General features: G+C 45.9%; 1 protein-coding gene across 1 annotated transcript; it reads right to left on the bottom strand.

Annotated features, from left to right (window-relative positions):
• Positions 1-38,647: 38,647 nt before the first annotated feature.
• Positions 38,648-69,733, bottom strand: LOC118699160 (uncharacterized). Its single transcript, XM_054517980.1, is given in 15 exon segments — positions 38,648-38,737; positions 40,094-40,231; positions 43,158-43,354; positions 43,756-43,855; positions 44,533-44,650; positions 45,197-45,309; positions 49,189-49,521; positions 49,799-49,933; positions 51,263-51,394; positions 52,753-52,790; positions 53,677-53,908; positions 57,776-57,881; positions 65,865-65,925; positions 69,568-69,585; positions 69,667-69,733. Coding segments are annotated over 15 exon segments (1,878 nt in total).
• Between the last annotated feature and the right edge of the window lie 2,076 nt (positions 69,734-71,809).

Genomic DNA, 71,809 nt, shown 5'->3' with positions numbered 1-71,809 from the left:
ACATTCTTCCACTGCATACATGGAAACAGCTACATTTTTCCAGTTCTAGTGCAATCAGATTATTTGTTTTCAGAAGTCTGTAGGTTTGTGATGTTTCTTTTCTTACTGCCAAGTTAATTGTTTTGCTGTGGAGTGGAAGGATTAGTAAATTGATTGATCTTGCAAGTGTGAACATTAGCCTGAAACTGTGTGGTAATTGTCAACAGAAATTGAACCTGCACTATGTCTTGTATTGAAATAAAATGAAAAAGTTGTATCAAGAGCTCAATGCTGTATTGCATGCTTGAAAACATCTCATCGAAGCAGCTCCTAACTAGGGTGTGGAGCAATTCCCTTTTCCTCAATGATATTAATATTCAACATTTTAGAAAAAAATAGAAAATCCAGTGTTAGATGTTTTTGATGTTTAAGTCCTGAGACTGACATTCTCCCTGGCTTACAAACTCTATTTTATTTCTCTGCTAAAAAAAAAAAATCTGTCTTTTGTAAAAAATTTGGATATGTGCTATTTGCCATTTCAGTGTAGTTTGCCTGGCACTAATGATTCCTTCTACTTTGATTTAAGAATCTGGTTAGAAATTTTGAGGATGTCTACTCACTGGCGGCTTCCAAAATTGACGTATTAAGAGCAGGAAGAGACTCTTTGGGCTCTAACTATGGATCCTTATCAGCTGTTGAGAGTCTTACTCTTTCTGCTGAGGCTAAGTCTGCTTTGCAAGCAATTGTAGTCCCTGGGATGTGGGTTCCTAGCCAGCATTTCCCTTCATGCTGCACAGCTTCTGTAGGCCAATACAGCAACACTTAATTGTAAACATAATGGAGAGCAATAAAATTACTGCAAAGAGAAATATCCTGAGATATTTTCCAGAAGAGAAAGGATGGTGAAAGCTAACACAATCATTGAAATTACTACTGTATGTTTTTTTCTATTGCTCACTATTTGATTGGGGGTTTTTTGGTTTTAGTTCAGATTCCTTGCTTGATTGGTTGGACTGTTTTTTTGGTTTTGGGGAGTGGTGGTGGTGGGTGGGTGGGTATTAGTTCTTTTTATTTTTATACATTACCTTTATTTCTGTTCTTTTTTCTCTCTTTCTCTCTTTCCTTCTCTGTCTTTCTTTTTCTTTCTCTTTCTTTCTCTTTCTTTCCTTTTTTTTACCAAAGGATTTTCCTTTCTTTCTGTTATAAACCATTAACATTTCTGCAATAGCCTTTTTTGCAACCATAACCCCTTCAGTTCTGTCCATGTCCTTGGTTTTTAACATTTACTTTCTCTGAACAGAATCCCCACAAGTTCACTTTGCACCTGCACCAGCTACTTCATCTCCTATTCCTCTTACTCCTCCTGCTCCTGCAGGTAAGTCTGCTTTTCAAGAAATTATAGTTTCTTAGATGTGAGTTTCCAGACAGCATCTCCCTCCATGCTGCTCAGCTTCTGTAGGTAAATAGAACAATACTTGATTTTAAACATAGTAGAGCAATAAAACTAGTGATAAGAGAAATGATCTGTGACTTTACAGAAGAGAAAGGGGATGGTGAAAGATAAAACAGGCATTAAAATTACTACTATTATTTTTTTTTTCTATTGGTCCTGATTTGCTTAGATATTTTTGGTTTTAGTTTGGGTTTGGTTGGTTGAATCTTTTGTTATTGGGTAGTAGTGGTGGTTGTTGGGCGGGTGTTTTCTTTTTGTTTTTGATGGGTTTTGATTTTTGGTGGGTTTTTGATTTTTGCTGGTTTTGTTTTTCATTTCTTTCTTTTCTGTTGCTTTATTTATTTTTTTAAATGAAATCTTTTTGCCTTTCTTTCTGTTAGCAACCATTAACATTTCTGTATTGGCCTTTCTTTGCAACCATAACCTCTTCAGTTCTGTCATTTCCTTGCCTTATAAAATTTCTTCCTCCGAGCAAAATTTTTACAAGTTCACTTTGAATCCAAAGCAGCTGGATTGTCTCCTCTTTCTCCTGGTGGTGCTATTCCTCTTCCTTCTCCTATTAGTGTTGGTAAGTCTGCTTGTCAAGCAATTGTAGTCATTTGAATGTGGGTTCCTAGCCAGCATCTCCCTTCATGCTGCACAGCTTCTGTAGGCAAATACAACAATAATTTTTAGTGTAAACATAATGGAGCAGCAAAAGTAGTGCTAATGGAAATGATCTATGACTTTTCAGAAGAGAAAGGGAATGGTGGAAGATAGCAGAACGATTAAAATTACTACAGTAATTTATTTTTTCTATTCGACCCCCTTTGCTTGGGTTTTCTTATTTTCCTTTGGTTTTGGTTGCTTGGGGAGTTGGATTTTTTTGGTTTTGGGAAGTGTTGGCTGTGGGGTGGGTGGGTTTATTGGGTTTTTTTGGTATTACTATTTTTTGTTTTCTCTTTCTTTCTTTCTTTCTTTCTTTCTTTCTTTCTTTCTTTCTTTCTTTCTTTCTTTCTTTCTTTCTTTCTTTCTTTCTTTCTTTCTTTCTTTCTTTCTTTCTTTCTTTCTTCCTTCCTTCCTTCCTTCCTTCCTTCCTTCCTTCCTTCCTTCCTTCCTTCCTTCCTTCCTTCCTTCCTTCCTTCCTTCCTTCCTTCCTTCCTTCCTTCCTTCCTTCCTTCCTTCCTTCCTTCCTTCCTTCCTTCCTTCCTTCCTTCCTTCCTTCCTTCCTTCCTTCCTTCCTTCCTTCCTTCCTTCCTTCCTTCCTTCCTTCCTTCCTTCCTTCCTTCCTTCCTTCCTTCCTTCCTTCCTTCCCTTTCCTTCCCTTCCCTTCCCTTCCCTTCCCTTCCCTTCCCTTCCCTTCCCTTCCCTTCCCTTCCCTTCCCTTCCCTTCCCTTCCCTTCCCTTCCCTTCCCTTCCCTTCCCTTCCCTTCCCTTCCCTTCCCTTCCCTTCCCTTCCCTTCCCTTCCCTTCCCTTCCCTTCCCTTCCCTTCCCTTCCCTTCCCTTCCCTTCCCTTCCCTTCCCTTCCCTTCCCTTCCCTTCCCTTCCCTTCCCTTCCCTTCCCTTCCCTTCCCTTCCCTTCCCTTCCCTTCCCTTCCCTCCCTTCCCTTCCCTTCCTTCCCTTTTTTTAACAAAGTCTTTTTCCATTCTTTCTATTAGAAACCATTAACATTTTGTAATAGCCTTTCCTTGCAGTCACAACCATTCCAGTATTGTGCATTTCTTTGCTTATTAAAATTGACTTTCTCTAAACAGAATCTCCACAAGTTCACTTTAACCTAGTGGTACACCTCCTGCTCCTATTCCTCTTCCTCCTCCTATTCCTGCTTCTGTTCCTGCTGCTTTTCCTGTTTCTGCTCCTGCTCCAGTTCCTTCTGCTGCTGCTGTTCCTGCTCCTGCTGGTAAGTCTGTGTTCCAAGCAATTGTAGTCACTGGGATGTGGGTTCCTAGCCAGCACCTCCCTTCATGCTGCGCAGCTTCTGGAGGCAAACAACACTTAACTATAAACATAAGGGAACATTAAATCTAGTGCTAAGAGAAACATTATCTGAGACTTTTTGGAAAATAGAAAGGGGGTGGAGAAACCTAACAAAGGGATTAAAATTACTCCTGTAATGTTTTTTTCTATTGGTCCCTATTTCTGCTTTTATTTTGGGTTTGGCTGCTAAACTGGTTGGATTTTTTAGTTTTGGGGAGTGGTGGTGGTGGGTGGGTGGGTGTTTGATTTTTTCTTTTTTTCTTTTATTTCTTCTTTATTTCTTTGTATTTGTTTTAACTGAAGACTTCTTCCTTTCATTATGTTAGAAACCAGTAACGTTTTTTTAATCGTCTTTCCTTCCAACCATAACCATTTCAGCATTTCCTTGCTTTTTAAAATTTCTTCTCTGAAGAAAATTTAAGTTCAGAGAAGTCAATTTACTTTCTCTGAACAGATGCCTTTCAGTGTCCCATTTCACCCAAGCAGCTGGAAAACCTCGTACTCCTGTTTCTGCTCCTGCTGGTAAGTCTGCCTGTCAAGAAATTGTTGTCCCTTGGATGTGGGTTCCCAGCCAGCATCTCCCTTCATGCTGCCCAGCTTCTGTAGGCAAATACAACAATACTTCATTGCAAACATCAGGAAGCAGTAAAACTGGCGCTAACAGCAAAGCTGTAAGACTTTTCTCAGAAGAGAAAGAGGATGGTGAAACCTAACACAGGGATTGAAATTATATTTTGTATACTAAAAATATACTAAAAATTACTAGTATGAATTTTTATTCTCTGAGGGTGTGGCACAGCAGTTTGCGTAGCAGTTGGCGCAGGCAGGGCAAGCAGGCAGGGTTGCAACTTTTCTTGCCCGCAAGGTTTGCTGTGTGTTGTTTGCAGTGTTTCTGTTGGTTGGTGGTTTTTGGGGTTTGCGTTAGTAATGGTTTTTACACAATTGAAAACTGTAGTTAGTACACGTGTACATAATCAAACGGAACCCTCCAAAAAGGTTACATCGGTCCAGACCCATTCCTGTGCGGACTGTTTGAGCTTAGTAGCAGTTTCAGGGGGCGTTGTGGAGCAAACCTGCCTGCAGTGTGAACAGGTGAACAATCTCCTTTCTCTGGTGGTTGAGCTTAGAGAGGAAGTTGAAAGACTAAGGAGTATCAGGGAAAGTGAAAGGGAAATAGATTGGTGGATTTGCCCTTCCATCCTTGAGGGAAGCCCACCAAGAGTCAGAGGACTCCCATGCCTCTCACTGTCAGACAATAGAAGGACACCTGAGAGGTGAAGGGGAGTGGAAATGGGTACCTACTTGAGGAGGTAATAATAAAAATTCCTCCCGACCCCCATCCCCAAGTCAGGTGCCACTTCAGAATAGATTTGAACCCCTCCATCTAGAGAGTCAACCAGATGATTTAGAAGAAAATTATCTGCCCAGTGAGCCTCCCAATTATGACTCATCTGTGAGAAGGATTACCACCTCTAACATCAGGAAAAAAAGAAGGGTACTCGTAGTGGATGGCTCCCTTCTGAGGGGAACAGAGGGCCCCACATGTCAACAGGACCCACCCCACAGAGAGGTCTGCTGCCTCCCTGGGGCCTGGGATATCACTGAGGGGCTTCCTGGGCTGATTCAGGCCTCTGATTATTACCCACTGCAGATATTCCAGGCTGGCAGTGATGAGATTGCAAAGAGGAGTGTCAGGACAATTAAAAGGGACTTGAGGGCACTGGGACAAGTGGTTGATAGGACAGGGGTACAGGTAGTCTTTTCCTCAGTTCCTTTGGTGGCTGAGAAAAACAGTGAAAGAATAGGAGAGCTCACATTATCAACAAGTGTCTCAAAGGTTGGTGTCATCGGCAGAATTTGGGGTTCTTTGATCATGGGGCAACTTTTACAGCACCTGCTCTACTGGAACCAGATGGGCTCCGTCTCTCTGTTAAGGACAGAAGGTTTTTAGCTCAGGAACTGGCAGAACTTGTTGAAAGGACATGGAACTAGGTCTGAAGAGGAAAGGGGATGCATCTGGGCTGTCTGGAAGCAGGCCCAAGGGTGGTAAGCCTGAGACAGGAGTGAAATCAGCAGCCCAGCTGAGGTGCAGGTATACCAATACACGCAGCACAGGTTACAAACAAGAGCTGGAGGCCACGGTACAGCAGCAAAGCTATGATGTCATTGCCATGACAGAAATGTGGTGGCACGACTCACGTGGCTGGAGTGCTGCACTGGATGGCTCCAAGTCCTTCAGGAGAGACAGGAAAGGGAGAAGAGGTGGAGGGGTGGCCCTTTATCTTAGGGAATATATAGGCCAACAAGGCTGACATCCTACTGGGAGTCTGTTCTTGTCCACGCAACCAGGAAGAAATGGTGGACAATTCATTCTATAAACAGCTAGAGAATGTTTCTGGATCATCAGCCATTTTTCTTGCTGGCAATTTCAACCTGCCGGACATTTTTTGGGAACTCAACACAGCTGAAAAAAGGCAGTCCAGGAAATTTTTAGAGTTTGCAGAGGACAACTTTGTGTCACAGCTGGTGGGTGAGCCCACCAGGGGAGGGACAATGTTAGATCTGTTATTTGCAAATAGAGACGGACTGGTGGGAGATGTGGTGCTTGGAAGTCACTTAGGCTGCAGTGATAATAAAATTGTAACATTTTCTATATTTGGTTAAATCAAGAGGAACATTAATAAGACTTTCACATGTGACTTCTGGAGGGCAGACTTTGTCCTGTTCAGGACACTTATTCAGAGAGTTCCTTGGGAAGCAGCCTTTAAAAACAAAGGAGTTCAGGAAGGGTGGGTGACCTTCAGAACAGAGATCTTGAGGGCACAGAAACAGACTGTCCCTGTGTGCCGAAAGATGAGTCGATGAGGCAAACGTCCAGCCTGGATGGGCAAGGAGATTTTGGAGGAACTTAGGAATAAAATAAAGGATGTATTCTCTTTGGAAGGAGAGTCAGGTCTCTCAGGAAGTATTTAAGGGGGCTGCTAGAGCATGTAGGAAAAAATTAGAGAGGCCAAAGCTCAGTTTGAACTTCAAGTGTTGACTTTTGTAAAGAATAATAAAAAATGCTTTTGTAAATAGATTAATGGTAAAAGATCATTTGGTAAATGGTAAAAGAAGAGTAAGATCAACCTTTGTTGTTTATTGGATGCAGAAGGGAACTTAGTAGCTGCAGATGAGGAGAAGGCAGAGGTGCTTAACACCTTCTTTGCCTCAGATTTTAGTGGGAAGGCTTGCCTTCAGGACAACTGTCCTCTTGGGTTGCTCGATGATATTGGGGAGCAGAATGGTCCCCCCATTATGCAAGAGGAGGCAGTCAGAGAACTGCTGAGCTGCTTGGACCTTCACAAATCCATGGGTTCAGATGGGATCCATCCCAGGGTGATGAGAGAGCAGGCAGATGAGATTGCGAAGCTGCTCTCCATCATTTCCCAACAGTCCCGGCTCACTGGTGAGGTTCCAGAAGACTGGAAGCTGGCCGATGTGACACCCATTGATAAAAAGGGTGGAAAGGAGGATCCTGTTAATGATAGCCAGTCAGCCTGACCTCAGTCCCCAGTAAGGGGGACTGAAGAGTTTATATGCAGTGTCATCACACAGCGCTTACAGGATGGCCAGGGTATCAGAGCGAGCCAGCAGGAGTTTAGGAGGGGTAGGTCATGTTTGACCAACCTGGTCTCCCTTTATGAGCAAGTGACCCACCTGGTCGATGCAGAAAAGGCTGTTGATGGTGTGTGCCTGGACTCCAGCAAGGCCTCTGGCACTGTCTCCAACAGCATACTCCTGGAAAAGCTGCAGCCCACATCTTGGGCAGGAGCACTCTGTGCTGGGTTCAGAGCTGGCTGGATGGCCGGGCCAGAGAGTGGTGGTGAACAGTGCTGCATCCAGCTGGCAGCCGGGCACCAGGGGTGTCCCTCAGGGCTCTGTGCTGGGCCAGCTCTGTTCAGTATCTTCACTGATGCCATGGATGAGGGGACTGAGTCTTTCATGAGTAAGTTTGCAGACGACACTAAGCTGGGAGTGTGTGTTGATCTGTTGGAGGGTAGGAGGGCTCTGCAGAGAGATCTGGAATGGCTGGATGGATGGGCAGAGTCTAACAAGGTGAAGTTTAATAAATCCAAGTGCTGAGTCCTGCATTTTGGCCACAATAAGCCCCTGCAATGTTATGGGCTGGGGATGGTGCGGCTGGACAGTGCCCAGGCAGAAAAGGACTTGGGGTTACTGTTTGACACTGGCTGAACATGAGCCAGCAGTGTGCCCTGGTGGCCAAGAAAGCCAATAGCATCCTGGCCTGGAGCAGGAATGGTGTGGCCAACAGGAGCAGGGAGGTCATCCTTGCCCTATACTCAGCACTGGTGAGGCCACACCTTGAGTGTTGTGTCCAGTTCTGGGCCTCTCAGTTTAGGAAGGATCTTGAGATGCTTAAGGGCATCCAGAGGAGGCAACGAGGCTGGTGAGGGGCTGGGAGCACAAACCCTGTGAGGAATGACTGAGGGAGCTGGGGGTGCTCAGCCTGGAGAAAAGGAGACTCAGAGGTGACCTTATCACTCTCTCCAACTCGCTGAAAGGTGGTTGTAGTCAGGTGAGGGTTGGTCTCCTTCTCCAGGCAGCAACTGACAGAACCCAAGGGCACAGGCTCAAGCTGCATCAGGGGAAATATAGGTTTGATAATAGGAAAAAGTTTTTTACAGAAAGGGTGATAAAGTACTGGAATGGTCTGCCCAGGGAGGTGGTGGAGTCACCATCCCTGGATATGTTTAAAAAAAGACTGGATGTGGCACTCGGTGCCATGGTTTAGTGGTTTAGTGGAGGTGTTAAGGCATGGGTTGGACTCAAGGATGTTTAAGGTCTTTTCCAACCTAGTCATTCTGTGAATTCTGTAAATACTGTGGTTTTTTTCTATTGGTCCCCATTTGATTGGCTATTTTAGGGTTGGGTTTTGTTGGGTTTTTTTTTTGCTTGGTTGCTTTGTTGCATGGATTTTTTTTGTTTTGCAAAGTAGCAATAGTGAGTGGGTGGGTGTTTGTTTTTTAACTTTTTAATTTTTTTTCTTATTTTCTCCCTTTCCCCTCCTCTCCCAAAGGCTTCTTCCTTTCATTTTATTATAAAGCATTAATGGTTTTTAATCATCTTCTGCAAAAAATAACCATTTCAGTTCTATGCATTTCCTTGCTTTTAAAAATTTACCTTCTCTGAACAGATATATTTCGGATTAGCTTTGGACCCAGACCACCCCATACACCTACTATTCCTGTTCTAGCTCCTGCAAGTAAGTCTGCTTGTCAAACAATTGTAGTCCCCTGGATGTGGGTTCCTAGCCAGCATCTCCCTTCATGCTGCACAGCTTCTGTAGGCCAATAAAGCAACTTAAGGGAACACATAAAGGAGCATTAAAACTAGTGCTAACAAAATTGTTGTGATACGTTTTAGAGAAGAAAAAGGGGATGGTGAAAGCTAACACAGGGTTTAAAATCATTACTGGAATGTATTTTCTGTTAGTTCCTATGTCCTTGTGGGGTTGTTTTGGTTTTAGTTTGGGTTTTGATGTTTGGTTGCTTGGACATTTTTTAGTGTTGGGGAGTGGTTGAGGTGGGTAGGTGGGTGGGTGTTTGATTTCTGAATTTTTTCTTTTCCAACTTTCTTTCTTTCTTACTTTCTTTCGTTCTTTCTTTCATTCTTTCTTTTGTCCTTCCTTTCCTTTTTTTTAATAACCAAAGGGTTTTTCATTTCTATCTGATATAAAACATTCACATTTTATATTAAGCTTTCCTTTCAAACATAACCATTTCCAAAAAGTTCATTTCCTTAGTTTTTAAATCTTACTTTTACTCAACAGATATTTTCCAGCCTCGTGTTTCACCCCAAGCAGCTCGTGCAATTCCAGCTCCTGCTCCTGCTCCTGCTCCTGCTCCTGCTCCTGTTCCTGTTCCCATTCCTGCTCCTGCTCCAGTTCCTGCTGTCATTCCTGCTCCTGGCCCTGGTCCTGGTCCTGCTGGTAAGTCTCTTCTTCAGGAGAGCAGACACTGTAGTCACTGGGATGTGGGCTCCTAGCCAGCATCTCCCTTCATGCTGCACAGCTTCTGTAGGCAAATACAGCAACACTTTAGTGTAACGATAATGGAGCAATTCACCTAGTGCAAAGAGAAATGTTCTGAGACATTCTTCAGACATGAAAGCGGTGGTGTAACTAACACAGGGACTAAAATTTTTGTCCGACTGTAGAAGTTTGTTTCCTTGATTAAAAAACACGCCCTAGAAATTATAAGGACGAGGGGTAAAATATGTCTGTGAGAATATGTAGGACTTCAAACAACGTCTGATTACAATACTTCCTAGGGCAAGACACTTGTGCTAATGTCCTTTGTCTATTAAGGATTAATATAGAATATTTATATGCCATGTGTTTCAAATAAGCAATTAAGACAAGGAGCAAACAGTTGTAAGTACTTCAAATACATACTCTTGTCAGAGCTATTTAACAGCAAATGTAGATTCTCTCCTGATTTGTTTATATTTTTTTTTAATTTTTTATTCCAGCATTCTGGGGACGTCCAAGGTTCAGAACCTATACTCTGAAACCGACTCAGGCTACAGTAGCATGACACCCGGCAGAACCTATTCTGTGTCTGGAAGCGGCTCAGCCTTCAGTACATCACCCAGCAGATACTGTACTGCGTCTGAAGGCCACTCACCCAGCAGATACTGTACTGCATCTGAAGGCCACTCACCCAGCAGATACTGTACTGCATCTGAAGGCCACTCACCCAGCAGATACTGTACTGCATCTGAAGGCCACTCACCCAGCAGATACTATACTGCATCTGGAAGCAACGTATTTGCCGGTGTGTCATCCTACAGAACCTGTACTGTCTCTGGACCCATCATTGCCTTTCCTTCCAACTAAAACCATTTCCATTCCTTACATCTCCTTGCTTTTTAAAATTTACCATATCTGAAGCAAATTCACTTTCTCTGGACAGACTCCTCACAGCGTCCCCAAGGACCTATTTCACCTAATGATCTTACTCCTGCTATTGATTATAAGTCTGCTGGTGAAGAAATTATTGTCATTTGGATGTGGGTTCAGAGCCCACATCCATGGGGAGTGGTTGATGTGGATGTGTGGGTGTTTGCATTTTGATTTTTTTTCTTTTATTACTTCTTTTAATTGCATGCTTGCTTTCGTTCTGGTTTGCTTTTTCTATTTAATTGCAAAATTGGTTTTCCTTTATTTCTGTTACAAACTATTCATATTCTGCAATAGGCTTTTTTTTCAACCATAACCATTTCCCATCGGTGCATTTCCTTGGTTTGTAAATCCTATTTTTCCACAAGAGATAATATTCAGCCTTGTGTTTCACCCCAAGCAGCTCGTACACCTCTTGTTTATCCTTCTCCTGCTCCTTCTCCAAAGTCTCTTTTTCAAGCAATTTTAGTCACTGGGATGTGAGTTCCTAGCCAGCATCTCCCTTCATGCTGCACAGCTTCTGGAGGCCAATCCTGCAACACTTAATTATAAACACAATGGAGCGTTAAACCTAATGCAAACAGAAATGGTGTAATACTTTTTAAAGATGAGAACAGGGATGTTGGAGGCTAACACAGGGATTAAAATTAACGCTGGAGGATTTCTTTTTCCTATGGGTCTTTTATTTGCTTAGATATTGTTTATATTAGTCTGGGTTTAGCTGCTTGGTTGGTTGGATTCTTTTTGGTTTTTCAAAGTGGTCCTTGTGGGTGGGCGGTGTTTTATTTTTGATTTTTTTTCTTTTATGACTTCTTTTAATTGCATTTTTTTAACCAAATCCTTTTTCCTTTCTTTCTGTTTTAAACCATTAACATTTTTGTAATAGCCTTTCCTTTCAACCATAAGCATTCCAGTTCTGAGTATTTCCTTGTTTTTTAAAACTTACTTTTACTCAACAGGTAATTTTCAGCCTCCAATTTCATCCCAAGCAGCCAGTACACCTGCTGCTCCTACTTCTGATGCTAAGTCTGCTTTTCAAGAAATGATAGTTTCTTGGATGTGGGTTTCTAGGCAGCATCTCCCTTCATGCTGAACAGATCCTGTAGGTAAATACAACAATCCTTGATTTTAAACATAATGGAGCAATAAAACGAGTGCTAACAGAAATGTGAGAGTTTTTAAAGGAGAGAATGGGGATGGTGAAACCTAACACAGGGATTAAAATCACTTGTGGGATTTTTCTTTTGGTTCTCGACTGCATGCAAAATTTTTGTTTTCAGTTTGGATTTGGTTGGTTGGTTGGGTTCTTTGGTTTTGGGGAGTGGTTCCACTGAGTGGTTTGGTGTTAGGTTGTAATTTTTTTCGTTTTTAAAATTATCTCCGCTTTCAACTTTTTTTTTTACTGAAGGCATTTATTTTCTTGATGTGATAAATCATTGTAATAGCCTTCCCTTGCAAACAGAACCATTTCAGTTCCATGCATTTCCATATTTTTAAAATTCACCTTCCCTGAAGTACAAATGTACTGTCGGGTTCGGCTGTCTGTCTCTGCCCCGACACGGGTAGTGTGGTTCTTGGGTGGCACGCGTTTTAAAGGACGAGTCTGGACTCTTCAGCTTTTCGGTCTTCGGGTTGTTTATTATTTCTTATCTACAAAATTTTCTGTCTGCCCAACAGAGGTCTGATCTGCAAGCAGTCACAGGCACTCTCTGACCACCCACGGGGCGGTCATGTCTTTTTATACTAATATCTACGTACATAATATTTACCTTTATTTCCCAATGCTTTTCACCCATGTTGGCAAGTGCACCTTCACCATAAACCAATCCCCAAATGCCAACATCACCACAGGAGATGGAGGACAAGAAGAAGGAAGAAGAAGGACGAGACACGCCCTGATCCCTCCATCTTGTCTCCATAACCCCCCTGTACCCAAAAACCTTAAAATCTATATTTCACTTTCTAAATGTGCCCCTTTTACACCTTTTACTCTAAAGTGATTCTCTTGTCCTCAAACTCTTGTTATTTCTGTGGATGGATCAAAATCAAGCCACCAGACACTCTTGGCAACATTCCAGGATTTTCGAGACCCCCAAGGGTTCTCCTGGCATCTCTGAACATCAGGAATGATGTGCTGAGATCCCACAATGTACTTGCTCTACACAGAATCATTTCAGCTTGTCTTCGTACCCCAAGGACCCATTTCACCTCGTACTCCTGATCCTGATGGGAAGTCTGCTTGTCAAGAAATGATAGTCATTTGGAGGTAGGATCTTTGCCAGCATCTTCCTTCATGCTGCACAACTTCTGCAGACAAATACAACAATACTTGATTGTAAACATCATGGACCAATAACACTATTGCAGACATTTTGAAAGAGCCATTTCTTGCAACAATAAACATTTCAATTCTGTACATTTCCTTGCTTTTAAAAATCTACCTCCTCTGAAGTAATTATTTATTTATTTTCTCTGAACAGCCTCTTTTCAGTTTCCTGTTTCAGCCCAAGCTGCTCGTACACCTCCTGCACCAGCACAAGCTCATGATGCTAAGTCTGCTTGTCAAACACTTGGAGTCCCTGGGCTGTGGCTTCCTAGCCAGCATCTCCCTTCATGCTGCACAGCTTCTGCAGGCAAATACAACAATCCTTAATTGGAAACATAATGGAGCACTAAAACTATTGCTAACAGAAATATTCTGAGACATTTCTCAGAAGAGAAAGGGGTGGTGAAAGCTAACACAGGGATTAAAATTACTACCGTGGTTCTTCCTATTGGTGCCCAATTGCTTGGCTATTTTTGGTTTGGGGTTTTTCTTCAGTTGTTTGCTTGTTACGGTTTTTTTGCTTTTATAGAGTAGTAGTCATGGGTGGGTGGTTTTTTGACTTTTTAAATTTTTTTTCTTATTTTCTCTTCTCTTTATTTTGCCAAATGCTTCTTCCTTTCATTATGTTTTATACCATTAACATTTTTTAATCATCTTCTCTTGCAAACACGACCATTTCAGTTCTGTGCATTTCCTTGCTTTTAAAATTTACCTTCTCTGAAGTAAATTTATTATCTCTGAACAGATATATTTCAGGTGAGCTTTGGACCCAGAGCACCCCGTACACCTGCTACTTCTGCTCCTGCTGGTAAGTCTTATTTTTGAGTTTTTTCTTTTCTAACCTATTTTAATTTCTTTCTTTCTTGCTTGCTTTCTTGCTTTCTTTTTAAGAGCCAAAGGCTTTTTCCTTTCTTTCTGTTATAAACCATTAACATTCAGAATAAGTTTCTTTCCTTGAATAAAAAACACAGCTTTGGAGTTAATATGATGAGAGGTAAAAGATGTCTTGAAGTGAGTACTTGTAGCACTTGATTTAAAGTGCTATACCACCAATTTATGGGGCAGGATACTTGTGCTAATGTCCTTTGTCTATTAAATATTTATATCTAATAATCAGGTGCCATGTGTTTCAAAGAAGCATTTAAGGAGCAAACATTTCTAAGTACTTCATGTACGTGCCCTTGTGAGCAGCATTTGACAGCAAACATAGATTCTCTCTTGCTTTGTTTTTTGTCCTTTTGTTAACCCCAGCACAGCGGAGAGTGCCTAGACACAGAGTCCATACTGTGTCTGACACCAACGTTCCTCCCGTTGTGCTACCGGCCAGACCCTACAGCGCATCTGACACCAACGCAGCCTCCGTGCCATGCCACGCACAACAGGTTTTGGGTCATCACTGGAACCAGCCATCAACCTGATACCAACCAGAACCAATAGTGGGCCATCCATGGATGCATCCTCCCACACCAGACGAAACAGAGCTTTTACCCTGCCTTCAAGCAACATGGCCTCCTGTCTGACAGGAAACAGAGCTGGTACTGGCTCTTCATCCTTCAGTTTCAGACCACGCAGAACCAGTTCTTTGCCTTCAGTAGCTCCTTTCAGCCGGGATGTGTTACCCAGCACTAGAAGAAAGAAGGACATTTAATTATCAGATGTGAGAGAGTTCTTCATTGAAATACTAGCTTCTCTTCAGAAGGAAAATACTCCAGCAATACAAGAAGATCTAAATAAAGTACACTCTTCCCTACCTTTGTATTGTAGTTCACTGTATATATTGTTTTGTAATTTCATAGTTTTATGAAAATGTCATTCACATCTTCACATTTCTGTGTTTCTAATTAAAAAGCACTTATTTATAGAACTCTTTTTATTGCAGTTTTTAATTTTTATGTAGTATATTTTAAAATGTTAAAAAACAACACCTTTTGGGTAGTTTTCCCCATTCCTAAAAAAAATAAATCAATCACAAGCAATTTTAGTCTCTGTCTCTCATAGCTGTTTCATATCTGTCTATTCTAAACCAGGATTTCAATACTTTAATAGGATTGGGAGAGGTCCATGATATGTACACCAGTGATTCCTCTTGTGGAATGTCATGGCCTTGTGTTTTGGTTTGAAAAGACAGGTGTCTGCTAAGGAAGGAAGGAGCCTCCCTTGAAATGGAAAATGCAAACTCCCTCTCTCTGAATTATCAGTTTGAAATTAAGGGGCTCTCAGGCAAAGACATGGGAGTAGGAATAGTAGTTCTTTATTAGGAAAATTAAAATACAAATGCACTAGTACAAAAACAAACTACTGACAGAGTCAGAATATGCCCTGACACTGTGTTGGTTGGGGTGTTGGGAGCAGTCCAAAGATACATGGTGGCTGTAGCTTTCTTGGAGTGGCAGATGTGCTTCTTTTCAAGCAGTGATCCTGGAGAAGGGTGCAGTCTTCCTCTGAAGGTGCAGTGGTGGTGTAGATGCGCTTGGTCTTCTTCTGGAAATCTGCTGAAAGAAAGCTGCTCTTCTGGGAATCTAGTGAGAAAAGGCTGCCGTGGTGTTGCAGGTTATATCCAGGTAGGAATGCTTGGGTCCTTCCCCTGGGTAGAGCATCTGCCAGTGGGATGATGCAATTTTTTCAGTCATGCAGTGAGATTCAGTGGCCCACTAACAGAAGATATTTTCTGGAGGGAGGATTGGTTATGGAAGAGATGAAGAAAACTGCCCCACCTGGTTTTAACAGGTGGCCCAATCAGCAGAAGATAATTGCCCAATCTCTTAACACACAGCTATAGAATACATACTCCCAGACACATTTTCCAACCTAAGACATTATCCACCCCTTATTCTATTAGTATTTGCATTATACTCAAATCAATAAACTTGACATCATGAAATCTTACACACAGTTCTTACTTAAGACTGGGTTTTGCTGTGGTACACTGTCGCTGTTGAGTTAGGAAGGGATGAAGCAAGGTGACATTGACTCCTAGGATCAGAGAGCATAAAGCAAGATTTATTAGGAACTTCACATATTTAGGGGCAAGATCGTTCACCCAGAACTTGAACGCCCCTCACACCACTGGTTAATGAGGAACAACATCTTCTGGAAAAATATCTTTCCATAAACATGTACAAACATTCCACGTGTTCGCAAATACCAGGTGCAGAGATTAAGATAAGAATTGTTTTCATTCTTTCTCTGAGCATTCTGACAACTTCCCTAGGACAATGCCTGGGAAAGTTGTCTGTTTCTCCCTCTGTCAGCATCCAGAGATGACAACAAGAGGCCAGTCTTGTGGAATCATCAAAAGAGAGGGAAGTCCAGGTTTCAGGGGCCCCATGACCTCTATGATCTTGTTGATCTTCCTCAGCTTGTGGAGCAATCTCCGGGAATCATTAAGTCTTCTTATGAATGACAAAAACTGGGCAATTCCAGGGACTCTTTGTAGGTTTGATGTGGTCTTTTTGTAGTTGTTCACTTACTAATTTTTTGAGAATATTCAATTTTTTTCTGCTCAAGAGACCATTGATCAATCCAAATTGGCTGATTGGTTTTCCATGGTAATTTCAGAGTGGCAGGCGTTGCTGTGGTTTTTGTCAAAAACCCACTTCTGTCTTTGCTCCCCACTGGGACAACACGTCTCTCCCCCGTACTGCGATGGGCTTCTGCACCACGAAGGGACGGATGGTTGCCGTCCTTGCCTTGGGACCTAGAACAGTAATCATGAATTCACTTTGCAGACACAAGATAGCTCCTCCAGTTCCTGTGAGAGCACCCATGGCTGTCACCAAATTCCAATTGCACAGTCGGGATGCACAAGAAATCACAGTGATGTCTGCCCCTGTGTCCAGCATACCTGCAATATGAACGGCTTGACCAAGGTGTGTAAGACTCCATGTCAGCTCTGGCCCTTCATTGCTGACATGTTTTATCCAAAGGACATTGGGCATCGGGCCAGAACTCTTAAAACTCTCAAAAGAACTTTCAGCATACAACTTACTTATTTCTAGTCCCTGGTAATGTACTAGTGATAGCTATTGCTGGTTTTGGTTCAATTACCATTAGAGCATTGTAAGTAAGAGCTGAAATCATCAGCTCTTCATTATAATTTGCTGAGACAACAGTTGGAAAAATCGAAAGTCCAAGAATTTTATTACTGTCCTTGCCTATAATGAAAAAATCTTGTTTTTGTTGTGAATACATTTCCTGTGCGAGTGTATTCATGGTAAAAGTTTTTTTAAAAATAAATTAATTTGGAATTTGTTCGTTTGCATCGTGCCCCTGGGGGTAATAAGTTGGGATCACTTGGGAGATGGTTTTATCTTGTACGACTTTACATCTCACCTTACCCCAATCGGTCAGTCTTTTTCAATTATTTTCTGAATCAAAAGAAGGTAAAGTAGGGGGATTAGTATGTAATATGTTAACTTCTTCAGAATCACTAGAATTCTCACTGTTCTTTTCCTCCCTCACAACCTTGTAAATTACAGACTGTCTCGGAGGAATTTCACAGCAACTGGAGCTTGTTTGTTTTGTAATGTTAACAGAGAAATCCTGCCTTTTGCTAGCAGAGACACTGGTCTCGAGAATTTTTTCCCTCTTTCTCTCCCCTCACTTTTTCTCACAAGCCCCCTCTGTCTCACCGTCCTTCAGCAGCTCCTCAGGGGACAGTGCCTGGGGCCAGCGGCAGCTCCCACCGCTCCAGGGACAGCCGGGGCTGGAAGTGCTGCTCCGCCCGGCCCGGCCGCCAGCTGGGACCCAGCACAGGGACAGGGGACACAGGGGGCACCGGGGGAAAAGCAGGAAGGGAGGGAGGAAGCAGAGCAGAGAAACAGGTTAAAAAGAGGCCTCTACCTATACAGATATCAATCTATGTAACTAAACCCCATACACAAATATGTACATAAACACACTTGCTCTCTCATCTCCCAACTCATTCTGCAAGTTGCAATAAACAGCTGAATGCTCTCAGTCGCTCCAAGTTGTTCCTCTTACCATCCTGAAGGGACGGGCAAAAGTAGTAATAGGCAGTAGGAACAACTCTTCAATTCTATTAAAACCTAACTCTTCAAAGATCAGTTTTTACTTTGTGTCTTCCAGGGAAGCAGATGTAGCAAACACAGAGGAGAACATGATTTTACTCGGTGCTGTTTGGTCTGGCAGTTCGTATGGTCAAGAACTGCTTTCCTCAGGAACTGGTGGATAATCCCTCTCTATGCCTCAAGAACTGCATCATGAGTAAAGCCTGAAGCGACCAATTTGCATTTCATGTGTTAGATGGTAATGCTTCCATACTCTGAGCAGTGTTTAATAAAGCAGTTAAGGGATATTGGAAAAACATCCTCTCCTGGCTTGATCTGTGATTTATGGGTAAGAAAAAATGTTGGTTTTCCAAAGAGAAAAATAGTGTTTACAATAGGGAATTCCCTAGACCTGCCTGAGAAAGCTGCACTTCAGAGAAGGCAGTGAAGCAATATAGGGATCAAAAAGAAACGTAGCTTAGAGCTGAGAATAAAAAGCACAGAAACACATAATACAGATTTTAACCTATCTTATACACTGAATGGCTATGACTCCAAAACTTTTATTTCAAGTTGTATAAGTTTTCATGTATTTTTCCGCCATTTATTTTTAAGTAGGACTGTACAAAGAAAGTAAGAAAAGCATGAAGTACACCTAGTACCGTCTGAAGAGTGATGTTAAACACAGGCAGAATCAAATCATGTCAAGCCATGTCAAGCAATTTCTGAGGCTATCTGAAGTCTGCTGGTTAGTCGCTGACTGAAAGGAACAGTAGAAACACCAGAATAAATGCAAAAAAAGACAAGATTGGCTAGGACATCTTTAATAAATATCCATGCATAAGTGCTTTCTACTATGACAAAAAGTTAGGTCAGTTCAGATCAGTGAAAGCATTCTTGCTCACTGCAGTGGGTTGGAAAATGCAAATTGGAAATAATTAACTTTGTGAAAAGATCCCAGAGAAAACATTAAACTGATCTTCGTATCCTTTGTAATCAGTCTGTTTCCTCCAATAAAAACAAGATACATGCTTATAAATCACAATCATTCCTCTGCTATTAGTCTTAGTTTGGTATTTCACAGCACTCTTAAAATGGAATTTGCTGTTCTCCTTTCTATTCTTCTAGCAGTCACATGAGTAGGGACAAAAGTGCTGACAGCTCACAGTGAAGAGTCAAAAAGTGCACCCCAACTGTGTGGTTTTTTTGGTTTTTTATTGCTACGTCACATACGTGTGTGACCCTCTCCTTAAGTGAGTTTCACTATAACCATTCATACCTGCTAAATATCACAGCCATTCAGCAAAGGGATTAATTTGTTTCAAAAGTCAGACTCCTAAAGTCAGTGCCCTTCATGAAGCTGCTTTCCCACCAATGGAGACCTCTTCAACAAAGCCTCTTGGGTTTGTCTTGAGAATTAAGAGCAGAAGTGCCAGCTGAGCACATCTGCAGCTGCCAACATCTCCTGCAGACCCTCATGCCTCCGAACTGAGCTAGATTTTCATATATCCATATATCTAGACATCTACATATCTATATAGATAGATATCTATATCTATAGCTGTATCTAATCTCTAGATGTAGATGTGTATAAATCTATATATCTATATCTGTATCTATCCATCTATCTATCTAAACAAGCTCCCATGGAGGCACAGGTACATGGGAGACTAAAGTACAGCCTGAAATGATTAAATCTCTAACTACAATACACTTGTGGAAATAAGGGATGGGGGAAATAAGGAATGCAAAGAAGATGCAGTCCTACTATAGAGACTTTCTGTAGCTGCCTAAGAGTGTTTGTTATCAATTTTAATGGTAAATGACATTTTTTCTTTGCATGTCCCAAAGGGCATTTTCTGCAGGTCTTGGTCATATTGTGGACATTTTGCATTTAAAACAATATTAGACAGCTGTGCTGAGACTACAGATAAATTCTAGGTATCTGGTTTTAAATTATAGAATATTTAGATATTCTAAACTATAGATATCTAAATTCTAGATACCTGGTTATCACAGACTTGATGAGCCTTCAGATACAATCCTGGAGCAGCCCAGAAGAGCAAAGACAAAAACTTAGGCAAAAGCGATTCTTGGTTTAGATGGCTTAAAATAACAAAATGTGGAGAATATGAAAGCTTTTTAATATTACTTTTCCTAGATGGAAACTATAGAGTCTGTGATCTAAAATGTCTCCTACAATCCATAGCTGCTTACCAAGAGCACAAATATTAGCCAAAGGAATAAATCATGCTGCACATGGATAATCAAGAGATTTCATAATGTGGCCTAAACAATAACAAATCTTTGATATTGAACTGCATTGCTGCTGCCTCAGCAACCTCCTGATGAATGAGTAGAATAATTCACTGATGCTGTTGAGTCAGAGATGGAATGAAAGACTCCAGTCTTCAGACGCTGAATCAGAAGGCAATTGAATCAAGGGAGTGTGTCTTTTATAATGTGACTCACTAAGGCGAGACTTGGTTGGTCTCAAAGTAAAAACCTCTCACACTATTGGTGTACTATGAATAGCACACTCTGGAGAACTATACCTATAAACAATGGTTAGAGAAGGAGAGATAATAATTGTTTTAATTCTTTTCCCAGGCTTGGCCTGGGAGAAATTACCTCTGTTCTTTCTTCGACTGAACTGAGGATATTCACAATTCCCCCTTTTTGTTTAGAGGAGGAGGCGGTGTTTGTTTGATCCTGTGGGATCCCTTGCAGGAAAGAGAATAAACACAGCTCCAGAGCTTTATCAGCTATTGTTCAAAACCTCAATCAGACATTGGCTCAGAATGGTCAGAGATCTCATACTTATTCTATTACATTCCACAAACTTTAACTCTTAATTGTAAAAGTCAGTTACCAACTTTTAGTATAGCAACATTGTTAATCTGCTGATAACACTGGGAGTCTAACTCGTCAACAATCTGTTTCTGGAAACAAAGAAAAGAGAAAATGTTCATTCCCCACTTGTAGAGGGCTCAGCTTGTTGACGGTCGGTGTCTTGATCATCATTCACAGACTGATGATCGATGGTCAGCACTTTGGCCACTGCTTGAAGGTTGCCTGCTGGCCACATTCTGTTTCTGATGTTGCAAGTCAGGGTGAACACTCCTTGCAGGTATCCATGGTACCCCGGTACCTGTGGAGACATATGCATACCCGCGGCCTCAGGCCATAAGGTGGCACGGGCCCTCCCACTTCTTGGTGGCAAGGTCCCATATCCAGACCTTGGCTCCAGGCAGGTGCGTCTCACCTGCTGAATTCAACGAGAGAAAATGATTCATAATTACAGGAATCTCTGAATTCTTTGGCACTGTAAGGTGATTAATTGGATATAAAGCTTTTTCTCGTCGACTATGTGAAGTCTCTCCCGGCATTCCCCTTTTATATTTTTCCAGAACATGCTTCAAGTGCATGAGTGTGTTCAACAATAGCTTGACCCATTGGTGAATGCAGAATACCAAGTTTGTGTGAGACTCCCCATAAGCATAAAAACTGACGTGTTTTCTTGTGAGACAAGGCAGGGCCATTGTCAGTTTCCACAGAAGAAGGTATCCCCAAAACTGCCAAAGCCATCCTCCAATGGGCAATCACGTCGCAACCCCTTTGAGCAGATGCCCACATGGCAGAGTGTCGCAGACATCTTTTCACTAAAAATCCTTTCTTTAGGATTTTTCCTTCTGAGAAGCTGAGAGGCCTCAGGGACAGAATGTAAACAATGCTGATCTGCTGCTGTGGAATGCAACAGGTCCACCTGTGATTGGCCCATCTTGGATTATAATTAATGGCCAATCAAGGACCGAGCTATCTCGGACAGAATTCGAGGGAGCTGCCTTTGTTATCATTCTTTTCTTTTCTATTCTTAGCTTAGCTAGTTTCTGAGAAAACCTGTCCCTCTTTTTCTTTTTAGTATAGTTATAATGTAATATATATATATATATATCATCAAATAATAAATCAAGCCTTCTGATCATGGAGTCAACATTCTCGTCTCTTCCTTCACCTGAAAACCCCTGTGACCACGGTCACAGCAGAGGAGAAGGTGTCAATAGACACAAGCACATAGGAAACTCGGCAATGTGAGTAACATCTATTTGCCAAAGCTACAAGCCCCTTAAGCCTCTGGGGTTCACCCCTGCTGCTAAAGGTGCAGCAAGTCCATGACAGATCAGCACAGGAACTGACAATGTCATGAGCTTCGGTCAACATTAACTGAAATTGCTTTTGCAGAGTACGTGCACTTTGATGAAAAAATCGTGCGATGCTTTCTTGCACAATCGTGTCAGGCTGAAGCGCTACCCATGCAGGGTTAGCCAACCTGTCAGCCCTGGCATTACCTTCTGCTATGAAACCTGGTAAAGTGGTGAGACTCCGAATGTGCAGGATGGAATACAAATGAACCTGGCTTTCAATTGCACACCACAAGGCTTTCAATACTGAAAGAAAGCTGCCTGATTGACCTCTTTCAGAAGTGAGCAATCCAAATGCTTGGTTATGTCTGCCACATAGGCAGAGTCAGTGACCAAATTCAGAGGCACCTGAGAAAATTTCTGGAATGCCACAGCAACAGCCTTTAGTTCAACCAATTGGGCCGAGCCGGACACGTGGCCTTCCAGCACTTGCCATCCGGACTCATCCTTCCAGGTAACGATAGCCTTCCCTGTTTTTCCTGAGCCATCAGTGAAGACGGTGGGTCCCTGCACTGGCACGCAACTATTATTTGGCCGTAAGGACAGACTGATTGTTTTTGCCAGCTGCAGTAACTTGGGACTGGGCAGATGATAAGCAATGTAGCAGACACAGGGCCTGCAAGGGCTCCCTGACATGGAGAAGCCTAAGATGGGAAATGCCAAGCCATGGTGAATGGACTAGAAGCCCCTCTCTTCTGCCTTCGGACCCCTGCTTATCTCTCTGTAAGGCTATAGGTCACTTTCCTTTAACCCTTTCTATTGGACTATTTCTCATACCCCTGTACCCTAGATAAAGAGCTGCTTTTGCCCAGCTCGGGCAGAACAGCTGTCACTGGGAACTTCGCAGAAGAATCAATAAAGACGCTCCTGTGGAACCCCACACAGACTTCTCCTCTCTCTCCCTGTGTCTGCCTGCCTAGGCACCTAGCAAGCTGAAGGGCTGCAATCACAATGAGCTGATAGTCACTAAAGAGCTGCTATCACTTAAACTTGCTAAGGTGGCCTGCGGCTAAGAATTGCTTGGGAGCTCGGACAGTCTGTCCTGAACCAGACTGCGCTACCTGGGCCGCTGCAGCCTGCTGGAGACACCCCGAAACCCAGCAAAAGGTCGCAAGAAATGGCGCACCAAACAGAAGGAACTCTGGAGCAGCATTTCTTTTGAAATCGTTATTGCCTTCAGACTGCTGGGACCCCCGAAGAAAAGCCTTCATTATAGCAGGACTCTTCTGCAGGGGGGGGGGGGGGTCAGTCGACCCTCACAGCTGAGATCTGAACGAGTGTTCGAGGAGACTGACAACAGCAGACCGCCTCCAGCAGACCCCTGACCCACACCCAGCTGAAGAAGTGTAAGTTTTAAAACAGCTTTAATCACGGGCATCTTGGGTCCCCTTTTTGTTTTTTTTCTTCTTTTTTTTTTGTCCTTTTGTCTGCTGGTAGGGAACGGGAAAACATGGGATCAAAACTTAGTACATTGAAAGGATCCCAGAAGAAGAGAGATTTATACTTACTAATCCTAGAAATCTTATCTTCTAACAACTTTTCTTTCTCTAAACGTAATCTTCAAAAACTAACCTGAAAAAATTTATAAAACGGATTCTTTCTCAGTTTCCAGATACTAACACAGACATCATTACTAAAGACTTCTTTTGGGACAAAGTTGGGAACATGATATATAACTTCAACTAACCAAGATTTTTCTGTAACTCAGTTTATTCCTATGTTCCACATTATAACTAAAGCCATAGAGAAAGCCAACAGAGATAGCTCACCGGCAACCTCCCGCAGCAGGGACAGACAACCTCCCTTCAAATCCTAATCACACTGATAACAATCTTTCCCTGGAATTCCGCCCTCCGGCTTCGGGTCCCATTGGCCCCAGTGCCACCTGTGCCGCTGTTCCATCCTCTGTCCCTTTCCCTGCAAACCTCTCGCTGCTTCCCTCCGCACCTGCAGGGTTCCAGTGGTCCCCCCTTCCTCAGCCTGGACGCGGCAAACACGAATACTGCAGCATCCTGTGGCTTATCTGCAAGTGCAAATGTGCCTCTTTCCACTGAGTCGGCTCCCCCCACCCTTCTTGCTGCTTCTCCTACCCCTACCACGGCTTCCCCTGCCCCCACTGTAGCCACCTCTGCTGCGGCTCCCCCTACCCCTCCTCCCGTTCTCCCCACCCCTCCCGCCGCAGTCCTTCCCACCCCTGCCACCAGTCCCTCAATCCCAGCCCCCACCGCTGCTGCTGCCGCCTGCACCCTGGTGTGTATCCCTGTCCCATCCCTGCCTGCCCTAGCGGGAGGTCTCCCTGCATGCCAGCGCACCCCAGCCCCAGCACACCTCGCTGTACCCGCGGCAGCCCAGACCAATCCCACCGCCCCCTCTGCCCCGCTTCTCCCTTACCGCCACCCCCAGGCTTTCCAGCTGCCCACCCACCCTCAATGTCACCCGAACGCAGCCTCAGAGACCCCCCCACGGTACCAGCCCACTTCCCCCACCCTGTGCATGCCATGGTGCTGCCATTCCAGCTCCACTGCTGGCTCCCTTGGCCAACCTCTGCCACGTGCCTCTTCGCAGCCACAAAACCCCTGCAAAATCTCACTCCAACACGCCGTAAAAAGCATAGGGCATGGCCTGCTCGCTCTCATTCCTCCTCTAAGGACAGCAGTGACAGTGATTTTGATTCTGATACAGAAGACATTGACCCATGGGCTCTAATTAAGATACAAGTGACCAAGGCAGGAGACTGGCAGATGGCACAAAAAATTAACACCTTCTCCGTAGATTATAAAAAGGGAAAAAGAGGAGGGACCACTAACAGAAAGACATGGGAACCTAACTCAAATAAGGAACTCATACAATTAAGAAATATAGCTAAAGAACATGGCAGAAGTCCACATCTTTTTAGAAATTTCCTAGAAGCTATGTTCTCAGCACATGTTTTAGTACCCCATGACATTAAAAATATTGCCCACTGCCTCCTTTCCCCAGCAGAATATATGTTATGGAAAAGGCATTGAAAAAGACAATTCAAAACATTATCAGACTCATCTTCTACAAATGCTGATAAGTCAGATTTTACAGTTGAACAGCTGGCTGGGGAAGGGGATTTACAGAAACTCTCTGACTAAGCTGAGACCTAAGGAAGCATTACAAGATGTGGCATTTGCAGCAAAAACCTCCTTACTTCTTACGCCAGATGACTCTATCCCTACCCAACACCTTTCTAATATTCAACAAGGAGTAGATGAAAGCTTTATCAAATTTGTGGACAGAATTAAAGATGCTCTGAAAAAACAGATAGAGAGCACAGAGGCAAGAAAGGGCTGTTATGCAAGCTTGCCATGAGTAACTCAAATGAACAATGCAAAACAATTCCGAGGTCTCTACCCTTGGATACAGAACCTACCTATTACATGCCCTGTTCTAAAAGACTTTTCTACTGTTTTCCCTCTCCGTTTTCACACTTGTTCAACAAGGTTTTCTTTCTAAGAATATTAATCACAATATCCCAAAGGATTAAGAAATGCTTGGGTATTTGTTCCCTAAGCATTTACAAAGGAACAATTAAAAAAAAGATCTGTATACATGCTGGATGTAAAATGCAAATAAAAATAAACTTGAGAGTTCTCCCAAAAAACCTTGAGAAAAAACTCCATGTATTCTGTAACAACCAGAGTATTCATCTACAGAATACAATAACGGGCACATTCTAGAAGACAAAATTTGGACAATGATTCTGCACAGAACTATATGCTTTCAAGCTTTTTGCACTTCAGGGGCAGTGCCATTCTCTCAACTGTAATGCTCTGAGCATCTTCTGCTCACCATGGCAGCTTTCTGCTCTCCCCTGGTACAGATCACCCTCCCAGCAAAGGGGGAGTGCAGCCACCACAACTCGCAGCCCCTTCCCATGCAGCAAGAACCTGAAGGAGAGAGATGGCTTTCACCAGCTGCTGCGGGTTCTACTAGTGCCACCTCTCGGCTGCTGAAAGCCTGAATGTCTGTGTTGCAGTGTGTTAGTTTCTGAGTCAAATCTTCTGTTATCTTGTGGTACGTTCGAGTGCTCCCCGAGTTACTACAGTTAGTTTCTCCCCTGTGTTATGCCCTCCTACCCAGGCGTCCCTCAAGGAATCCCCTCCCTCCTCACCAGATTTTTCCCTGTCTGTCAAGACAACCCGGCCCCTTTGGCCCATCCATCAGCCCAAACCCTACCCTTTGTTCCAGAAAGTTCCCTGTCTCTCACCCTAAGATCCAATCCCTATCCCAACCCTCTCTCCTCCCCTTGTTCTGATTTGCTGTAGCCCTCAAAGCCACACCCTGAGAGTCGCTTCTTGGTTACTATATGGTGTCCACCCTCCACTTTGAAAGATTTTAAAAAGCTGTGCACAGGCGTGTTGGGAGCTCTTTTCACATCTGCTTGCCTTTGGCAGTTTTCTTCTATGCACCTTTCTCCCGCGTCTCCTTATAAATTTGCTGTATTTTATGCTGCAGAAGAGCCTCCTCTGCCTCCTTCAGTCGGTTCTTGTCGGTCCTCCAGGGGTCTCTACTGCTAGGCAGTTGGCCTAGAGGTTCTGGCTCAGGCAAAACCCTAACCTAGCCAGTTCCTCACTCTTGCCATTGCCTCTGGAACATCACAGACCTAGCCAGGGCTCCGGAGGCCAGTGACAGTGACCCATGCCCTGGCATGCCACAGCCCCCAGAGCCGCACCTGCCAGGCCACAAGCCCCAGCCCTGGTCCCCACTGCCGGCCTTGGGGGCTCCTGGGCATCCTCACCCTGAGTGCAAAGGCAGCCACAGGAGCCCCCCCAGGGCGCTCTGGATCCAGGCTGCAGACACACTAAAGCCAGAACTGAAAGGGTCATGGATGAGGACTGCAGTTGGATCTTGCAGTGCTCACCACCCCTACCTGCCCTCTGAGTGAACCCAAACCTCACCTGCTGCACCTTGAGCACATTTACCCTTTTTGCCCATCCTGGCATGTGTGGTGTTCCCACATCACAGAGCAGCCCTTTGCAGGGAGTGACCAGCTCCCAGCTGCTTTGCTACCCTGGCTTAACTTTCTGTTTCCCAGCAATGAACTTAACAGAAACACTCATGAGAATTCTAGCACAATCATTGGCTTCTCAGGAACTCTTAGGCAAAAAAACTCCACTGATGACTAGTTTTTGCACAGAAGAGGAGGTACTGACAAGCATAAGGCGCAGGCAGGCTCTGGCATAAGAATTCCTGAGCCACAGGATTGCATGCACTACTGTTGCCAGCTGCTTTGCTCATATTTTTAGAGCCAGTTCTGGACAAAGGCTGCTGTTGACAGAGTAGGAAAATGTAGAGAAATAAAGGTGCAGGACACAAGCAAAAAATCTCAGGAGGGAAAACACTAAGAAATAGAGAGCTCAACAGAAGTCCTGGGAGATGGTTCAATGGAAAATGGCACCAGCAGTGAGCAGAGCCCGAGGCTGCTCACTGCCACTGCAGGGGTTCCTCAGTCGCCTGCTGCTTTGTGTCTGATCCCTGCTGGGCTCTCTCTGCCCCTGCAGCAGACGCAGCCCTGCCTGGAAAGGGCTCCATGCTCTGGTGTTCCGGCCTCCTCCAAGCTACATTCTTAGCAGCACTGAAAGAAGAGGTGAAAGCAAGAGCCATTTTCTGTCCTGCCTGGAAACTCCTCTCCTTCAGTGCCACTGCCAGAGATCATCCCTGTGTCAGCTTGGCTCTGTGCCTGCTGCATTCTCGTCCCTGTGCCTGCCATCAGCTGGAACTCTCCTGCACATCAGCACTCGCTGTCCCACATGATGAAGAGAGAGCTGTGTCAGAAGAGCAAAGATTGCATTTTCTTGGTCTTTTGAACAGCCACAAGAAACATGAGTCCAAAGAACTTTGTTGTTTGTTCCTGGCCTCCTTTTAGGTAACACTTTTCTGCTTTAATACAAAAGTCTCTTTTCCCACGTGGATGGAATGATGTGGAATTGGCAGTTGCTTCAGGCTGTCAGGCAGCATGGGAGTTTTGTCTTGTCTCTGCTGAGGATTTGGTGAATTTTCCATTGGTCACTTGGTGGTGTCAACGTGGGCTGAGCTCAGCAGCCGACTCTGCTGTCCGCAGGGGATGCATTGGGACGCCAAGGCCCTCAGGGCTGGAATTCAGGGGAGGGCGGGCTCGGAGCGCACGGAGGCTGGGCCCGTCAGGAGCTGCTGCTGCTGGCGCTCGCTGTGCTCAGCCCGCTGGGCCGAGCAGCCGCGGCCATGGGGACACAGGCCGGAGCTGTGGCCGAGGCCGGCAGGCGGCCCGGGCCGGCTCGCAGCTGCGAGGACGCCGGCAGCCCGTGCCCTGAGGCCGAGGCCGTGGCGGGCAGTTTGCGGGCAGGGCTTTTCCGAGCCGGCCGCAATGTGCTGCCTCCCGTGTGGGCCCGGCTGCGGCAGAGGCGGGCGGGAGCGCGGCGGGGCCGGCAGCGGCGGGCAGAGGCCGCAGAGAGCAGCAGCCCGGCCGGGCCCGCCGCGGAGCGGCAGGGAGCTGCTGGGCAGCCCTCGGCCGTGTCTGTGCGCACAGGGCAGGAGCAGAGGCCGGAGCAGAGGCAGGAGCCGCGGCAGGAGCCGGCCATAGCGGCAGCTGGCCGTGCCCAGGGCCGCAGCCGCAGCTCTCCCCTGCCGGCCACAGCAGCAGCCGCTCGCCTCCGAGGCTCCGGCGCTTGCCGAAGACGAGGGGCCCGGCCCCCAGCGCGCCCTGGAGCCCCGCAGCGAGAGGAGCCGCCGGTGCCGCAAAGGCAGCGCAGAGGGCACAGGTTGAGGAGGAGGACGTGAGGCTCGCTCTGGGCCGCGCTGGGGCAGCTCTGCCCTCTCGGCCTTCGCCTTGAGCCCTTTGCTGCTTTTCCATGAGCCCTGATGGCGGTCCTCGGCCAAGGGTCCCCGCAGCCCTTTCCAGGGCTGGCAGAAAAGCTCCCTCAGTGACAGAATCGCAGAATCACTGCCTTGGAAGACAGCCACTTTCAAAAATGATCGAGTCCAACCCATTTCCTAACACTTCTACTAAAGCACGGCACCGAGTGCCACATCCAGTCTTCTTTTAAAGGCTTGCAGGGATGGTGAGTCCACCAGCTCCCTGCAGGGCTCTGTCCCAAGAAGAACCAAGATAACACTGGGGCCTTCTACCCCCCGGCACTTGGAGCTCTGCAAATTTGTCTTTCTGCTTAGGCAAAGACCGTTGCAAAGGACTGGGAAAAGTAGTCACAAATAGAGTAGTCTACAGAGCTCTAAATAGATGTGCAAGCAATACAGAAAAGATAGAAAAGAAAAAAAGGCAAAACCCAAATGGCATCAGCAAAGTCTTGGGCATGAACACATAGCTGCAGAGGGTCTTCTCAGCCCTATTTCTTTGTATTTCTGGGAAGCAGAGGAATCCTGCTTGAGCCTCTGGGGAGATGGGTTTGGGAGATAAAAGTTCATTGCTTTTTTTCACCGTGGGGCAGCTCCCATTCCTAACATCAGCTGAGCCTCTCTCCAGCCTGATGTCTGTTGTGCTAGTTGCAGCAAAACAATTGATGGCAGACAGAAGACACTGACACTTGCAGAGATGTGCCTTCTTCCAGTGCCAGCTGTGAGTGGGAGTCAGAAGAAAAACTCCAGAAAGCACAACTGCATTGGAAGATTGCTTTCCTTTTCATTCCATAAAGAAGCTCTAGATCCACTTGTCAATTGTCAGCTGTTTGTTAAGGATGGGAAGTTGTCTTCCATGATTTTTTTCATGTGGTTTGGGAGTGGATAATGGTCTCCTTCATTCACCAACAGCAGACCAAAGTGCCTTGGGAATATGACCCATGTGGCAGTTTTTGACCAGCCACGGTATTTGTGGATAGAAGAAAGCAAGGGCAATGGTATTTGCAGCCAAAAGCCAGCAAAGCTTGGCTCAGCCAAAACATCCTGGGGAGATAGAGGCCTCCAGCTGTTGCTAGAAATGAGCAGAGTTCCAGCCAAATGGTTCTGTAGCACTAAGTGCAATCTCTTTGCCTGGATCAGAGCCTTGCTCAACTGAAGAAGCAGAAAGATGAGCAAGGAGTTCCCAAAGGCCCATCACATCTTTTTTTTTTTTTTTTTCTCATCTTGTGTAAGTTTTCAACTAAATGTGTGTTTGCAGTTGAGCTAATGAGAGAACAAAAAAGTAAAAAGAGGCTTCATGGCAGGGCCATGACATTCCACAAGAGGAATCAGTGGTGTGCATTTCTTGGACCTCTCTCAATCCTATGAAAGTATTGTAGCCCTGATTTAAAATAGGCCGAGGCCAAACCAACTTGGAGAGACAGAGGCTAAAATGGCTTATGGGTTTTTTTTTAGGAGTGAGGAAAAGTACGCAAAGGGTGTTGGTTTGTGACATTTTAAAATATACTACCTCAAAATTACCAACTGCAATAAATCAAGAGTTAAAAAAGAAGTGTTTTGGTATAGGAATTATTAGAAAGACAAAAATGTGCAGATATGAATGCATATTTTCATAAAAGTCATGAAATTATAGAGAAAACAATAGATGCCCTGAAGTACAATACAAAGGCAGGTAGAACTGGACTTGAATGATCTCTTTTTCCAGTGCTGGAGTTTTTTCCTTGTGAAGAGGAGCTCTAGGGTATTGCTGAAGGAAAGTGACTCAAGCAGGACGGGGCAGCGAGCCGTGCTCCGTGCAGAGGCTGCCAGGGGCTGCCCAGAGAGCGCCCTGCTGCAGCCAGAGCCCTCCTGGCCTGGAGCCCAGGAGCAAAGGGCCAGGGCAGCCACCTCCTCCTCGTCCTGACCCTGCCACCGCTCCCTGCTGCTGCTGCTGCTGAGGGAAAGAGACTCTCCTAAGGCCCTGTGAACGAATGCACTTACACAGCCCTGAGGATGCCAGTGAAGGAAACCATGTGTCACATAACACCTGTATGACCAGAGTCACCAAACACCACCTAAACACGGAAGTGTTGCACCTCTCTAGGACAGGCAGAAATTTAAAGAGTTAACTGGGGACTTGAGGGCAGAAGAGGCCAGAGGAGGAAAACAACTCCGAGGGGGGAAAAGCCACCATATCTGGAGGTGAAAACATCTCTGCCTGCTCAGAATCAGTCGAGGGAACATGTCTCTAATCCTCTCCTGAAAGGGATGCTTTAGGGGACCTTTGCACCTCCAACAGCCTTGGACCAGGGCCGGGAAGATTCAGTTATGTAAATGTTAGATAGATAGATAGATAGATAGATAGATAGATAGATAGATAGATAGATAGATAGATAGACAGATCTCATGACTGAAATCTCTCTTTACTGTCCTCTCTGTTGCTACAGACATCAACACTTGGTTGCCAGTGTCCCGCTCAACTAAAATTCTGAGATTGCTCTCCTGTTGCTTCGGAAAAGCACACTGCTGGGGAATCTGGAGCGTGTAGGTCCTTATGGAAAGGGATCAGATCCAAAGCATTGCACTGGGAGCTGCACTCTTTGTGCATCTGTGCTCAGGCAAGTTCTTCTCTTGGACATGACCACACTGAAGGTGGTAGGAAAGTGGCTGGAATCAGAAATTGTTGTTGTTCTATTTTTAGAGTTTCACATTGTTGTTATCAGACTTCTAAAGTCCATACCTCCTTGGTGTATCCTCATGGCTGCAGATCTTCACAGCACAGACTCTTTCTTCTGCATGTTGCTCTCTCCCTCAGTTCAGAGCCCTTTCAAAGTTCTCCCTGACTGGCTAACCCGCCCCCTTTTATCCCAGTTAGCTTCATTAGTCACAGCTGCAGCTTAATTAAAGACATCACAGCTGCAGCCTATCAAAGACAACTGAGACCTCCCAGAGCAAAGCCTATACACAGATATTCAAGTACAATACATTTCCTCTACTATAAGAAATGCAGCCCAGCCCCTCCCAGCTCCTGTGATCTTTGAGGAGCAGCTGGAATGCAAGGGCATTGATCTCCTGATCAATTCCCAAACACAGCACACACTGATTGCCTGGGCTGCAAAAAGGCACGGGCACTGCTAAGCTCAAAGTGATCTGTAAGGCCATACTGGCTGGCCTAGAACCACCACAGCTCCTTCTACACCAAGGTCCCTGCAGAGAATGATGTGTTCTCATGCAAAACTACTGCATTCTCCTGAAGTGACACCTGGGAAATTAAAATTCTAGCAGACCCAGTCGCAGTGCAGTAAAGCGGTAGAAAATAATGAGGAAAAGCACCTTAGTTGGGAGAAAAAGAAATGAATAAGCCTTCAAGCAAACAAAAACAACAAGAAAAAAGGAGAAAAGTCACTTCCAAAAGTGGCTGAAATATTTGAAAGCACTGAGGAGATGCTGAAGGTCCCTCAAGAGCCTCCCACTGTCCAGGCTAAAGCTCCCTCAGCACCTCCTCACTGGCCTTGTGCTGCACCCCCTTGCCCAGCTCCCCTGTCCTTCTGTGCACGCGCTGCAGCCCCTCAAGGACTTTCTGCTGCCCAGGGGCCCACAAGTGCACCCAGCACTGCAGCTGTGGCCGCAGCGCTGCCCAGCACAGGGCCACGCTCACTGCCCTGCTCCTGCTGCCCCACTGCTGCTGACACAGGCCACCATGCCCTGGGCCTTCTTGGCCACCTGGCCACATGCTGCCTCATCCTCAGTGGCTCAAGGCCGCCAGCAACCCTGGCTCCTTCTGGCCCACGCAGCTCCCCAGCCACAAAATTTCCTAAATTACTTTAAATACAGCAAGCACCATTACAAGATGTCCTTGTTTTTCTACAGCTGCATCTTCTAAGGAGACAGCATTAAATTTATCAGAGTAGAATTCTCAGTCACTCTGACTAATTTGAAATCGGCTAATTTTAGTCTATAGGAAATTGCTCTTAGTTCAGTATTCCCCTCTAGGTGCTGTCAGGAAGCGACATTCTGTCAAACTGATTTTATATTTCTTCAGGGCTCTGAGATGGAAAGTAGGAACTCTCCACTTTAGGCCCATGTTTTTTTTGTTGAAGGCATGAAAATGGATTTTCTTTTGGCCTCCCTCTACACTCTACTGCTACTGGCCAAGCTGACAGCTGGGTCCATAATTTCTCAACACCAGGAACATGAAATCTCACTCACCTCAGGATCAACTCCACTGAATACATGCTTCAGGTGACCTGTAGTGTGCAATGGAAAATGAAGCAGATGCTTTGAGAAAACTGCTTGGGCTTGTGAAACCCACAAAACAAGTCAACCCAAACAGAGATGATTTCCCATTTCACAACATCCCTCCAGGAGACATGTTTCATTCACACAGCCAGCAAGAGATCAGGAAAATATTTTTGCTTGTGCCTACTCTTTGGCCTACTTTGTCAGTAAATGACTACAAACATGATGAAGAAAATTCAAATTGTTCTTGAACACTTGGTGTTCCTCTTCTACCAAATACATAAAGCAGCTTTTTTAATCTCTCCCTTGGGTCCTTTTTTTTTTTTAAAGTCAGTTGCATGCACGAATTCTCATTAACTTGCTGGAAACTTGTGCCCAGAAAAGCTTCCCCAAAATCCCCCTGAGCTGCAGCAGTTCTGTTGTGAAACAGCACAACAGTAACTCCAGGGTTCTGGAGCAGACCCTCAGTGCTTTGGAGTTTGCATTTCATTGCAAAGGGAATCTCTATTTTAGCACTCACTAAAGGATCAAGTTAGACAGTCAAATCCCTTCATGACAAAATTTTGGAAGAAAGAAGCTTTCCCTGAATTCTGGGAACAACTGCAGAGTTTTTAGAAGGCCTTCAAGAAGGTCTGCCAGGCTACATTTTCCAAGGTGTCTTGCTTGTCCCAGCAAACTGAGGAAATGACAGACTCTGCTGCCACAAACTCTCCTGTGGAGGGAACAGAAGCCCTGCAGGTTGCCTTGCAAATGCTGCCCTTGTGGCTACAGACACCCCCTTTTTAGCTGAACACCTTGACAGGAGCTTTACCAAAGCAGTGGCATCCTAATGCTCTTTCTTAGTGACTGAGCTTCTGATTTTGAAACAGAAAGAGCAGGAAGACATACAAAAGCCAGGTTAGGTTACACCCTAACCTAAGCAGAGAGGAAACACCTACTTATGTGTGAAGTGTGTAATGAAATAGGCACCATAAGTAACGCCATATGCGGCGAAAAGGACAGGTGCAAGTCTCTCAATCATTGTAATAGTGCCCTGCAAGTCTGCAGCCTGCGCTCACCCAGTAGAAAAAACGAGGCTCCTGTCAGTGTGCAAAAGCCCACTAACAAAAGCATTGCCCAGGAGGATTCTCCTGAACTGAGCAAGTGCTAGGGCTGCTCTGACACTCAGGCCTTCCTTGCACCAAGGCACCCTTCTGATGTCACCACGACAATGTGGCAACCATGCCCTGACATCACAAAGCAAACGCTCCATGTTGCTCTGTGAGTTTTTGCCAAGCACTAACCAACCTTCCCTACAGCAAACACAAAAGAGCCTGGGAAGTTCTCCTCTGTCACAGAGCAGCACAAATTCCCCTTGTGGGCCAAAGCCTGTCGTTCAAGGTATCCAAGAGGAACTCCAAGAGTGCACAAAGCACCTACAGCCTGTAGCCCAACTGAGCACTCAGATGGGACACAAGCAAAGGAAACCAGAGCAAGAAAATGGCCCAAAGCATTGCCCATCTGAGAAACAACACTTCCTTTAACTTTTTAGAGGTTTATTAAACCTTAACAAAGGACTGAATAAGGAAAGATTGCAGCACTGGGAGTCTCCACGACTAGCAGCCACATGCTCATTTACAAAAGAAATGCTCTGCCTTTCATACCCTTAGCCCCTCCAAAAGTTTTGTCAGTCAACTCTTTCTCTGCTGTCCATTGGTGGAGATTACTTTCTTGCACCTTGATTGGAGGTCAGGGGTTGTTCCACCCCGCCTGCTGGTCACAAGCCAGCCCTCCCCAAATGCCCTGACGACCAAGGCTATTACAAGGGGGATAAGAAAGAGGACTGTGGGAGGACATATTACAATAACAGCACTTTCCATTTGAACATAATATCTGTCCACATAATAGCTATCTCTTAATTGTGAGAGCCAACTACTACATAACTCACCTATATTGCACAGAAGCAGGAGAGAAGGCACTGTTGGCATCACAGCTGAAATCATTCCTTACAAATCTCCCCACATGTTTGCACATTTATTGGACATGGCCAGGACTCCTGTGGATGTACATCTCTGCCTTTCTTCCCCTTTGGAAGCAGTCAACCTGGCAACTTGTGGAGAAACCAAGGCCTTTGTGGGGGCTGCATTGCTCTGCACACACCCAGGACACGTGTGGCACAGAGCTTTGGTGCCTAAAAAGATCAACCAGAGGAAAACAGCTGAAAAAGCTTTCATTTTGACCTTTCTCACCTGCTAACAGAAGTTGCCAAAATGAAAGTTTCCAAGCAGGGCCTGATCCCTGCTGCCAGCTGAGGGTTAGAAAGAAGGCATCACTTTATTTCAGTGCTGGGTGCATAGGGAATCACTTCCCTAAGGCCTGCACAGCCAGCAATCTCACCTACCAGTTTGTATGCATGGAACTAAGACATGTTCAATACTTTGCTGAAACTCACAGGCTAAACATTACAACAGATTTATTGACATATTTCAATCACTTCTCAGAATTTTTTGACATCAGAGTAGGAGTGTCCTGTAGGTCCCTGGTGGTCACTGCCACAGGTTCAGGAGGAGACCCATGCACAAAAGAACCTAAAACGCAACTGAGCTTGCAAAGCAAATTTATTCCATTAGTTGCAGTAGCAAATAATACATACTGACCTCTGGATTCCCAAAAATCTGCTGAGCAGGAGAAGGAGATGGAGCATGGTGCTCGGCAGCAGGGGAAGGTAGGCAGTGCACTTCCAGGACATCCCCTGGATCAAAACAGTGTGCATCTCATCCTTCTCACCCTTCCAGCTCAGAACCAGGCCTTGTATCTCCTGCTCAGGAGTGCCATTTTCCCAGTTACAGCATCAGCTCACACATGGCTGGCTGTGAGATGATGGCTCAGGATGACTCCATGACTCCTGCCACCAAGGGCTCCATTATGCACTGTTCCCCTTTCAAAGCTTGACTGCTCACTGATTGACCAATAGATTGTTTCTCTTTCAAGGGTCAAGGTCCCACCTGTTAAACAAGACACCTTTCTTCATTGTCTTGTCAACCTGCTCAAACATGGATCAAACATGGCAGGGCCTGGGACACGACTCCGGTTCCTGACACAGTTGTTTAGGAAATAATCCCATTGCTCAAACTCTCCTTTGGTGGCCAAGAGCCTCCTAAAAACACTTTCTTCCCTTTGAATGCATTCCAGCTGCCTTTTTAGCAGGACCACTCTCCTTATTCTCAAGGCCAAGATAGCCACTTGCACACAGTAAGCACTGCAGTGGGGGAATACAGGGTTCAGCACTCCTGTTAAAGCTAAAGGAATTCACAAGACTAAGCCCTGTTTGTTACACTTAACGCCTCTCCTTCCTGTTCTGGGAATCAAACACAAGCATTTCAGCAATACACCCTGCAAGTGCTCCTGCTGAGTGAAGCCACATTGCTGTGTCAATAAAGCAGGTGGGACTGAGTTTCTTCATGCAGGGAAAGCCAATTCTTTATTCACATAACTCATTTTTATATTGTTTTCACAGATCTCGTGTTCAACTCCAACTGGCTGGTAGTTTCCTTGCCACACAATTGATTGCTTAGAAGGTGTTTTGGTGTGTACATGCTAAGACTCTCTCTTCTTAAGACTCACTCTTACTTAGGTGATTACATTTTTCTTTTGTGGACACTCATAGGACAGATTTCTTGTTTATTCCAGATGCAAACAGTTTTCTTAGCACAATAGCTTGTTGTGCTAACTGCACTCATGACTATTCCCATGGGAAGTTAGCTGGCTGCACGTAGAAGACCTAACAGGCGAGCTGGGAATTTCCCATAGCAAGGCCTGATTTTATAAGGACTTTCTTTTCTAATAACCCTACCTGTGTGCAACACATTATGACTTTCTTTCAGAAATTAATGAAGAAAACACAAATTGCCTACTGAAAGGCTTCTGCCCCCTTCCAAATCAGTTCACTCCTCAAGCACAAGCCTCAGGCACATCCCTGACTGCCTCTCTCCCAGCAGCTCAGAGCTGCACTGCACAGCGCTTGCTGTGTGCCAGAGAGCACCAAGCAGGCTGGCCTGGTGGGCCTGAATATTTCTGCCAAACACTCTGCACCTCACACCTTTGCTCTGGCTGAGTGCAGAACTGCAGGATTGCAGGTGCTTCCTGCCAGAGCTGCGTGAGGCGCTGGCTCCTGCAGACGTGCCCTGCCAAGCTGTCCCTGTCTCACGCTGGCCTCGCTTCCCCTGGCAGAAGTGCCGGGCCTGAAGGAGGCTGCCCTGTGCCCCAGCCTGCTGAGCAACCCGGCTCCCTGCCCCGGTGCCCAGAGTGCTGCACACACTGCTGACCTTGGCCAGGAGTTGCAGGGCAGCCGGCAGAAGAGGAGGAATCCTCAGCCAGCCCAGCGGCCCTCGGCTGCCCTTGGCCTTTCTCTGCTCCTGGGCACACTCCAGACGGCCAATGCCTCCAGGCCGGGCTGTGCCCAGCACGGCTGCGCTTCCCCTTGGCAGCAGCCAGCTGCCACCTGGGCTCTGAGAGCACAGGATTCGCCCGCTCCCAGGAACAGGCACGCAGGGCCCGGCTGCTGCCTCTCGCAGCTCCAAGGGCCTCCTTCCAGCCTGCCTCTGCCGGGGCTCAGCCTGCTCCCGCCTCTGCCTGGGCTCTGCTGGGGCTCCAGCCCGGGCAAGGCCGGGCCCGCTCTCACCTCACACGCGCTCACAGCTCTGCACCACAGGAGACCCTGCCGAGCACCCTCTCTGATCTTTCTGCTTTCTCACTTGAGCAAGGCTCTCCTTCCGCCAAAGACATTGCATTTAGGGATCCAAATGCAAGTGGCAGGAGCCCAAATGCTCTCCAGTCACAGCTGAAGGCATGAATCTGCACAGGATGTTTGGGCTGCCCCATTCTTCCTTTGCTTTTGCCTGCAAATGCCATTGCCCTTTCTGCCTCACCTGGAAGTGTCACAGATGTGCCAAAATGGGACAGTGGGCCGTATTCCAAAAGCAGTGTGGTCTGGAGATGATGAATGAAGAAGAGTCTTCCCCACTTTCAAGGCACACCAAAGAAGCCATAAATGTCACTTTGCAGCTTTAAGAGACAACTGACAGCTCAGAAGGAAATGCTGAGCTTATTCACAGGGTGAGAAAGAATGGAATCTTCCAGATGAGTTAAAATTTCAGAAACTTTATTGATTTACAATCCTACTCTATAATCCTGCAGGGTCATATTTACAGAAAAAATGGACAGCTACTGAACAAACTAGCCTAACCTACTGGAACTAAAGAACTAGGTCTTGTTTTTAATAAAGCTTAATATCCATCTTTGTGGATAAAAATTCAATGCTGCGAGCAGAAAGAAGCAGCAGAAGAGTTGCTGACAGACAAAGGGGTAGCAAGCCAAATCAAATGACCTTTACAGCATTTACCAATTAGATTAAGAAAAAAAGATGCGTGCTTGCCTCAGGATAAAATAGAGCTACCAATCAAGAGATGCATGGACAAAGCGCAGCAGCCAACCAAACAATGCATTACTCTATAGACCTATAAGATAGGAAGTAAAAAGAAACAATGTTTAGAAGCACAATAAATGGCTTCTCCTTGATTCACATTCAATTGTGCAGAGTCCTTTGTCTTTTCTTCACATAATCCTACTCTAAATCCTACACTACAATCCTACTCTACAATCCCACTCTAAGATGCCTATGGAGTAAATAGTGCTGATGTGATGATCACAGTTTTCGCATGTCTATCCTCCTCTTCACTGAGCTGATGAGTGGTGCCAGGGTGTATGCTGGCTTGGCTGATGTTACAAATGGATGCTGTCCACAGGGAAAAAAAAAAAACAAAAAACAATCATTACTTTCCCGGATCAGTGCTTCACAGGCTCAATCAGGATTGCTCTGGTTCTCAGACAGACCCAGAAAGAGGAGCAATGGGATCATCTCCCAGACGTCATGTGCAGGAGCTTGCCATCACAGGCAAACCTGGCCCAGAATCCCATTCATCCATTTATTCTGGTTTTTTGATCTTGTTGGGATTTTTGCCCTGCCAGTGCTCTAGAAATGATGCTTTCTGTCCCTGGCGTTTCTCCCTTGCAGGAAACTCCATTGACTCACATAGGTCCCTGCCTTTGCAAGACAGGCACTGTGCTGATTCCCACAGGGAGACAGAGCAGTGTCTGCCTTTCCATGGCCTGCCCCTCGTGTGCTGGATGGCACCTTCCTTCCCAGCAGGGCCAGCCCAGTGGCACTGGGCCCTGCAGTTCCCTCTCTGCCACACAACCTGGCAGTAACCCTGGCACAGTTCCCATCTGCTTGGGCGTGCCAGGCAGCAGATGGGGCTGGGACAAGTCCCTCCCAGCTGTCCCTGTTTGTGTGGCAGAAACCTCTAAGGGTGGGCTGGGGGGCACAAACCAGGGCCCCTCAGAGGCTCCCAGTGAGACCCCCAAAGCCCCTCCTGCCCACAGCCAAATCTCTGACTGCTCAGCTGGGACTGGCTTCCTTGGGTTCCACCACCACCATTTCATGTCTCTGTACCCTGCATTGCTCTGCTTCAATTCTTTTGCCATTAGATAAAACTGAACACCCACCAAATTACAAAAGAGGGTGACAGAAACGGTCAGAGGACAGAGCAGCTCTCCTCTCAGGAAATGCGGAGGGAGGTGGAGTTACTCAGTTTTGTGAAGGACAGGCCCCAGGGAGACTTTGTTGCCACTTTCCAAGACTTCAGAGTGGTTTTGAAGAAAGTGGGGACATCTTTTTTAACAGGGCCAGTTACAATAGGATGTGGGTGAATATTTTTAAACACAAAGGAGATCTAAGCAGAGTAGGTCTAAGGAAGAACTTGTTTACTCGGAGCATGGTGCAACCCTGGCACAGGTCGCCCCAAGAGCTTGTAGGCGCCCCATCCCTGTAACCCTTCCGGCTCCAGTGGGAAAAGATTCTGAGCAACCTGATCTCTTTAAAGATGTCCCTGCTCATTGCAGCACACTTGCACCACAGGACATTTACAGGGCCCTGCCAGCCAGCCCAGTCTAGGATTCCTCACCATTTTCATTTGAAGAGCTCCAAGAGTGGAGGTGAGGAGGAAGGGGGCTCATCTGATGCCTTGGACTTGAGTGGAGGAGGAGCCCATCCCTCAGAGCCTGTTTCACCTGCAGCCCCTTTACATTTTACCTGCAGGAGTTCCTTGGCAGACCAGCGCTGCTCCTCGTCTCTCTGCAGGCAGCAGCCCAGGAAGTGACGCAGGCAAGGCGAGAATCGGTTGGGCTGCCGCAGCCGTGGGGTTCTTTTTATGGCTATCATGAGTTTAGCCTGGGGAAAAAGGAAACACCAGGTTCCACCAGGTCCTTTCACATCTCTAAGTGCTCTCCCACATCCCTTTGTTTAACCTCTGTTCTTCAGTGGTAGTTTCTGCCCTGGCAGAGACCCAGAGATGATTTTCCTTTTCCAACCAAAAACCCAAACCCTGATGCAGCCACAGCTTTTCCACCATCCCGCAGCTCTTGCCTTGGCAGCTGATTTGATTGACTGACCTAGTTAGTGGGAGCTACATCAGCAAAGGCACATTTGCTTCTCTGAGGATTCACACCAGCTTGAGAGGCTTTTTGGAAGAGGGTCTTTGCTATACTAACCAATTCTAAGGATTAGTACATGAAAGGCATCTCTGCAGTGCTTGTTGGTCCCTTGAGCATAGGTGCCTGTGGCGGTTTCAGTTCAAAACTGGGCAGAAACACTAATTTTGTCTAGTGGTTTTGTTCCCCAATTTAAAATTTCCCCAGTTCTTAGTTTTTCCCTGCTAATGTATTCAAGAGTGTGGTGGGTTTGGTGTTGGTCAATTATTAATATACTTACTTCCTGTTGTGAGCTAGGAAGATAGGATTAGGAGAAAGTAAAACAGGCTTAAAACTTTCAAAGAGTAAAAAGAAAATGTTATTAATAGCAACTAAAAGAAAGAGTAATAAGGATGAGAATAAAGCCTTCAGAACATTTCTCCTCTTCCCAGAACCTTTTCTTTCTCACTGATAATGTAAAGAAACAAAACCTAAACTTTCCAGTCCATTGACTACTTTGAAAATAGTCTTTCTTCAGTTTACTTAGGGAGAGAAGTCCCTCTTGTTACCTCTTGTTAATCTTATGGGGACTTCTCTACAAGAGGAAAAAACAGTTTTCTTGTGGTTCTTAATTTCTTCATCAATAACAGCTGCCTGGGGAACCCTGTTATCATAAAGTTTCTCTCATTTTCTAAAAGCTTTCCCCCAACTTGTTTATGGGCCATGTTGATCTATGGGGTATTGTTTTAAAGATGAGTTGTTCAAAAGTAAAAGTTTTCATTATCTATTTTTAAAATCATCTTTATCCCTAGGAAGAGAAAATCTTCTCCCGGCAGTACAGGACGATTCTTCTCTCTTTCTCTTGTTTCAACTTCTCATACAATTATAGTTACTTTAATAGCTGCTTACTTTAACGTGGAGGCCTTTGTTCACTATCAATTTGAACTCTTCATCTCCCCATAGTTTCATGTGTTATAAGAAAAAAACCTTTTTCTTCATCGTTTCTAAGAGAATTTTAGCTCTAAAATTAAAATATTTCCTCATCCCTCCCATCTGGGACTTAACTTCTCGCTCACTGATGATAATGTTTTCATATTTATTCCTTCACATACTTATATCTTGTTCTTTTCTCTCATTCGAGGGAGGATAAAAGCACTAAAAGGATTCATATTTTACCTCGAGCCTATAAATGGTCAGCCTAACACCAGTCGGACTAGGGGTTGCAAACAGGAGAAACTGGGGCTAGGGGTGCAGCTCAGATCTAATCAACCAGCCCAGGACTCAACAGTGTCACCCAGGATAATAGAGAGGAAGTTCCTCCTTCCTTCTGCCCGATGGTTGTGAGTAACTTCTGCGGAGGTCAAATCCCAGCCTGGAGCCGGGGCTACTCCCGGGGCCGGCGAGCACAGCTGGGCCCCGGGCTGGGTGCAGTGTAACAAGTAACCAAATATTACCAAGGCCGGCTCCATCTGGCTGCGCAGCACCCCCCTCTCCCTGCCCAGAAATCGATGTTAGGGGGCCGGCAGGCAGCCTGGGAGAAGCGGGGGCCTAACCCCGCGACAAGACCCGCCGGCCTGGCCCCGTAGCAGGGGCCACCTGGCTGTGTTACCTCCCTCCCAGCCAGAAGGGAAAGAAAAAGTTTCTTTCCTCTTTTAACATCTGTTTTTCACAGAGGTGTGTCCAGCTTTCCAGTGGTTAAAAGCTTTATGTCACTTCCCTAAATGTCCCTCATGTAAAACTGTAACAATGCCATAGAACAAAACTCATTAAGCTTTTTGTGCTGTTCTTGAAAACAATGGCAATTGGAAGAAAAGAAAGGAAATCCATCAGTTAATCCCCAGGGAAGGAAACAAACATTTACAATCTCATCTTCAACACAGACACATTAAGATGCCTGCACAAATGTACTGGGATGAAAATGCCTGCTTGGCCACACAGGAGCCACCTGCAGCTCTGTCTCTCAGCAGTCTGAAAATTTCAGCTTCCCATTTTTCAGCAAAAGAAAATTGTCATGGTCAGAAGAAGGAGAGGTGGCATCCCTGTGGTCACCCTCTGCTCATTTGACTACTCAAGTCAATGCATGAATGGTAGGCCCCTCCCCAAAAGTGCCAGGTTTTGGCAGGCTCTCCACATCACCAGGCTCTGGCTTGGTGACGTGGACAACGTGGCTTGGGCTATGAAAGAAACACGGTCACTAAATGTTTCAGCAGCACTGCACAAGAAGCAGAAGAGACTCTGTGGCCCTTACACCCTCATGCCCAGGTTTCAGGAGTGTTTCCCAATGAGAAGAAACTGCACGGGGGATGCAGTTCCTCTCTAGAATCCACTGTTTTAGAAACTTTGTTGGATTTGGGTTTCTTTCCTTCATTTTTGGAAAGGTAACACCACTTCTTAGATACTTGTTTCCTGTTACTGGGGCCATCTCCACAGAGAAAAGAACTGGAACCACTTATAACCCAAAGGAAAGTGTTGCCTGAGAATGGAGTTTGTTTGCATGTGGTGAGGCTTGAGTTCCCCCACTGATGCAACCAGAACTAGAGCAGATGCTGATGTGTTGCAGGGACATTTTGAGGAGGGGACCTTGGTGGAAGTAGTTCCAGCAGATGGCAATGGGATTTTGTCCAATGGCATGCAGGACATGGGACAGGTGAGAAAGACAGTGGGATCAGTGAGTATTTGCTCCTTACCGTGCCAGAACTTTCGCTCCAGTAAGGAGGTTCTTGTTCTACCATTTCAATCCCCACAATTCCAAAAGACCATACATCCACTTTGGGGCCATATGGTTGATGCATCACCACTTCAGGTGCCATCCACCAAGTAGTCCCGACTACTGAGCACCGTCTGTTCTGCTCAGGGGTGAGCTGAGCAGAGAGGCCAAAATCAGCTGAGGAGAAAGCAAAATACTGGTTTTATTTCAATTCTGTGCAATTAGGAAAGCCAGCAAAAGAATTCCCCAGTAGAAGTTGGAAAATGTGCTGTTGAATCTCCTGGCATTGGCAACTTAAAAAATCCCCCCATTTTTTACACTGCCTCCAGCAGTGGCTTTTGTTCCTTGGAAACTTTAGACTTGTAACTCCCTCCCTCTACAAGGCACACACACAGAACAAGGCCACCCTTGACTGCTTGTTCCTTGTCCTACCTCTGTGCACGTTGCAACTGTGCCCTCAGCTCACAGCGGGTGTCCCTGCGCTGCCAGCAGCACCATTTTTGGGGAGCTGGCAGTCACGCAAAGCAGCCCCACAGCCACATCCCTGGAATGCTGCACCTGACCAAGAATATACTGACCCAGCTTGACAGAACCGTCGGTTCTGAGAAGGATGTTTCTGCTCTTCACATCTCGATGGATCACATCGTTTGAATGAAGAAAATAAAGTCCTTGCAGGCACTGAGAAAGAAAACAGAAACAGGAGGGCAAAAATGAGTGATGGGATTTCATCACACAAGAAAGGAAACAAAGAATCTAAAAGATTCCCTCTCCAGGGGAATGGGGAGTAATGGCAGAACACAGTGCCACTGAGAGGAAGAGCTTGCTGCTCCAACACTTGCAGAGCAGGTCCTTTCTGAGGAAAGGCACGTCAGCTTTTGAAAGAGCAACAGCACCTGCTGTTGTAGGCTGTCCCCTGCAAACCAGCCAGAATGACTGCTGCTGCAGTGCATGTGCTCAGAAGCAAAGAGCATTTGGGCTGCACTCCTGTCCTTTTTAGCTGAGGACTGAGAGAAATGAGTCTCTCTTTTTTCTTTGCTGCTTGTTTCAAATCCTGCCACCAGCACCTTTGCTCTCACAGGCAAGGAATGCAGTGAAGACAGGCAAAAGTTTAGCGAGGCAAGATGGAGAACAGCAAATACAAGAGGCAGAGCGAGAGTACAACAGCAGGAGATAAGAGTACTGGCACTGAGTACAGGGAGTGCAGGGGCACTGGCAGGCCTTTCACTTGAGGTGCTTTTACTTGCCCATAGCATAGCAGCCACACAGAAACAAAGCCTGGCACAGGAAATCCCTCCTGATCTGAACCCCCGTTTCCCAGACAATCTTGCCCAAGCCCTCGGAAGCACATCTCTGACCTCCCGACTGATGGCTGCAATGTGGCCTTCAAAGATGTTAGACTCATTGATGACATCTCTCAGAGTGCCTCCGTCCATGTACTCCATAACCAGCCAGAGTTCCTCGCCCAGAAGGTAGCTGAAAGAAGGAAACAAGGGCATGGAGATAAACATGCATGGCTACCTTGATTTTTTGCTTCCATGTTTCTTGTTTCAGGTCCCTTTGTGACAAGGGCAGAATAAAAGGAATAGAGATCCCCTCTTGGCTGTGCATTGTGCATTTGCAATCTGTGCAGTCCCAAGGAGAAAGGCACAGCTGTGAAAAAGAAGATGTCTTAGATGGCCAGCAAGTGAAAAGTGCAGTTTAGTAACAGCCCAGATAAAAAACCTGTCAGGCATGGTGTTTCTGGAAATAAGCACCTCGTCTTCCTGGCATGCACAGCAATGGCAAAGGGGCGACCATCCAAGGGAAATCATCTTTGGAATAATATTCAAATTTGGTGTGCCAGAGAAGACTCATGCAGAAAAAATGCAATCTCTTCTCATCCATTGGAGATGAGTAGAGAAATATGAATAAATAATAAATTTACAGCTCTACTTTCTGCCAGTGACCAAGTGGGTTTTTAACCTCTCACGTTTGCTGTATATAAATGCACATTCATGGGATAAAACCATGACCACTCACCTGTCTAAATAATTCACAACATTGGGACTCCTGTAGCACTTCATGGCCTTGATTTCATTGACAGTTACTTGCTTCCTCTTCAGTCCTTGAAGATTTATTTTCTTTATGGCCACCTAAAATGACATTGAAAATCAGTAACTCGAGAAGTTGGTGGCACGAGACCACAACGCACATGGAGCGAGTGATTTTGCAATGACACAGCTGAGCTGTGCCAAACTGCCTTGTGATGAGGCACTGCAGTAATGAGGAACTGACATTCCAACAGCCCATTTCTCTGCTCCCTTGGGGGCCAGTTACAGGACACGTGGGGCCACTGACATTTTGCCTTGACCACTTGGTAACAGTGGTGTCTCACCTATCACCGGCAAACCTCTGACCACACTCTCTGCTGCTTTGGATGGGATTCAGAAGAAGTAATCCAGGCCTTAATACTCTGTGGGTACATCTTGGCCTATGGGCAGGGCTTTTAGGGACACCTTGCAGATCTCTCCCTACGTGCAGTTCCCAAGGGCAGTACTGCAGGTGGCTAAGGAACTACCAGGAACTTTCAGATGTATTTGCTGGCAGCCAGAAATGAGAATTCAGGACTCTGAAGCTGTAGCCCCAAAGAGCAGTGAGGTGCTCGAAGGCACCACCTTTGTTTTAGCAATGGAGAGCGAGTGAGCGCGTCCTTCTCGGAAAGGAACCGCTGCGCTCCGTGCCTTCCTTCCGAGGAAGGCTGAGGAGGACAAAGTCCCAAATGTATTTTGCAGGCTGGCACCAGTCTGTGCTTCTTGTGCCTTTTCAGCACAGCTCTGCCCAAAGCTCCAGCCCCAGCTCACACCAGAGGGGAAAGCCCCTCAAGAGCAGCAGAGTTTGCAGGGCCTGTTGACATCTACCTCTCTCCCTGTGGCATTGTTGAGTGCTCGGCAAACATCTCCAAAACTCCTAGAAACAAAACAGAAGCAGAGAAAGGAGAAGCCATTTAGATCTTGCAGTGAAAGCCAGCCCACACAGGAGATCTGTGCTGTAAATGTCTAAAACCTGCAGGATGCAGGAGGGCTCTGCCAGAAGGCAGATGATGCATTTTCCTCCCAAGTGCATGGGCACTGGGCCTGTCCCTGAAGTGTTGGGCTTTACTGTCTCAGCTCCTAAAGACAGCTTCTTCTTTCCTCTTGGGTTTCAGTTTCTAAACTGTGCAGTTTCTATCCTGACCACAGAGTATTTCCTTCAGCAAATTCTTGGAAAGAAATGTTCCTGAGAACTGTTAGCTCACAGCTTTGATAGGGGGTATGCTGCTCTTTCAGGCAAGCAAGACTACTTTTTCATTAGTGGGCCAGTATGATTTTGAGACATCCAAAAATGATAAATTGACACAGAACTGTTCCATACTTGTGTGACAAGGAGACCTTCAAGGTCCTGTTCCTTGATGCAGGCAAGACCTTGGCAGCATGGAGATGTCACTGACAATGCCTTCTGAGCCTACTCACAAATTCTGAGCAGCACTGAGAGATGGGACAATCTATCCCCAGTGTGTGAACATCTTTGCAGCTGGCCTGACTTCACGCTGGATAGACATTCCACCAGAAAAACACCTGGCCCATGGTTGTGCAGGAGTAACTGCGGTTGGACTCACCCGCTGCCAATATATTCCAGCTCAGTGTATTTCTTCACAGGATTTTCAATGGGGTTCACCATTCTCCCTGAGGGAAACAAAATGCGGGATGCTGACTTGAAAGCACAGATCCCAGCTTCCAGGAGGTACAAAAGGCAGCCCCACTCTCTGGAGCTCTGAGCCCTTTGGAGTTTGCTGGGTAACAACAACAATCACAACAGCAACAGGACAGGCAGCCCTGCAGTACAGATGGCTGGCACAGAGACTGATTTTGTACAGTCCTTTGAAGAGTTCTCTTTGACAAGAAACAAAGCACAGGGAGATGCATTTCCAGGAGAGGAGGACATCTTCTCCACCTTTCAGCAATTTGCCAAAAGAATGCCTTCCCATTTGTAAACCAGAGCAGCTCATGCTAGAGCTAATCCCAACGGGCCTTTCAGCATCAGGACCCTCACCTGTTTATGAGCAGGCTGAGCTCAAAGATGCCCCTCTCCCAGCTAAGGAAGGCTCCAGCCTCTGCAGTCCCAGCAACCCTCAGGGACAGGGCAGCTAGCACAACAAGGCTGGCAAAGCCCAAGCATGAGCACTGACAGGCACTGATGGGAAGAAGCCAGAGTGAGCCTGAGCCCCTTACAAGCTGTTGCTCCCATTCAGAACACAACAGGATGGGCTTTGAGATCAGCCCCACCGAGGCACAGATCAGTGCCCTTTTTGTCCCAGCAGGTGATGGTAGACACAGAATCCACCGGGCTCTGGTCTCAGCCCCACCAGGTCTTATCTGAGAGCACAGCACTGTCAGATGTTCCGGGCAAGATGCAGATTCATTGGGTGGTGCTGCAGAATCACAAAGGACTTGATGTGTTTTCCTAGGGACTGATCTGAGCAGGGCTTGGGCCAATGGCTAGGATTCTAACAGTCATGGGAAAGAGTGGGAATTGGGTATGGAAAAGTGCCATTGATCTTGATCTGAGGAATAGACCATAGCTGGGCTGGAGGCTTCTCCTGAGAAATGCCTGCATTACACTTTTATCTGATCACACCACTTGGATGTGTCTCTTGGACACATCTTAATAAGCGTAAAACTAGAAGATTAAATAAAAGTTGTTCTAAAAGTATTGCTTTTTTCTTTGGGGGCACATGGAAAACACCTTGTGCTCTCTATTTGTCCTGTAACCTGATGTTCTTTCAAAGTAGTTCTCTTTGACAAAAAGATAGCATTCTCATGAAAATAAACTGCAGATGTAGTAATAGTAACATTAACAGTCATAAAAATGACATCAGCAGGACATGTGAGGCAGATGGGCTCCTTCAGGATAGAGAAAAACAAAGTCCACCAAAAAAACCCCACAAACAAAATAAACAAATAAAACCCCACAAAAAAAAAACAAAACCCACAAATAAAAAAAAAGCAACAAGAAAACTGAAAACAAACACCCACAAAAACAAAACCAAACCAAAACAAAAAAAAGCCCAATAAAAAATCCCCAGCCAAAAAGATAATACTCCAAAGCCAGTCCAATTCACCCAGAGCGCTCTCCCGCTGCCTCAGAGCCAGCACTTCCTCTGGGGAGTCCTAAATGGCCCTGTGACACCAAACGCAGGAGGAGCATTTGGTACAGCTCTGCTGACACCTGCACACAACACACTGTCCCTCAGACAAGAAACACCCCAGACGTACCCAGCATCTCCAGGTACTTCTCCTCAGTCTCCTGGTTTGGAGCAGCCATGCTGCTCTCAGCACTGGAGATGAACAAACTGCCCGAGCTCGAGATCCCAGGTTTGACAACAGAGGTTCCTCGAGGTGATGCTGCTGCGGCAGCAGCTTTAGTGCCAGAGCCCGTGTAGATGTGCTCAACCTCGTGCACTTCTGGTGGGCATTGTTCCTGTGCCTCATGCCGACCTTGGGGCTCTTCATTGCCAGACATTCGCTGGAAGTCTTCGCAGGCTGCCCGGTGAGATGTCAACACTTGCACCTCAAGTCAAACAGAACAAAGCAGTCAGACACTACAGCTTGTCCCTGTCAGCCAGGAGTCATCCACTGTGAGAAAAGGGAAAGAACAGATTGACAGAGGATACAGACAGCTTGTTCCAATCCTCCATCTGGGTCACCACATTCCACTGTAAAAACACCTCAAGAAACAAGGAGAGCAGGAACAGGCCAGCAGGAATCAATTTGGATGACTACTGGCCAAAAGGCCAAAGGACGAGTTTCACTGTCAAGGGCAGCAGTGGAGATTCAGCACACCAGGAAATGTCCTTCAGAGTGACTGTGATACATACTACAGCAGGACAGCACTCAGAGGCATGGCCCCACTCCCTGCTGCTCTGAGTGGAAAGGCAAGAAGGGCAGAAACCACCAGCTTGGTGACTGCAGTGACTGCATCCCTCTTTCACTCACTTGCTTTTGCAGAGCCTGAGGGAGGGGATTAGCTTTCTCTCTGATGATTTTCATGTCTTCCTCAAGCCTCTTCTCCAATGCCCTGATCCTAGCATCAGTTTTCTGCAGCTCTGCCTGCAGGTATTCCTTGATGTTCTGTAAACAAGGAGGGAGAGGACGCCTTATGACTGGAGTGGCTGCCACTCTTTCACTCACCTGGTTTTGTTGATCGCCCCTCTGTTGATGGAGATTCTCCTCTTGAATTCTTCCTATGTCTTCCTTGTTCCTCCTCTTCACTGCCATGATGGCACTCTGAGCTTCGGGCAGCTCTGCTTGTGGCTCTGCCTTCATCTTCTGTACACACAAATGCAGAGCAAGTGACTGGGAGCTGCCATCAGGCTCAGCTTTTTCCTCTTGCAGCCTTAAAATCACATCTATTCAGCCACTTCTTTCTGCTTCCCTCCCCACATCTGCTTCCAGTGTAAGCCTCCTGTCCCAGGGCTGATCTCTGCAGATTCCAAGGCTCTGTGCTTCCAGTGCCTGTGGGACTCCTGGCCTCCTCAGTCCCAAGAGCTCTGGTTTATGCCCCTCTTCCTGCCCTTCCCTCTGTCCCCTGGCCAGTCAGGCTTACCTGGCCATTCTCCTGTGGCTCTTCCACCTGCTGCCTGAGCTGCTCTTCCTGCTCTCGCGCTGGGAACAGCTCTCCCTGAGTCTGCCATGGCATCTCTGATGAAGCAATCTGCTCCTGCTCTCTCTCTAGAAGCACCTGCACAGAAAGCAAGAGAAGATGGGTTTCAACTTCCCACAGGACCTTTGTGGGCCAAGACTCAAAGACTGCTGGGCTCACACGTTCCCAAAGCACTGTGCTGCTGCTCTGCTGGGTCATTCTCTGTTCGAGGGGAGGCACAGATTCCAAAGTGACCCTGGCCCTACAGTCAGGGGCCATCTGGGTCTGAAGCTCCAACAGCCTCTCAGGCAGCTGACAGGGAAGGTGTGGCATTTCTCAAGGGTCTGCTGAGGGCCTCCCTCTGCTTCTGCCATGTCCTGTTTGTCTTTCAGTAGTGACTGACACCCCACCCTGTCCCACAGCTCCATCCTGGCTCTGCAGGTGGCTTCCTGGGTGAGCTCAGCCCTTGTGAGAGACACTTCTGGAGTTCAAGTTCATTTCAGGCTTGCACCAGCATTCCTGCATACCTGACATCTATACTCTTGTAAGAAATCCTGGTCATTCAGGAGATAAGAATGTGTGCAAGGATCCTCTGATAGATGTCAGAGAAACTCTATGGCCACCTCAGTATATGGAGGAGAACCAAGGTGTTCCTTCTCCCTCTTTTGTCAACTGAGAATTCTGACCAGCATTTTGACCCACACAGCTCCCCAGCCACAAAGGTGCCCATTTCACTTCAGATACAGCAGGCACCATTGTACGATGGCCTTCCTGTTCTGAGCAACACAAGACAGCAGTCAAGGACTTGCAGCTTCACCTCCACTCCAGGCTCCAAGGCACTTGCCAAAGCTGCAGACTGCACCACAAAATGCATCAACAGAAACTGGCCGCTTCTGCTTTTGGCCTCACAAGAAGGCTTGGCAACTCTGCACTTTGTTTCTTTGGCCACATGGGACAAGAATGGCCCCCCACAGCTGCATGGACCACACAATCCTCTCCTTACAGCTTATCAAAAGCCAAAAGACAGCTGGCCCAAAAGAGACTGTACAAGTGAAGAACTACTCAAGGAAAGTGCCGACCGCTTTCACAAGCCAAACACGCCTTTCCAGAAAGGGAAAACAAACAAACCAAGGCCTGGCACCTCCAGCACTCCCTCCTTTGCCCTTGGCCATAGCACTGCAGAAGCCAAGCGATAGAGCTTCCCTGAGCCAAGCAGCCAGATGCTCTCCCAGAGGCACCAGCCCTTTGCTGCCTCAACATGACAGCTCAAAGGCCAAGTTGTGCGGTCGCTAGCGGGAGGAAATCCCCAGCTCCTGGCAGGACTCCAGCACCCAGCATCCTCAGCCAGCAACAGCAAAGTGCTGCCTGCTCCAAACCTTGCAGCTCTGCCTTGCACTAAAGACAGCACCACACACAACTGGCACTTACAGCTTCAGAATATCCAGGCTCTGGTGTGACCACTGATGGAGGCTGGCGGTCATCCACCTCAGTTTGCTCCTCTCTGGCTTCTTCTCCAGGAGCAGCGGGAGCCAGGGGAGAGATGGCTTTTGCTTCTGTCACCTGTGGCAAGAGACAAGCATGAGGGACAGGCTGTTACCTATCATTTAGAACCTCATGTCTTTTCAGATCTACCACCACATCTTCTAAGGAGAAATCATACATTTTTTTGGTAATGGGATTCTAAGTCACACCAACCTCACCAACCAAATTTAAATGGGCTAATTCAATGGAATTCTATATAGCTATGAATTCAATATTCCTCCCTGGCTGCTATCAGCAAGCAAGGTTGTCTTGGCAAAAGGGAGCTTTTAGTTCTTGAAAGCACTGAAATGGAAAACTAGGAAAGTGACAGCAACGCCTTTGCTACTGCTGCTGCAGACGTGGAAAACTCAGACTGGATCAGAATGCACTCCAGGGCTGCAAAAGGGCTGGAAACATTGTACAGAGGCATCTTTACTTGCTGGAAAAACAGGAGAATGAACAGGCCTTCTCTTCCTAACAAAACTATGAGCCAACAAACCACAAGATGGAAGTGTCACCCACTGCAGTGTCTCAAGCCCTTGGATGCAGTGAGGGGATGTTTGGCGGTGAAACAGCCCTTGTGCTGAGCACTGTCATGCAGGGATTGATGGAAGTCTGCCTGAAGGTCCCTCAAGAGCCTCCCATTGTCCAGGCTAAAGCTCCCTCAGCACCTCCTCACTGGCCTTGTGCTGCACCCCCTTGCCCAGCTCCCCTGTCCTTCTGTGCATGCGCTGCAGCCCCTCAAGGACTTTCTGCTGCCCAGGGGCCCACAAGTGCACCCAGCACTGCAGCTGTGGCCGCAGCGCTGCCCAGCACAGGGCCACGCTCACTGCCCTGCTCCTGCTGCCCCACTGCTGCTGACACAGGCCACCATGCCCTGGGCCTTCTTGGCCACCTGGCCACATGCTGCCTCATCTTCAGTGGCTCAAGGCCGCCAGCAACCCTGGCTCCTTCTGGCCCACGCAGCTCCCCAGCCACAAAGGTGCCCATTTCACTTCAGATACAGCAGGCACCATTGCAAAATGGCCTTCCTGTTCTATAATGACATCTTCTAAATAGATATCATAAATTTTGATAGGAACAGTATTCTAAGGCACTCTGACTAAATTAAAATGGTCTAATTCTACTGTAAAGGAAATTGATCCTAAGTAAATATTCCACCCTATCTGTTATCAGCAAGCAAGGTTCTCACTGCAAAAGTAGGTTTCTAGTTCTTCAAAGCTCCGAGATGGAAATTTAAAAATATCCATCTCTGGCTTTGTTATTTTTGTGGCAGGCATGAAAATGGATTTTCATTCAGCCTTCCTAGCTCTACATTCTATTGCTACTGGCCAAGCTCTCAGCTTGCTCTACAATTCTTAATCACCAGGAACATGAAATGTTCCTTTCTCACTCACCTCAGGATCAGCACCTCTGAATACATGCCTCAGGTGACCTGTAGTGGGCAGGGGAAATGAACCAGATGCTGTCAGAAAACTGCCTGGGCTGCTGAATCCCACAGAACAAGTCAACCCAAACAGAGGTGATTTCCCATTTCATAACATCCCTCCCAGAGACACATTTCATTCACACAGCCAGCAAGAGACCAGGTCAATGTTCTTGGTTGTGCCTACACTTTGGCCTGTTGAGCCAGTAAATGGCTACAAACATGACCAAGAGAATGCAAATTGTTCTTTAGCACTCAATGCTCCTCTTCTAGAAAACACATTAAACTGCTTTTTAAATCCTCTTCTTAGGGTCTTTTTTTTTTTTAATCAGTTGTATGCACTAATTCTCATTTACTTGCTGGAAACAGTTGCCCAGAAAAGCTTCCCCAAAATTCCCCTGAGCTGTGGTAGATGCTCACTGCTATGGCGGTTGTACTTCCTTGCAAAGGGAATCACTATTTAAGCACTTGGTAAAAGGTCAAGTTAGACAGTCAAATCCCCTCATGACAAAATTTAGAAAGAAAGAAGCTTCCCTTGAATTCTGGGAACAACTGCAGAGTTTTTAGAAGGCCTTCAAGAAGGTCTGCCAGGCTACATTTTCCAAGGTGTCTTGCTTGTCCCAGCAAACTGAGGAAATGACAGACTCTGCTGCCACATACTCTCCCGTGGAGGGAACAGAAGCCCTGCAGGTTGCCTTGCAAATGTTGCCCCTGTGGCTACAGACACCCCCTTTTTAGCTGAACACCTTGACAGGAGCTTTACCAAAGCAGTGGCATCCTAATGCTCTCTGTGTTTCAAAATCAGAAGCTCAGTCACTAAGAAAGAGCAGGAAGACATACAAAAGCCAGGTCAGGTTACACCCTAAGCTAAGCAGAAGAGGAAACATCTACTTACGTGCAAAGTGTGTAATGAAATATGCACCATAAGTAACGCCATATGTGGCGAAAAGGACAGGTGCAAGTCGCTCAATCATTGTAATAGTGACCTGCAAGTCTGCAGCCTGTGCTCAGCCAGTAGAAAAAACAAGGCTCCTGTCAGTGTGCAAATGCCCACTGACAAAAGCCTTGCCCAGGAGGATTCTCCTGAACTGAGCAAGCGCTAGGGCTGCTCTGACACTCAGGCCTTCCTTGCACCAAGGCACCCTTCTGATGTCACCACGACAATGTGGCAACCATGCCCTGACATCACAAAGCAAACGCTCCATGTTGCTCTGTGAGTTTTTGCCAAGCACTAACCAACCTTCCCTACAGCAAACACAAAAGAGCCTGGGAAGTTCTCCTCTGTCACAGAGCAGCACAAATTCCCCTTGTGGGCCAAAGCCTGTCGTTCAAGGTATCCAAGAGGAACTCCAAGAGTGCACAAAGCACCTACAGCCTGTAGCCCAACTGAGCACTCAGATGGGACACAAGCAAAGGAAACCAGAGCAAGAAAATGGCCCAAAGCATTGCCCATCTGAGAAACAACACTTCCTTTAACTTTTTAGAGGTTTATTAAACCTTAACAAAGGACTGAATAAGGAAAGATTGCAGCACTGGGAGTCTCCACGACTAGCAGCCACATGCTCATCTACAAAAGGGATGCTCTGCCTTTCACACCCTTAGCCCCTCCAAAAGTTTTGTCAGTCAACTCTTTCTCTGCTGTCCATTGGTGGAGATTACTTTCTTGCACCTTGATTGGAGGTCAGGGGTTGTTCCACCCCTCCTGCTGGTCACAAGCCAGCCCTCCCCAAATGCCCTGACGACCAAGGCTATTACAAGGGGGATAAGAAAGAGGACTGTGGGAGGATATATTACAATAACAGCACTTTCAATTTGAACATAATATCTATCCACATAATAGCTATCTCTTAATTGTGAGAGCCAACTATTACATAACTCACCTATAATGCACAGAAGCAGGAGAGAAGGCACTGTTGGCATCACAGCTGAAATCATTCCTTACAAATCTCCCCACATGTTTGCACATTTATTGGACATGGCCAGGACTCCTGTGGATGTACATCTCTGCCTTTCTTCCCCTTTGGAAGCAGTCAACCTGGCAACTTGTGGAGAAACCAAGGCCTTTGTGGGGGCTGCATTGCTCTGCACACACCCAGGACATGTGTGGCACAGAGCTTTGGTGCCTAAAAAGATCAACCAGAGGAAAACAGCTGAAAAAGCTTTCATTTTGACCTTTCTCACCTGCTAACAGAAGTTGCCAAAATGAAAGTTTCCAAGCAGGGCCTGATCCCTGCTGCCAACTTTATTTCAGTGCTGGGTGCATAGGGAATCACTTCCCTAAGGCCTGCACAGCCAGCAATCTCACCTACCAGTTTGTATGCATGGAACTAAGACATGTTCAATACTTTGCTGAAACTCACAGGCTAAACATTACAACAGATTTATTGACATATTTCAATCACTTCTCAGAATTTTTTGACATCAGAGTAGGAGTGTCCTGTAGGTCCCTGGTGGTCGCTGCCACAGGTTCAGGAGGAGACCCATGCACAAAAGAACCTAAAACGCAACTGAGCTTGCAAAGCAAATTTATTCCATTAGTTGCAGTAGCAAATAATACATACTGACCTCTGGATTCCCAAAAATCTGCTGAGCAGGAGAAGGAGATGGAGCGTGGTGCTCGGCACCGGGGAAGGTAGGCAGTGCACTTCCAGGACATCCCCTGGATCAAAACAGTGTGCATCTCATCCTTCTCACCCTTCCAGCTCAGAACCAGGCCTTGTATCTCCTGCTCAGGAGTGCCATTTTCCCAGTTACAGCATCAGCTCACACATGGCTGGCTGTGAGATGATGGCTCAGGATGACTCCATGACTCCCTGCCACCAAGGGCTCCATTATGCACTGTTCCCCTTTCAAAGCTTGACTGCTCACTGATTGACCAATAGATTGTTTCTCTTTCAAGGGTCAAGGTCCCACCTGTTAAACAAGACACCTTTCTTCATTGTCTTGTCAACCTGCTCAAACATGGATCAAACATGGCAGGGCCTGGGACACGACTCCGGTTCCTGACACAGTTGTTTAGGAAATAATCCCATTGCTCAAACTCTCCTTTGGTGGCCAAGAGCCTCCTAAAAACACTTTCTTCCCTTTGAATGCATTCCAGCTGCCTTTTTAGCAGGACCACTCTCCTTATTCTCAAGGCCAAGATAGCCACTTGCACACAGTAAGCACTGCAGTGGGGGAATACAGGGTTCAGCACTCCTGTTAAAGCTAAAGGAATTCACAAGACTAAGCCCTGTTTGTTACACTTAACACCTCTCCTTCCTGTTCTGGGAATCAAACACAAGCATTTCAGCAATACACCCTGCAAGTGCTCCTGCTGAGTGAAGCCACATTGCTGTGTCAATAAAGCAGGTGGGACTGAGTTTCTTCATGCAGGGAAAGCCAATTCTTTATTCACATAACTCATTTTTATATTGTTTTCACAGATCTCGTGTTCAACTCCAACTGGCTGGTAGTTTCCTTGCCACACAATTGATTGCTTAGAAGGTGTTTTGGTGTGTACATGCTAAGACTCTCTCTTCTTAAGACTCACTCTTACTTAGGTGATTACATTTTTCTTTTGTGGACGCTCATAGGACAGATTTCTTGTTTATTCCAGATGCAAACAGTTTTCTTAGCACAATAGCTTGTTGTGCTAACTGCACTCATGACTATTCCCATGGGAAGTTAGCTGGCTGCACGTAGAAGACCTAACAGGCGAGCTGGGAATTTCCCATAGCAAGGCCTGATTTTATAAGGACTTTCTTTTCTAATAACCCTACCTGTGTGCAACACATTATGACTTTCTTTCAGAAATTAATGAAGAAAACACAAATTGCCTACTGAAAGGCTTCTGCCCCCTTCCAAATCAGTTCACTCCTCAAGCACAAGCCTCAGGCACATCCCTGACTGCCTCTCTCCCAGCAGCTCAGAGCTGCACTGCACAGCGCTTGCTGTGTGCCAGAGAGCACCAAGCAGGCTGGCCTGGTGGGCCTGAATATTTCTGCCAAACACTCTGCACCTCACACCTTTGCTCTGGCTGAGTGCAGAACTGCAGGATTGCAGGTGCTTCCTTCCAGAGCTGCCCTGCCAAGCTGTCCCTGCCTCACGCTGGCCTCGCTTCCCCTGGCAGAAGTGCCGGGCCTGGAGGAGGCTGCCCTGTGCTCCATCCTTTGGGAAAAAGAAAAAGAGTTGCAAAACCAGTTGGACCGGTTGCCAGCCAAAGTGAAGTTCTACCTGTTTGTTATTGTAATCACGGGTCCTTTTAGTTAATTGCTCCTTTTGTATTGGAAAGACCCTGCCTGAGGCTAATTTGATAGTTCTATTCCCCAGACAGTGAGGGGAGGGGACATGGGAGGGAGGCATCAGAGAGAATGCAAAATTACCCATCATGACCAGCATGCCGTGGGTGGCTACCCCACCAAACTTACTGAAAAGACCCCAAAAACAATGAGCCAATACAGAATTAAGAGATTAGAGTGATGTCTGGACCTAAGGAACAGAGTACCGAGCCTGCAGAGATGCTGAAAACCATTAGTGCCCCTTGCCCTAAGCAGAAGACTTCAACTGAGATCAAGACCCTGGATGGCAAAGCTGAAAGTGGGGAAAGATAGGGTACGCCCACTGCTCTCATGACGGCGGGACGCCCAGCTCTGCCCTTTAGGGGACAAAGCTGCACATTCCTCCTCCTCCTCGGTACCCTGAGAGCGGTGACAGCAAACCACGGACCCGTCGAGCTTCCCAACCTTGAGCTGATCACTTTTAATAAATGCATTAAAAGGAGAGAAAGTCTCCTGCCCTGTTTATTTCAGCTGGGGCCTCATCCGGGATAGCCATGCCCAAAGAGGACACCAGGACTGGACACATTGGACCTCCAGGACAGCTGGCTATCAGGAGCAGAGAGATCGGCTCAAGACCAGTGACGCAGAGGAGCACCGGACTGGTGAGAAATCCGGCGGCGGGAGTAGGAGGCGAGTGAGTGGAGCGTGAGTGAGACGAGAGCGGGCAGCTCGGACCCTCGCCCTCAGTGTGGAGCCCTCAGTGCCGCGGTTGCGAACCCCCACGAGCGGGCCGGCCGGGAACAGAGGGAAGCGAGTGGAATAAGCGTGAGTGAGTCGTCTCCTAAGGGGCAGAGAGGGCCCCCCCTCTGGGCGTGAGGAGGAAATAGTGTATGAGTGGCACACACCCCAAAAGTCCTGGCAGAGGGAAGTCAGGCAGATTGCAAGTCCCGAGAAGGATTCGGGCAAGCTCACAAGCCCTGCAGGCAAATCAAGTCCTGACAAAGGGGTCAGGCACAAATCCCAGTGAAGGAAGCTGGGGTTGGTTTTTAAGTCCTGATATGGTGAGGCCTAACATTTGGAAGGTTAGGCAAACTAGAAATCAGGCAGCTGTTTTTCCTGACAGAGGGGAGTCAGGCACGACTCGGGCTCTTATGCCAGGGTTTCGTGTTTTTAAGTCCTGATAGGTATAAGACCTGATATGAGAAAAGTTGGGCAATCAAGAGATCAGACAGTTGTTTCAGTGTAAAGTCCTGAGCGTCAGGCAAATATATTTTTCATGAGACTACCTGTCAGTAGAGGCACCTTTGGGATTTTTTCTGTTGAGACCCGAAAAATGGGAGAGTGTAATAGTAAGAAGACAGGCAAGAGATTGAGGAATATACCTTCCAATAGTCTCTTAGGGGAACTGTTAGAGAAATGGGATTCTGTAGAGGCCACAGAGGGATTAGATAAGGTGAAGATGATCCACTACTCTGTACAAGTCTGGCCAGAATTAGAGGTACCAGGAGGATGGCCTTGGTGTGGGACAAGGGACAAGTGGATGTGTCAACAACTGAGTCATTATCTGACAGCTGGGGAGGATACCGATCCTGAGCAATTATTGTATGTAGCTTGCTGGTTAAAGAGTGCTACTGGGGATGAAGGTGTGCGAATTTGTAAGGTGCAGAAGAAAGAGGGGAATGAAGGAGGGGATGCTAGAATTGGAAAAAAATGGGACCCCCTGGATTATTTGCCTCCTGCTGCCCCTCCACCTTTTAATCCTCTTCCTCGGGCACCTCAAATGGCAGATCCGGTTCTTCCCCCGGCTGCCATCTCATTACCGCCTTCTCAAATTCCTTCTTCTACCTCTTTGGCTTCCCCTATGGTATCTCCCAGTATCTCCCCTAGTAACCACTCTCTCACCACCCCCTTCGGCTCCTCCAGTTCCTTCTGCACCACTACAAGTGCCTACTCCACCTGCTGCATTCTCCACCCCTTCTCCAACTCCACTTAATATGTACTCAAGCTCTTCTCCCCCTCCTGTTGCTGTCCCTTTACCTCCTCCTAGTTGGGACACAAATGCCTCCTTGCCTGCTAAACAGTTACCACCAAATACACCTGCTGATCTGCAGAAAGTTTAGGGTAATCCTCATATCTCTCAAATGAGTAGTTTGGCGTCTGGGCCATACTGTAGTACCAGATCCAGGACCTCCAAGGCAGAGAGACTTTTTCCCCTCAGAGAAGTTCCTATGGGAGGAGTAGTGGGAGGTGTTGGCTTTGTGAATGCTTCTGAGGTGAAAGGATTCAAGAAAGAGTTTGGGCGTTTAGTTGAAAACCCAGCGGGCATAGTCAACCAAGTGGATCAATTCTTAGGTCCAAATATCTAGACTTGGGGAGAGATAAATTCCATTCTAAATATTTTATTTTCCCCAGAAGAGGTCCAGATGATTAGGGTGGCTGGCATAAGAATTTGGGAGAAAGACAACCCTCTGGGACCCCAGGTGCCATCAGGTGAACAAAAATTGCCACTAATGGATCCCAGCTGGAACCCTAATCAGGAGGAAGGCCATGATGGAATATAGATCTTTGATAATACGGGGGATCAAAGAGTCAGTTCCCAAAGGAACTACTACCAAATTGGCATTTGAGGGTGCACAAGGGAAGGATGAAGCTCCTGCTGCTTGGCTTAATCTCCTAAAGCAGAATTTCCAACTGTACTCTAAAATAGACCCAGACACCCGAGAAGGTCAAGTGCTACTAAAGGTCCAGTTTGTTACCAAATCTTGGCCTGATATAGGGAGAAAACTGGAAAAGACTGAAGATTGGCAAGAGAAGGACATTAATGAGTTATTAAGAGAAGCATTGAGGGTGTATTTAAGGAAGGAAGAAGAAAAAGCAAAGGCCAAGGCTAGGATCATGGTTGCGGTAGCTAGAAAAAGTGTGGGGTGGGCAGGTCCCCCACCAGGAGGAGGCAAGGATAGGCCTCTTGTACTGTCAGGCACAAGAGGGATGGAGAGACCTCAAGTCCCTTTGAGTGAACAACACTGCTATTATTGTGGAGAAACAGCTAAGTGGAAGGATATCCAATAGCACCAGGACTGGCCAGTAACACCTCAACTTGTAATAAGTGATGTGAAAGTAAAAAGTACCTTACTGTTGTCTTATTGTGTGTGTAAGAGTGAGTCACAAACAAAACCAGGCTAGTGTTCCCCAGGCAGGTGGGGCTTTAGCTGAAGGGTGTGTGTGACCTGCACACCAGGCCAGTGTTCCCCAGATGTGTGAGGGGGCCATAGCTGAAGAGCGTGAGTGACACGCAGACAGCCTCACAGGGGAACGAGCACCGGAGGCAACCCCATGTCAGAGCCCTTCCAAGAGGCCCAGAGATCCTGAGACCTAGAGGCCAACCCCAAGGTGAGGGGGAGGCCACAGAGATTTACTAGCAATAAGGATCCACTTTGTGTCTTGAGGGTGTGAAGGAATGTGTGAAAGTGAATGAGAAATAAAAGAGAGTGAATGTAGACAAATTAAAGTATAGGTAATGTAGATTGTGCATTATAAGTTTTACCACATCTCCTTGGAAGGAGGTGTATCGTGTTGAAAAATAGTGTGAGAAAAAATTTGTTTTAAGTGTAAGGGGTTGAAAGAAAAGTAGTATTTAAGCTGTCAGTGAAAGTAAGAAACAGAGGCAAGAGATGAATAGATAAGATCTTGAAAATAGAACAGAAAACCAGTAAGTTAAATACACAGAAAAACAGGAGAATAAAAGCACTTTTGGAGTTAAGTTAGCTAACAGAAATACAACTCCCTGCAAAATACAGAGTATGCAGAAGTTGATGAGAGAAACATGCAAGCTATAGAAAAAGAGAAATTAATCAATTGTACATAACATTAACCGAAGAAACTGAGTTTTGATAGAATCATAAAATAGCAGAGCATTAATGCCTATATTTGAAAGCCTGTTTCAGATACTCCTCACTGCTAATTCAACTGTGCAAACCAAAGGAAAAAAGTTGAACCCACATCACCAGATTCCACATCACTCTCACCCCCTGGCATTGGACCAGGATTCAACATCAGTTTGTCCCTCTGGCATTGGACCAGACTCCACATCACTCTCACTCCCTGGCATTGGACCAGGATTCAACATCAGTTTGTCCCTCTGGCATTGGACCGGACTCCATCCCATTCTCCCTCTGGCATTGGGCCAGACTCAACATCAGTTTTTCCCTCTGGCATTGGGCCAGAGTTCACACCACTCTCACCTCTGGGACTGGACAAGAGTCAACCACATCACAAGTTAATTCACATGAGTACACCGTTATAAAAGGACCAAAAGACTTAAAGTTGACTCTCAGAAGGAAGAGTCAAAAGACTGAACTATATAGGAAAGGGGTTTGGTATCAGAACCATAACATAGCTTAAAATGTTTCAAAACAGTTCTGTGTGTAAAATAAATTTGTAAAAAGTTTAAGACTGTAAATAAGTAATTCTGGTTAAGTTCCCCCAATTTGGTTCAAAATTAATCCAAGTTAATCCTCTGCAGAGCACTCCCCTAAGAGAAACCAAAATTAGTAGAGAAACGACCAAGAGAAGCAGGTAGAAGGGACTCTAAAGAGCTTGTAAGTTTCTTCTCAGTAAAATTCCCCAAGAGGCCAGGCCGGGTGGGCAGGCTGTGCAAGATGACCCATACCGGACTCTTGGGAAGGGTAGTAATGATGGCTCTAATTGCTGGTGGTGCTCTGGGGAGCCCAGGAGAGCCGTGCAGTAAGTGCTACCAACCCCTCTATGAGGAGGAAAAAGGGAGCTCCTTGTCTAGAGTCCACCTCAATTCTAAGCCTAATTGTGTTAACCTCTCCCAATTGGTCCTTTATCAAGAAGATAAGAGAATGTATGGGATAGCTGGAATACTGCCACTTTTAGGCAGCCACTCCTGGGAGAGTGCCCTATAGGAGAAGCCTGGTTGTGCTTTGAATGTGATGCTGCTGAAGCAAGCTCAGTAGATCTAGTCAAAAGAAAAGAAATGGTAAAAACAGTAAGAAAGGTGGTTTGTAACAAGTATTTAGCAGTAAAGAATTTGGCTACCCGGTGGATCCCAAGAGATCCAAATAAATTAGAGTCTGTTGAGAAAAGAAAAGAAAGAGACAAGTGTACCCACCATGAAGTATATGAATGTTATGAGTGTACTGAAAAAGGGATCAACCCCTTTTGGAAAATGAAAGAACTGTGTAGATATTGGGAATGCCCAACAGAAACTAATAACACATTTCAAGAGAGCCTTAAACACCTGGTTTTGATCTCTAGTACTACAGCATACACTAAATTGTCAAGAGACTGGTCTGGCAGCTGCACTGCTAGAATGATAAAACCAAGAAACTGGATCAAGTTTAGGAGTTGCTATACACAATGATTTAAGAGAAACCAAACAGAAAAAGCAAAGTGCAATAGAAATTGACAGAATCCAAAATTGTAAGGAACAAGTTCAGACCCCAATATCTATGTTAAACAGAATCATCAGACTCCAAGCAGTATTAGAGAGAAAGAATGCAATCATTAGAAACATCTCAAATGAAATAAAAAAACTAGCATGTATAAATAACCAAGAACAAACTCCTACACTTGATTCCAGTTGGTAAGATAACCTATAGATTTAAAATAAAAATGTATGGGAAAAAGTTGTTTTCCTCACTGTGTGTATACTTGGAAGATTGCTCCTTTTACTATGCTTATTTCCCTGTTTCATTAAAATAATAGTATTGGCCCTACAGACCAAGCTAAAAATCTCAAAAAATTCTAACCTGAAAAAGAAAACCAAGAAAAGTAACCAAGTTGAATAACCATGATTACCAGAGTGCTCAAGAAATTTATTTTAAAAAAAATTAAAGAAATATGAAGCTCATGAGTCAAGAATTGCAAGTTGATGTGAGCTTAAGTTTAAGCTGGATCAAAGAAAAAGAGGAGGGACTGTTATAAACAAAAATCTGCCAATTTCTTTTGGGAAGAAAAAGAGTTACAAAACCAGTCAGACTAGTTGTTGCCAAGGTGGAATTGTACCTGTTTTGTTATTGTAATCACGGGTTGTTGTAACTAATTGCTCCTTTTGTACTGGTAAAGCCCTGCCTGGGGCTAAACTGTACTTCTGCCCAGACAGTGAGGCGAGGAGAGGGGGGGGGGGGGGGGGGGGCACCAGAGAGAATGCAACATAGCCTGGAGACCAGCATGCCATGGGAACCTCATCAAACTTACCAAGAAGACCCCAAAAACAATGAGCCAATACAGAATTAGGAAATTAGAGTGGTGTCTAGACATGAGGAACAGAGTGCTGAGCCTGCAGAGATGCTGAGAACCTTTGTTGCCCCTCACCCTGAGCGGAACTCATCTGAAACCAAGACCCTGAGTAGGACTCACTGGAGAGTTGCAAACTTGGGGTTACGCCCTATGGGTCTTGTGAGGATGGGACCCCCAGCTCTGTCCCCAGTGGACAAAGCTGCACATTCCTTCTCCTTCGAGGCACCCTGGGAGAGACCTGTCGAGCTTCGAGGCATTAAAAGGAGAAAAAGTCTCCCGCCCTGTTTATTTCAGCTTCTTTTCTTGGCCCTGTCCCTTGGGTCTTGCCCTCAGTTTTTATGTGTTCTTTGTTCCTGAGAGGAAATTTCCCATCCCTGGGAAATTTCCCATCCCAGTGTTCCCACACTGCCAAGGTGGGAACATGCTGCTGAAGTGCTGCCTTGGTGGGATGGAAGCTCAGCTGCAGCAGAGATTTGTGAGAGCTTCATTTGAGGGCTCTGCTAATTAAATCCCATCAAGGAATGGCCCTGCTCCTGGCAGGGAAGAGTTTCCCAATTACCAGGCCCAATAGAGGCCAAGGAAATGAATCTGTAGTCTCTGTGGAGCAACTCCTTAGGCACCTGGGATCTTCCTGAGCCAGGCCAAGAACCCCTGAGGGCTGGTGCACTAGGAAACCCTAGCCCCAAACAAACACATCTAAATATCCAGAAGAGGAGAAAGGAGAGATCTTGGAGACCCTTAGGAAATAGCATTCCACTGAGGAGCCCTGGTTGATGTGCTCACCTTCCCCTAGGCTGAGGCATTGCTGTCATTGCCCTTTTCAGAAAAGGACTTTCAGCTCCCTTTGCTGCAGCTTTACCACAAAGAATCTTGTTATGCCCAAATTCTTACTAAAGCTGGTGTTTGGTTGATTTTTCTGGTTCTCCTGCCTCTGGTCCTGTCTGTCTGTTCTCCCATTCTTTGTCCAGTTCTTGGAAACATTTCTCACAAGCTTTAAACTTCAACAGTAGAGACACCTAATTTCTTCCTTCCTCTCCTTTCAAAATGTGCTCAGCTAGAGCAACTTTGGTCCCTCTGGCTGTATCCCCAGTGGCTTATTCCTGACACATCAGGAGGGCCAGGACACTGCATTATTTCTGCAGTCATTTTGTCATGGCTGCTGGGAATTTTGGCAGAGATGTCGTGTGGCTTAGAGTCTCAGTGCTCCCTGTGCTTGGAGGCTGCATTTGAAGTCTGCTCCTGAAATCAAAATGGGAAGTTATTGATTTGTGACATTTCTTCCTAGGGTCTAGTGTTTTCCCTGTAAACCTAATTTGCATGGAAGGTGCACCTGTCAGAGGTTTGTCTCATGGGTGTCCCTTCTGTGAAGCAGGGAATCTTCTGCCTTCCTCCATCCCCTCCCTGCAGGAAATACCAGATACAAAGTGAAAGGAGTTCATCCCAGGCTCTTACACTATTCATTATCTTGCTGAACACATTCAGAATGTTTGAGTAAAGCTTGTAAATGATGAGGGATCCTGAAAAGTGAGAAGGAACACGGCATCCTGCCTTTCCAAGGGGAACCTGGGCTGCTGAGAGTCCCTGCCATGGTGTAAGAGCTGTTAGAAGGAATGAGAGTAGAACCCACTCCCCTTTCCCTGGAAGTTGCTCCTGGGATTACAGGTTCTGGCAGCAAGCTGGCTAAAGTATGGTGTGGTAATGCTGCTGGTAGATTTTGGGGAACAAATGCTTCTTCAACCAGGACCTGGCTCATGAACAAACTGTCTGCATCTTCAAACAGCTTTGCTACAGCAGCAGGAGTTCCTTTTACAGCTGAGAACAGCAACCTGAACTGAACAGCCCCAGCAGAGCTGCAAATCCCCTCTGTCCATCCCCAGTGTATCACCTTTCTACTGAAATGAGCTTTGTGTGCACTCTGCCCAGGTTGGACTCCCTCTGCTCCTGGTAGGAAAAGGATACTTCAAACAATCTGCATTAGTTTCACAGAGGAGTTTTGGAAACTCCTTTTCTCACTTAGCAAGAAAAATTCTTGGTTTTGCTTTAAAATAGTAGCTTATTTCAAGCTCATTTTGGAAGTGACTGGGTTTCTTTTGGTGGATAGAATTTAAACACTGATAAACAGTGAAAATTTTAGATGGTCTGTTTGCCAGAATGTACAGGAAGAATTCAAATTTATCAGGACTAGAAGTATTGGGCTAAAAGAAGTAAAGGGATGACAATCTTTCTCAAAAGGTTTTCTAAATTCAGTGTCTGATGTGCTGAGGCCTCAGCAGCAAGTCTGAGCCAGAGCTGACTTACAAGATGAATCCTGGGGTCATCAAGCCCATCAGTATTTAGCTAAAAATAGACCACAAAGACACTTATGCTAGCTCTGCATAACCTCATGAAGTTATCTGCAAGAAACATATCACTTTAGGAAACTTTCCCAACTGACATGAACACGGGCTTCTGTAGGGTATTTTAGGGGAAACTCCTCCCAGCCCAGGCCTGAGCTCTGGCCGAGGCCTGGCCCTGGCTGGTGGGGAAGTGTGCCATCAGATCCAGCAGTAGGTGTGCTAACGATGCAATCAGGTCACTTTGCCCTTCTCGCAGCTGTTGCAGCACGGGCACCTCAGGCAGGCCTGCAACACACACACAGAGCTGAGAGGGGCCCTGTGGCTGCTGTGCTTTGGCAGGGCAGTCATTCCTCCCCTCAACACAAGGGCAGTGGATTTCAACTGCAAAGCCTCTCTTTGCAATGGGATTGCTTTTGCCCGGCAGCCTCCATGGGCAAGGGCTTTGTGGGAGAAGGGCCCATCTCAGCCTGTGTCCTGGAAACAGAGCCAGGAAAATGAGCAGATCCTGCTGCCTTCTGCTACTGCTGATCCTAGCAGCAACTCCCTGTCACTTCCTCCAGGAAGCTTCACACAAAGGTCTTCCATCATTTCAGCACTTGTGAGATCTTCTTGATGCCCAGTTCTCCAGCCTCCTTCTGGATTTTGGGGCATCTCAGCACTTGTGTCCATGGCCCTTCCTTCATGCCCAGCCTTTCAGCAGTCACAGTCACTGCTGCCTCCCCCTTGCTGCAGCTCATTTGCCAAAGTGCTGCCAAAGGCAGCGGAGCCAGCTCAGGATCCCTGCTGGCTTTTGGTCAGGGATGAGCTCCAGAGGGACACTTGGAGCGCTTCCTAAAGAGCTGCCCATGGGATGGGGGGCGGATTTGTCCTCCCCGGGTGGCTCCTGCTTGGATTCTGCGCTCACTGGAGTCCGGGAGTTTTCTCAGCAGGCCTCTGCAGCGAGTTCTGAGCCAACGGGGGGCTCTGCTGCCAGCCCAAATCTGCGCTTCCCTTGCCCAGCCTGAGTGCAGGTGGGGCATGTGCTGGGCATGGCTGGAGATTTGCATGGCCAAAATCCACCAGCATTTACATCTGCTCATGGCTTTGGGGAGCACAAATCACAGAACACCCATCGCAGCTGACAAATGGCATTTCTTGCAGATTGCCACAGCCGCACTGCTGATCCACAAATACACGAGAATCAATTTCAGTTGAAAAATGTCATTTATTACAAATTGCTACACCCACATTGACAATACAGAACAAGACAAATCTCAACTTAGGTTAAAACCAGGAATTCATTAGACTATTACAGCCAGACTAGTTAAAAATATAAAAATACAACTTCAGTTAAAAAAAACTAAACTTATAGCCAACCTCTACAACAACTCCCTAGACACAAAGATCAATTAGGTATTTAACAACTTAATTTGTTACATACTACTACAAGCATACAGCCCATATAGAAATACAAAAATGTGGATTCTCTCTCTAAGTAATCCTGTACCAACAACTCAGAGAATTATACATAGAACCAATAGAATTATACAACTAGAACACTCCATACATATTGAAACAGAACTAAAACCATATGTAGACACAAATATATATAAATACATATATAACAATCTACAGATGCAAATATGGATTAAATATTACAGATAACATACAACATGTATTTAAACAGATATATAAGACAAACCTATCTATAAATACAAAAAAATGTGCCAAGCTAAATATCCATACAAATATACAGCTGTACATCTCAATATATATGTAAATATAATTACATATAGAAATAGGTCAATATACATATAAAAATATAAAAATAGACATATATACCAACACAAATAGGAATATCCCTCTTTAAAAAGACATATACAAAAAACTCCATCAATACGAATAGATACCTACACAACTGTATACTTATTGAAATCTAAACACAAAAAGATATTACAACATACATAAGAAGCTAGATACACCTACACACAAATATGTAACTGCAAACGTGTATGCATATATTTGTACATATATACATAGCACATTTATAAATATAATAAGTATTGTATTTCTAGAAATAAAGTAAGTATCATATGTATAGAAATATACCAATACAAATAGCAAGATATGTACAGATTGATGTAATTATCACTGCCTGTGTGCAAGTCCATAGAAGTCCAAGCAGAGGGATCCCAGCTGCCCCATCTTCAAAGCCTCTCCCTCGGTCTCCTCCTCCCGTGCAGAGCAGCTCTCCTGGACAGCGACAGCAGATGGGACACCTGGCAAGCAAAGGGAACACTGAGTGAGTATGGGGACGTTTCCCTTGGCAGCAGCTGCACTTGCATCAGGGAAGAGGAAATGTCAGAGCCTCCCCAGGGGGGTCAGAAAGAGAAAGCAACCAAGCGGGCCAGGCTGGGGTGAGCGCAGCCGCGGCGGGACTGTCCCGCAGCCCCGGCAGCCCGGCAGAGCTGGCACAGCTCCCGGGCCCTGCTGGCACAGCTGCCTTGCACAAGTGTTCTAATTTGTGGTGAGGAACCAATCACCGACAAGTGAGTCCAAATGAAATGTAATTTATTAATTGGCAGAGCAAGCGATAATAGGCAAATTACAGCGCTGGGTGCAGCCGGGCAGTCTCCGCTCCACCAACGGCTCGCACCCACCTGGCGGTTCAGGCCTCTCTCTGATCTGTCCTGGTTGCGTATTTTCCGGTGTTATCTGCGTCTGCGCCGATAGTTGCTAGGGGGTCTTTTTCTGCCTTTTGGTGGTCGTTTGGAGGAAGGCTCCCATCCTCTCTCTCAGAGTTTTGATGACCCTGCAATAGCCTTTACCATATATAGGCGTGTGGCTGCATACATATTGCATATTCAGCTTTTCAACATATTAGCTTGTGACATATTGCCGTTTAAGCCTTATGACATTTTGCAACATATTAGCCCATTATATTTATTTAACTTTTGGTTTTTCATCAGCTTCCCTTTTTTTTTTCTTTTTAATAGACTCGATGAACAAACTTGAGAAATTAACCCATTACAATGCCCCCCTTTTCTTTTGACTATTTTGTTCATCAAATCATTTTAACTCACATTGACTCAAGGTGGCCTCCTCCCCCAGTTCAGGATCCTCTGTTACAGGTTCATATTTGGTTCTAATCAGAAGCAGATGGGCTGCCTCCAGCCTTCCTTTTACTATTTCAATCATTTTATTGAATATACAAGGCCCAAAAGTCAGCCCAAGGATTAATAGAATTACTGGTCCCCCTATTGTGGAGAGTAGGGTGGTTTGATAGGTTTAAGTGGGCCTCACTTAACTCTGCTGCCTTTAAGAAATGTTCTATCTACTCAAATTAGCGTCCATGTGAATGGCTAATGTCCCCCTGCATCTCTAGTGACTTATCCCAATGCCCACATCGATATTAAATAGATCTGCCAAAAAAGGGTGCAGTCCTACTCTAAAATTTCACATGTGTATTTTCCTGGGGAGCTGCCCTTTGGATACCCTGGAGTGGGTTATTTTTCCAGGGAACTTAATGTTTGAGAGGCAGTTGTTGGAACTTCTCTAAGCACATCCTACTCTGGGTTGCAGGTCCCTTTGCCTTTTCCTCTCTGCCTCTCCCGTCGATCCGGTTGCACGGGGTTAACCATCTTCTCGGCGGCACAGGTATTTGCTTAGGGATCCTTTTCGTTCCTGCCTTACTCGATATGGTTCCCAATTCTTATCCCTTATCAAAGGAGAGCTGCAATCGATACCAAGCAGCTGTCTCCGGTGGTATCCTTTTATGATTTGGGCTACAAAGGGAGTGGGTTCATTGGTATGAGAACAATGTGTCTCTGGATTTATACCCTTAGTAAAGATTCCCCACCACTCTTGAGATTCATATTTTACCTATTTTCCCGAAAGCTCCCCTAATCTTAGAATGGTTTCTGTTAATTCCGGTGGCAATGGACCCACCACCGTTCTTGGCAAATCCTGCAGACAAGACATACAAAGAGATAACATTCACACCCCTTAGTCCCACAATATACAGTGTAATCTTTGGGTAGTGCATACTAGCATCCATGGCTTTTTGTCTTTTTTTCGGAGTAAACCCGTAGGCGACGTTGACGCCAATATTCATTCTCGGCATGCCACTTGATACTAAGTACAGAATGAGGATAAGGCACAAATACATTTTTGTCACACTCAAAAGTGATTATGCGTGATTTCTTACAATAAGCCAAAAGAGTAATATATGTGCAGATTTCGTTAGCGCTAATTGACTGGTAAGCTTGTTCTCTATTCTCGAATAATTGGTATATGTTTTGAACAGGACTGGGCCCACCAATAAATGCTTCCAATTGTCTTTTCCAATTAGAATTTCTCCGATGTTCATGATAACATTCTGCACATAAATCATAAAATAGGCCTCTAGCATAAATCCATTTCAGTGCTTTACATTTACCACATTCAAGCAACACCCAAGGGATACAAAAGGTACATTTAGTACATCTTAAACATTTAAATGTTTGAAATTTTTCTGCAAAGAGTAGGCTGATTCTATGTCTTGAAAAGTTACTGCTTTAGGCTCTAAGGACAGTATATCTATACACCATTGGAGGATTTATCTTGCAGGAGGTTCCAATGAAACTCGTCCCTTTTACGCACCTCCGGACATAACTCAGTATCAAGTTGGGCAGGTTGCCACATCGGCAGCTCCATTTATCTATACAATCGTTTTCTTTAAAATTTTCAAAATACATTTTCCTAATGTTCAAAGTCCATGCAGTAACTGAAAAGGCAGTATAGTAGATGTGCCAAGCCAAATTGGCCAAAATTTGTCCCAACACATCCACCACGCTGGTTTCTCCTTCGCAGTCCCTGCTGGGAAGAACCAAAAAGTCCACTTGATCTAGGTGAGGAGTGTTCTGATGGTAATGTTTCCTGGGGTTAATTATTTATCATTACTGGTCTCTTTTAAGCTTAACCTTTAGGTTCTCGGATTGGCTTGCCACTTTCCATGTGCGTTCAGGTTCGACTGGTCCCTTCGCTCGACTAGCACGTGTCCATCCTTTCTCAGCTGTTTGGATGGCAGTTTCTGCGGTAAGCAATACCACATACGGGCCTTCCCAACGAGGTGTCAAGGAGGCTTCTTTCCAAGTCTTAATCAATACTCTATCCCCAGGTTTGATTTGGTGGATGGCGACATCTAAGGGAGGTCTCTGTACCAGTAATCCTTTATCACGGAGCTCCCTTCGCCTATTCATCAATTGGGTCAGATATTGGTTTATCTGTATATTCTCTAGGTGTGGATGATCTACCGGTGCCTCCATGTCATATGGCATTCCGTATAGCATCTCAAATGGGGAAATTCCCACGTCTGTCCGTGGTTGAGTACGGATGTTTAGTAGAGCCAGCAGTAAACATTTGAGCGAGGACATTTTTGTTTCTATCATAAATTTGGTTAATTGCTTCTTTATTTCTCCATTCATTCTCTCTACTCTGCCCGAACTCTGAGGGTGCCATGGAGTGTGATATTGCCACTGTGTTCCTAAAGCAGTAAAAACTTCCTTTGCTACCTTAGAAGCAAAATGGGGGCCTCTGTCAGAGTCTGTTACTTCTATTAACCCATATCTGGGGATGATTTCTTCAAGTATTGCTTTAACCACCACATGAGTTGTTGCCCGAGCAGTGGGAAAGGCATCCACAAAGTGGGTCAGGTGATCTACCAGGACCAATAGATACTTATATCGCCCAACTTTAGATAATTCTATAAAATCTATCTGTACATGGGAGAACAGTCTATGGGCCAACTCCCTTCCTCCCATTATCCGGGATTTCTGGTGCTGTTTGTTAACCTTCTGACAGGTGAGGCACCGGTGAGTGACCTGCTTTGCTGAATGATGTAACCCAATACCCATGTATTTTATAGCAAACTGATCAATTAATGCTTGTGTGCCCTAATGGGTTTTCACGTGAATTGCCTGGAGGATTCTTAAGGCTAAGGCCTTTGGGACCATCTCCCTCCCATCTTGTAACAACCAACTCCCCTCTTTTTCTCGTAATCCCATCTGCATTAACTTCTCCTGTTCCTTTGCAGAGAAAGTTAGAATGTATTTTGGGCCATGAAACCAACAATGGATTTTCTCTGGGTTGTCACAAGAACACCTGATAGCCTCGGTCCCAAATGTCTTCCAGCAAGCATAACAGGGGGCCT

The sequence above is a fragment of the Molothrus ater genome, chromosome Z, assembly GCF_012460135.2.
Source record: "Molothrus ater isolate BHLD 08-10-18 breed brown headed cowbird chromosome Z, BPBGC_Mater_1.1, whole genome shotgun sequence".
Taxonomy (NCBI): Eukaryota; Metazoa; Chordata; class Aves; order Passeriformes; family Icteridae; genus Molothrus; species Molothrus ater.
The sequence above is the reverse complement of the archived record's forward strand: the minus strand, read 5'-3'. Positions and strand labels throughout refer to the sequence as shown.